We start from the raw sequence: 72089 nt of genomic DNA, 5'->3' as shown, positions 1-72089 counted from the left end.
GCTTGGCTGGACATCCACGGCTTCTTTCTGAGACAGACGGCAACCTCTGGATCTGGTTGATCTTCTGCTGAAGCTGCATTAAGCACATTGCACAATTTATACCTCCTTAGAGCAGTCGACACAAACGCCTTTGGAGGCAAATCCATCACTCTTTCAATCCGTTAGAAGCCATTCTTGGAGACCACTGTGTCTGTTTGCTCAATACCTATGGTCATCACTTTATAATTAAAGAGGGCAAACGGGGACACAACTGCCTCACTCCAGTGTAGTCACAGAGAGGTAGCTGTGTTAGTCTGTAGCTTAACAAAGCAAACAAGCAGTCATGTCACACTTTAAAGACTAACAAAATGATTTATTAGGTGATGAGCTTTCATGGGGCAGACCCACCTCTCCAGATCTGCAGATAGTGCTGTACGAGGAAACAGCCAGTGTGTGAGAGCAACAAGTGCTTAGCACCAAATAGAAAACCAAACACTGTGACTGGATCATTTCTGCCTTGCAAGCCAATACTGTTTGTCTGGAGTCAGTGCAGGTTTGGAGCCAGCTTCTCAGCTGGAATACATTGGCATAGGTTCATTGAAATCAATGGGGCCTAATCTCATTGACACTGGCCGAGAACCCTCTATTCCTGCCGGACCTAGGCCTCAGAAGTCTAAAAGTTCAGTGATAACTTTTGCTCATTGTCAGTCCTTTGGTTTTATTTTCCTCTCTCTGCATTGATGCCTGATACAAGCTCAGGACAACGGACAGAGGCTGTTGGTTCTCAGTACTTCCTTAACAGGAAGGGTATTTTCCCTTTGCCTGCTGTAAATGGCTTTGTGGCTCTGACCCAATCAAATGGCTATAAAAATACTCAGCTAGTAAAAGGGGGAAATACAGCAAGACCATGTAATGATCTGGGAATAGATTAGCCTTGATGCAAAACTTCCCTCTGAGATGCTCTGACTTGCACTTTGAGGGGAATAGATGAAATTATGCAATAGGTCTTTCCAATTTGCAGCTATCATTGCAGGGCATTTCACTCCTGTCACCTTGAAGGTGGAAGCAATGAAGGTTATTGGATAGGTCCTTTGGTTGAGGGCAATGAGTCCTGGGTTCCATCCTTGGTCCTGTTTTATAATCCTAAACAAATCACTTTGCTTCTCTATTCACTCTCACCTGCCTAAAGAGATTTTCAATCTTGCAGGGCAGAAACTGTCTTTCAGCATGTGTTTGTACAGCACTTGGCAGGATCAGGCCCTGACTGTGTTTGAGGTGTCTGGAATCTACTGTGATAGGAACAGTGGGTCCTCTTTTCAAGAACCGGGAGCTTTCCGAACACATCGCAAGTGACCACTAGATTTTGGCTCCTTTCTGAGATTAACCATCAGGGAGGTGACTTAGTGGTAGCCATGGCGATGGCTTTTGTCATGAGGCTATTCATCCCCAGGGATTTGGCCAGAAACCACTTTCTGTTAGCTTCCTGAACAGACTTCTGATGATAAGGACTTTGAACCTGGCCAAGGTGGGATTGGAACTGACCTGATGAGAGAGAGCTGAAAGGCTTCGCGCCTTATTGCCAGTCCCCTGTGGCATCCACCACCACCTCTGCTTTTCTGATCCATTCCCAAAAATGTATTAATAGAACACCAGGGTGATATACAGATTTCTTTGTCCACTGTTTCTCTCTCATGCAGATAACCTGTTACTAATCACCACAATTTGCACCAAGAGAGAAACACTGAGGCTGAAGATCTCATCAAACTGGGTGTGGGAAGCAGTAAATCTAGGGTTTCTGGGCAAAATTAAGTTTCCTAATGCTATTTGTGTGGAAGGAGGAAGATAAATAAGTCACAGATGTGGGAGGCCATTAAAATAGACACTCTTCCAGTTAAATGTCAACGTCTCCCCTGCCCAGTGTTCCCGAGGTGGATTTAGACGTTGGGGGCCTTAAGAAATGTGTTTTTTTCCTTTGTGCATTAGAAATCTCAGGGTCTCGCCGCGTTCTTTATGCTTGCAGGACTCTGGTAGTTTTTAACAGGACTGAGGTTGAACAATATCATCAATGCTGCCTCAGGAGAATCCTAAATATCTCCTGGGAAGATAAGTGCACACACGCTAGCGTCCCGGAAGAGTCAAACATGACCAGCATTGAGGCCAGTATCATTCATCAGCAACTTTGTTGGACTGATCACATGGCTCAGATGTCTGATCAGTACCTCCCAAAACAGATGCTGTTTTCTGAGTTGGAGGAAGGACAGAGGAGCGTTGGGGGCCAGTGGAAGTGATATAAGGACATTCTGAAGGCACATATGGAAAAGTGAAGCATCGGTATCAGCACCTGGGACAGCCTTGCCCAGGACTGACCCCAGTGGAGAGTGGTAATCAATGAGTGGGTGGCGCAATGAGAGGTCCTGCCAAGGTGCTGATGAGGAGAAGCAGAAAAGAAGAAAAGAGCGGCAAAAACTGCCCCATGCACCTCCAACAGCTACCAGCACCTGCCCCTTCTGTGATAAGACCTGCGGCTCCAGAATTGGGCTGATCAGCCATCAGCAGACTCACAAATAGGAGGGTGCAATGAAGATGTCTTACTTGTTATTGACTGATCACAAAGAAGAAGATTGCATCAGTGCAGGCTGCAGTTCTCCTAACCCAATGGAGTAGATAGGGAATGGGACCATTTTGCCCCAAGGTTGTCTTTAATATGATCTTCTCTATGTTGGGAGTTTGCCCTGATTCCCAGCATTCGATGGCTAACACCTGATGCAGATGAACCAGTCAAAATTCTAAGCACCCACAAGCAAAGTTTGCTACAGTGGAGATTTCCCCACTGAAACCAACTGGTGACTTTCCTTGTCTGCCTGAGGGTTTTGTAAAGTAGTAGCAGTAGCATCCTTCAGTCTACGTAGACTATGGATCGGGTCCTTCGTAGTTCCATTTGGGATCATCATTTGCAGCGTCGACTGTGACTGTGAAGGCCCACACGAGAGTGACAGTCCTGGCTGCATCTGTTGCATGCGTAATGGGTGTCTTGCAAGTCCTTACTGTGCTTTCTGTGGGCTCGCTTCTCCTCTGCTAACTGTCTGATCTGCATCTCACCCTTCTGAAGGCCCTTGTGTAGTTCCTGCCTCCATCTGCTGCGATTGTCTGCCAGCTCCTCACAACTGTCCGGCTCGATGTCTACCTCCCTGAGGTCCCTCTTGCAAACATATTTGTAGAGCAACTGGGGGTGTCCGGGAGGTCTTTTGCCAGAGGTTAGCTCACCATACAGGATGTCTTTTGGGATCCTTCCATCATTCATCCTATGGACGTGGCCAAGCGAGTGGAGCCGCCACTGCCTGAGGAGGGTGTGCATGGTTGGAATTCCAGCTTGCTCAAGTACGGCAGTGTTGGACACTCTGTCCTTCCATGATATTCCAAGGATGTGCCTGAGGCAGCACAAGTGGAAGACGTTCAGCCTCTTTTCCTGGCAGGCGTACAGAGTCCAAGTCTCGCTGCCATATAGGAGCGTGCTGAGGATGCAGGCTCTGTAGATTTGCATTTTGGTGTGGGTGTACAACTTGATGTTATTCCACACTCTCTCACTGAGTCTGGACAGAGTTGTGGCTGCTTTTCCAATCCTCCTATTTAGCTCAGACTCCAACGACAGGGTGTCAGTGATGGTGGACCCGAGGTAAACGAACTCGTGGATGACCTCTAGAGTATAGTTGTCAGTGGTGATTGATGGAGGGTCAGCAATGTCCTGAGCAAGTACATTTGTCTTCCTTAGGCTGATGGAAAGCCCGAAGTCCTTGCACGCTTTGGAGAACCGATCCAGCAGCTTCTGAAGCTGGTCTTCTGTGTGTGACACAACAGCAGCATCGTCTGCGAACAGCAAATCTCTGATGAGGACTTCCTGCACCTTGGATTTAGCTTTCAACCTTGCAAGATTAAACAGTTTCCCATCAGATCTTGTGTGCAAAAAGATGTCCTCTGTTGAAGATCCAAAGGCATGCTTCAGGAGGAGTGCGAAGAAGATCCCGAACAATGTCGGAGCAAGGACGCATCCTTGTTTGACGCCGCTCCTGATGCTGAAAACATCCAATAATGTGCCGTCATATTGGATGGTTCTTCTCATGTCTTCGTGGACATACTGGATCATCTTGAGTAACCGTGGCGGACAGCCTATCTTGCGAAGCAGTTTGAACAGTCCATCCCTGCTGACCAAGTCGAAGGCCTTGGTCAGGTCGATGAAGACAATATAGAGTGGCTTCCTCTGCTCCCTGCATTTCTCCTGCAGCTGCCTCACAGAGAAGACCATGCCAACGGTAGATCTCTCTGCGCGGAATCTGCACTGTGATTCGGGATACACCCTCTAGCAATCTTCTGGAGTCTGCCGAGGACGACACGAGTGAACAGTTTACCAGTGATGCTTAGGAGGGAGATTCCACAGTAATTGTTGCAGTCGCTTCTGTCTCCTTTGTTCTTATACAAGGTTATGATGTTAGCATCGCACATGTTCTGTGGAACCTCTCCCTCTCTCCAGCACAGGTACAGTAGCTCATGTAGGGGTTTTGTAAAACAGTGGCTGGATCAGGGGCTGGCGACTAATTGCTGGAATTGGGCAAATCTGCTGTCATGGCAACATGCAAGGATCAGTCTCCATGGCCTCTTTGATGATAGGTGAGCAAAGATGCAGCTTAGCATTCAGCTCTCATAGTACAGATCTAGTTTTTCAGTTTCCAGAGTTCTCTGAAGGATTCAGGGTGGCATATCCCTCTTCTGTTCCAATCCTTATGCACCACCCATCATTGTGGCATCTGAGCACCTTCTAGAGATTGAGTTGATGAGCCTCTGTGCCACTTGGTACAATCTTGTAAGGGCTAAAACTCTTGTAGCATCTCATTCCATTAACATAACAGTAAGCAGGAAACAATTCCTTAGGCTTTATGAGGTTGTCTGTATTTATCTCAAAGGAGTGACAGCAGGCTCACACAACTTTGTAGTCCTTCTTTAAGGGAATCCACTGAGGATTAGCTGGAGTTTATTCTGGTTAACCAGTGTTAGCCAGAGTTTATGGAGACCTGTAATAAGAAGCTTAATCTAAAGAGGGTGAGAAAAAAAAAAAAGACAGGGAAGGGAGAGTTATCAAGTTAAAGCAGAAATTAACCCAGTGGTAGAGATGTTCCGTGACCTCCTACAGAAGGGATCAGATGTTATGTTTGTGAGGTGCAAAAGAGGCATGCACTGGTAGGCCATGTCTGGCAGAACAGTACTGGTTGGGCAGGAACACCTCTAAGGTCTAAGGAAACTTAAAACTACCTTAAGTCACAGCAAAATATTTTCCAGAATCTGCAATTAGGATGTTATTTGGGATGTTATTCTTGGTCCCTGCAGCACTCCACGTGTGGTTTGTAGCATGTGCAACAATCAGAAACTTCTCAGTAGCTGTCTATTGTTTTTGTTCTCATTGGTAGGTGCAGGATGTGAGTCAGAGCTCCAGGGATGTAACTGGGGAGGCTTGGAGACAGCTCGTCTGCCAGGGATGGCGAGGTACGGCGCCTGCTAGGGATGGTAAGTTGCCATGACAGAGTCTTTCACGTTTCTCCTTCTCAAATAAAACCCCCGGCAAGAGGAACTCTTTGCTGTTTCTGTTGATCACAGTATAATTTGTGGGACTAAAGCTGTAATGCTATTATGTTTGTTTTTGAATGGAAGGGGGCTTCAATGAGTATTTTATGGGTAAAAAACACAATGAAAATCAGGTGATTATTGTATCATTCGAGAAACACATGAATAGTCTGTGCAAGCCTTATGCAGCTAGGTACTTCTGTTATTGCTAGAAAGGCCTGTACCTTTGTGACAGTTACTAAGCTGGTAGCTCAGTGGTAGCTCCAGCCCTGGGGACCCAGATGGCACCAGGGGAACCCTGGCAGCCTCAGGGCAGGGAAACATCAGGGGTGCAGAGCTCCACCCGCAGCTCTGGGGCTGGGAGCTGTCAGGGACACAGAGCTTACTGGCAGCTCCAGCCCTGGGGACCTGGCCAAAGCCAGAGCAACCCCAGCAGCCCCATGGCTGGCAGCTGGCTGGGGCATGGAGACCTGCTGGCACCTCCAGCCATGGGGACCGGGCCAGGGGAAGCCTGGCAGCCCTGTGGCCATGAGCTGGTTGGAGCACAGAGCTTGGCCAGCATCTGCAGCCTTGTGGAGCTGGCCGGGGGGGGAGAACCCCAGTGGCCCCAGGGCAGTGGTGGCAGTTCCAGTCCAGGGAATGCTGTTGGAGTTTGGGGAACCCCAGCAGCCCTGGGGCTGGGAGCTGGCTGGGGCAAGGAGCTCCGCCAGCAGCTCCAGCCCCAGGGACCTGGCTGGGGTGGGATGGGTGGATGGACAGATGGACAGACAGTTCTCCTTTTATAATAGTGTCGACTGAGCATCCTTTTTTAAGCTCTGATATATTTACAAGGGCGAAAGGGCCAGATCCATGCTGGGTTTAAACCACCATTGCTTCATGGACTCTGGTGGAACTTTGCCAATTTACCCCAGCTGAGGACCTGCCTGAGAGAGCTTCCCATCTACATGAGAGACAGCACCTTTCATCTGAGGGCCTCAGATTGCTCTGCAAACATGAGTAGATTAAACTTGATTAAAGGTATTATCGCTCCACTTTTGCACACGGAAAGCTTAGCTGGTAAAGTGCTAGCCTGCACAGATCCAAGTAATGTAGCTAAGTGATTGCAAAAGAAAGCCGCTAGCTACAATGCCGGCTAGGTTAGCTGAACAAATGAGAACTGGCGGCCGTGAAGATAGCCCCCTGGAGTAGAGAGACCCCCCCAAAGGGGGATGGGGTGATTCTCCCGATATGCTCCAGATGGTTTGTTCTTATGCTCCAGGTAGTGATCCAGTAATTATGATACCTATAGCCACATTCCAAGCTGATGGCTCTGAGCTTGGCCCAGTGGAGGTGTTTAAGAAGGGTTCTGAATGGCTTTCTTTCGACCACCCAGATGCTCTGCTTGGCTTGTGTGGAAAAACTGGTGCCTGGTGTTGCTGTCACTAGAGCTCAGAGTTACAGGTTGGGGAGACTAGAGCTGCTGCGTGTTTTACTGGTTTGTGGGGAGGTATGAATGAGTGGCTGAGGCTGGAGAAGAAGGTTATGTCAGTCAATCCTCCCACTTCAGTTCCAGGGGACTGGAACAATTGGCACAGTGGGGGTTGTATATCAGTGATTCCCAGCCTTTTCTGTTATCCCCTCTCACACTGCCTATTTGTTCCATCTGTCTGGCATGCCTTGGATTTCAGACTGCATCCTCTTGGGAGGAAATGGACTATTGTACAGCATCAAGGACAATGAGATTGTGTAGCTACCCACAGGTGGACTTGAACCTGTGACCTCTAGAGCTTAGTGCAGGAGCCTCTACAGTTTCAGCTAAAAGCCAGCTGCTACTGGGCTAAGGCCATGGACCTCAGTCATTCTAGCTCTCTATAAGTGATCTAGGTGCCACTACCTGGGATGTGAACTACACCTAGTTGCGTGTGTGTCTGTTTGCTATTGACCTGATAGCATCTTTTGGAGCTGACAAGTCTTCCATGTATTGGAAGACCAACTTGGGGTACATTTTCTCATTAAAACAGCAGCATCCTGGTGGGGATGCATGAAATCAAACTATCAGGGCTCAACAGTCGACCCCCGTATGCCTCAAACTTGCAAGGAATAAGGAAGGTCGACTTCCATAGACCTCCCTCAGTGAGGACGGCCAGATAAGACGATTGTAGATATGTTGATTCCGGAAACCCAATTGCATATCTACCATTGACTTTAAGGTCTAGTTTAGACCTGGCCTAGTTCTAAAAGGTGTGCACCGAAGAATGCAGCCACTCAGCCAGCAATCACATGGGTACCAGAAGCAGCTTTGGGGGTTTGACCGGATCACCGGGGTGGACATAAACTGAGCACGTGATCTGAAGGAGGCCGAATTCATGTGGGAATTGCTGTGGTGACGATGCTTACATCAGGGGCTGCTCTGTCCTTGCGGTGGTGGTACCCAGAGTGAGCTGTTCTTGTGGATACTAAGCACCCAGCACTCTGCCTGCACTGAAGCTCTTGGCCCAGAGCTTCAATGCCTTCAATGGACTTGAGGCTCCTAAACACCTTTCAGAAATTGGGATTTTTAGTGTAAGAACTGGGGAGTCAGGAGGGGGTGTGAAAATTAGGTGCACTCATTTTCTAGGGTTTGCTAGCAAAGGTGCAACATGATAGCAGTGGCACGAATAAAAGATGCTCATCCATTGCTACAGTAGGTTAGCAAAAAAAGAGAGAGATGTAGGCAGAGCAGAGCTGCCCAGGTGGTGGCCTCACATCATGGAGCAGAAACGTACCAGTCTGTTCTGCTTTGATGAGATCACCTGGGTCATATTGTGCTCAGCCGTGGTACAGTAGTAAGAACAAAGGAACTGCCAGACTGGATGAGAACAGTGTCCATCTAGTCCAGTGTCCTGTCTCTGTCATTGGCCAGCACCAGATACTTGAGAAGAAGGTGCGGGGAGCCAGGCAGAAGTCAGTGATGGACTCGCCTGCTCTCAGGCTCCCAAATCCTGATCTCAGAGTTTACCAACCAGATCCTGAAAAATTGTGTTGAGTTCCACTTGAGAGTCATGACTGTTCCTCTTTCCTCTTGGCTGGGTTCTGACTCGGGGGGAGGACATGGAGTCAGCCAGCATTTGGAGGCATTCACATCAAGATTGGGGAAGAACTATTTCAGCCTGTTCAAGGGAGCAGAATGAGTGGTAACTGGCCAAGATGTACAAAGGTAAGCTCTAGGCTGAGAGTCGGGTGGCAAATGTTGGATTAGTCCATGGAACAGTATTCCAAGGTGAGAGATAGAAATGCTATTGCATGGAAATTGTACAAAGTGTGCTGGATCATCTGACGGCTATGGCCCAGACCCTGTAGGAGTTAGGCACCTAAATGCCTTTGAGGGTCTGAACCCATGTCACGTAAGCACAGGCATCTCTAGATGAATTATAATCCTCCCAACAGGCCATTTTCCAGAAAGCTACAGGTGACCTGGAGGAACTGGAGAGAACTAAAGCAGCCTCTTTGCCCCGGTGTGCAGCTGGTTGGCATGGACATGGTACGCCACCTTTTATTATGCCCACTGGCCTCTGCTCAGTTGGGATCTAGTAGACAATTGTTCAGTACTTGAGGTAGGTGGAGACACTGGGCCAGATCTGTGGCTCTATTTGAGCTGTGCTCAAAGCAGGATGCCTGGAGGTTTGCAGGGCGGGCATGTTGCCACCCTTATCCCCACGCCAATACTGAGGGAAGCCAGGAGCCAGTTGCTGCAACCTCAGAGTTGCTGGAAGTTATGCCAACAGCTGGCAGCTCCCTAGAGGTCATTCCATTGGCTCAAGATTGTCAGTGTCCCAAGAGCTGCACCACACTACTCCTGTTCCTCCAGGCTCCTGTGCTTGGAGGGAGGCTAGCAGGGTGTGGAATAATCCCACCTACGCGGGCACGGCAGCATTTGGCTGGCCACTTCAGGGTGTTTACTCTCCCCATCTGCCACTCAGGGGCAGAGCCGGGCAGATGATCTGGCCCATTATCTTCATAACCAGTGACCTTATAACAATAACCTGTGCGCAACCCTGTCCCGCCTGGCCTAGGATTCTTCTAAAACTGGCTGAGGCACCTGTCCTGCCCCAAGCTGCTTTAGTGTAACATGAGGAGCGTGCACAAACTGGCTTCGTTTTGCATCTTGGTATGTGGTCCTTGTGTCTCGCCAATACGCTTGTGCTTCAGTTGCGCTGCTCCAGCTCTGTGGTATGGCTTGGGGTGAGAGGGCGGTTCAGTGAATGGGAGTCACTGTGATCGAGTGTAACACTGAAGGCTGCTGCAGCCTGAGCTGCAGCCCTGTCGCAGGGGTCTAACCTTTTGTGAGAGCTCCACCTAGTGAAATCCTGGAGGAAGTTATCCATGCAATGAGTTAGGATGTTTCCCTGGAGTTCAGCTGCCCGCTCTGTGCCAGGGTGGGCAGAGAAGAAGGGTGAGGTTATATTCACGTTGGAACAATGTGCAGGGCTGTTGTAGCCCTGTTGTTCCAATGATATGAGAGGTACAAAGTGGGGAGGTTAAAACGTTTTTTGGACCAACTTCAGAAGATGATTCTGGGTAAATGCAAAAGCTTATCTCTCTCTCGTCAACAGCAGCTGGTCCAATAACAACCGCTGTTGCTGAGAGAGACAAGCTGGGCCAACAAAAGAACATAATAATGATCATACTGGGTCAGACCAAAGGTCCATCTAACCCAGTGTACTGTCTTCTGACAGCAGCCACTGCCAGATGTCTCAGAGGGAGTGGAGAGAACAGGTAACTATCGAGTGATCCATTCCTTCTCACCCATTCCCAGATACTGACAAACAGGCTAGGAACACCATCCCTGCCCATCCTGGCTAATAGTCTCTGATGGACCTTTCCTACATGAATTGATCTAGCTCTTTTCTGAAACCCGTTATAGTCTTGGCTTCACAACGTCCTCTAGCAAGGAGTTCCACAGGTTGCATGAAGAAATACTACCTTCTATGAGTTTTAAACGTGATGCCTACTGATTTCACTCGGTGATCCCCTAGTTCTTGTGTTATGGAAAGGAGGAAATAGCACTTCCTTATTCATTTTCTCCATGCTAGTCTTGATTTTATACACTTCAGCCTATCCACATTATGTCTTCTCTTTTTCAAGCTGAAAAATCCCAATCTTATTAATCTCTCCTCATAAGAAAGATCTGACCTCACTCTCCTTGTTGCTTTCATATAGTTGGACAAACACGAATGCCACGACGCCGCATATTTGTTCCAGTTTGAATTTCATCAACACCAAGCCTATATACAATCTAATCACCAGGGCTCTATCCAATTCAGCTTTGAATTACATGAGTTTTGAGGTCTGAGACTTGCAGACTTTTCTATAGCCTAATAGAAGGCACCAATAATTCTTTTTAAATTCCTTAGCTACTCAGTCCTTTCAGGATTTTAGGAAAACTGGCTAATTCCCAGCCATATGTCACCAGCAACTGGCTCATTTGAACGTTTATTTTTTGAGACCCACTTGTGCCAGAGGGATTGTGTTTATTGGAAGGCAGGATGAATTGGGTCCCTGGCCTGGAATGAGATCCTGTCCCAACCATCCCCTACGTCCTCAGATTATAAGGATTATAATGTTTTTTAAATGGAAACTTAATGTGTCCACAAAAACTTTCACATGTGTTGTTAAGGTGCAGCTGACACCTGCTTTGGACCTCCTGGAAGCAGCAGGTTCGGATTCCGCTCTTATCAAAAGCAGGGTGATCTGCACCTTTTTAGCTGCAGGAGAAACACACAGTGGGGTGGGGGGATAGAACACAGGATTGAATAGTTCTGACTCCGTCCAGTAGAGGGTAGTGTTGCACAAGCACCCATGCAGTCTCATTAGCATGCTTACACGTTGAATTCTGCGCAAGGATCTCAGTGCTTACAGATCACCAGAGCCTCCCTCCACCTCCGTAAAGCTGGTCTCGTTACTGTTCTGCAGCTGGGGAAACTACAGCTTAGAGGCATTAAGTAACACACATCAGGTTACATTGAACATCGGTGGCAGAGCTGGGAACACACATCAATTCACCAGGCACTTAGTCACATGCTTTAACTACCAAACCACACTTTTTCTAACGCTGAGTAATTATTTTTCATGCCCCTTATCTTGCTGAAAGCCTTCCAATAAGGAGATGTGGAGGGTGAGGCACAATAAGGTGCCAACTCAGTCACTGCCTGAATCCTTTAAATTTTTTAAGAAGTAAATGGAAAGAGCAATTAACTAAAAATGAGATACAAAAAACCCTATGGCCAAGATGTAGCTTGCAGTCCTTGTTTTCCAGGTGCTCGGCCTTAGTCTCACCACAGGCTTAGCAAATGCAGTCTAGGGTCCCCCTTTTACCCTTGTCATTTTTGACTACTGGTTTATTCCTGGAGGAAGGTCACAACAACTGCAGCAGCCATAAAGCAGCTGGCAGAATATTCACCCAGCTGCCCCAGCTGCTGTCTGGGGATTTCCAAGAGGTACTGAGAAGGCTGCAATGGGCTTCCCAACAATGTCGAATTAAAAACAGTGGCCAGATTTTCAACTACTTTATACAGTAACAGAGAGGTGCCGTGTTAGTCTGTATTCTAACAAAACAAAACAGCAGTCATGTAGCACTTTAAAGACTAACAAAATGATTTATTAGGTGATGAGCTTTTGTGGGACAGACCCACTTCTTCTGATCTGGAAAACTCTGACTTTCCAGATCTGAAGAAGTGAGTCTGTCCCACGAAAGCTCATCACCTAATAAATCAGTTTGTTAGTCTTTAAAGTGCTGCTTGACTGCTGTTTTGTTTTGCTTTATGCAGGTTGAACCTGTCTAATCCAGACCTCTCTTGTCCGGCAACATCCATAATCTGGCAGGATTTTAGCTAACTGGACAACCACTTATCATGGACATTGCCAAGTTTCCATGGTCCCATAAAGTTTGTTTACAGCCACCAGTCCTGGCTCTCAGTGTTCTATGTTGTTATTTAGCTGTAATTTACCTCTAAATGTCTTTTAAGAGCCCAGTCAGCAGTGGAAGTGTTGGTAATGCCGCTAGACAATACTGACCTCCCATCGTTCAGCAAATTCTCCCATCTAGCACCAGTCAGCTCCAGAGGACGCTGCATTAGAGATGTTCAGCCTGTATAAGTGCAGCTCTGGACAGGTCAGTGGGGCTATAGCAGCTGGGGATTTAATCCTATGTGGCAAATTTGGATCTCAGTTAAACAGGTCCACTCTCCCTAATGCCAGTGGAAACCCTACATATTAAAACCAGGGCTGAATTTGGCCCTTGGTCTTAGCTGTCTTGGTTATATTTAATTCAATCCCGTTCCCCAAAGGACAAATTGAGCCCTTTACCATATGTAGTGTCTGGGACCCTCCCCTTGGATTATGTTCAGTCTACGCAGATGAGGTAGAACTCCAGTCCAATGTCTCTGACATAGCAAATGACCTGGGGTGTGATTTATGAGACATGTCTCAGCCTGGGCTCTGTGCCTCCTGAAAGCTAATCATCAGAGGCAAGTCTGTTCACCCACGGACTCTGCAGTCCAGTCGCACTTCTGCTTTGGTTTCTAGCTGGTTCACAAAGTGATGGGCTCCAATATATCTGAAGGTGATCCTGGCAAGCACGTGCGTCTCTGGCACTTTCCAGTTGTGGATTTCAGAGCTTCCCAGATGCGTCACTGAATGAAGTATCCTACCACTTCATGGGGGTGGTGAGTGCTGTTCGACAGAGTGCAAAGGGAGAACTAGCTGGTGGAGAACTGAGGTAAGGGACTCAGACCAGTCACACCATGAGTGACAGCAGAGGGACTGGCAGTAGAATTCTGGCCACACCTCTGCTCTAACCACTAGACTGAACTCCCAGTGCTGCAGGTGCAGGGCAGGAGTTGTCTTTCTTCCAAGTGAGGTAGGATCAGGGGTCTTAAAAACTAACCCAGCCCAGAGAGGCAGGGTGGTTGTATGGACGAGGAACCAGCTGAGCCATGAGATGCTCTAGGAAGAGAATGTCTGTGGTTAATATGACTAGTCTGGGATACAGCAGATGTGGCTTCAGTTTCTAGCTCAGCACAGGTTTCCTGGTCTGGCTGCTGCAAGTCGCTGTGGGGCAATTGAAATCATGGGGCAATAGAAGACTAGACACTTTTGAGGAGCTGGGCCTTAAGTTCTCTGAACTTCAGTTTTCCATCTGTAAACTGGGGGAGAATTCTTCCATCCTCTCTTTGTGTAGTCTGTGAATACTTCAGGACTGGGACTGTCTCTTATTATGCCCAAGTACAGTGGGCCCTGCATTCAGCCAGGGCCTCGAGACTCAGCTTAACACACACAACTGTGGAGCAGGTCAGTTAATACTGACTCAAATCAGAGATTCAGGCTTTGTGTTGTGTAGGGAGAATATGCAGGTTTCGCTCCATGGGCAGGACAAGGGTTTACTGGAGCTCACACTGGGCCTCTACGAAGAAACAAATGGAAACTAACACCATCCTTAAAGGGACACCAGCTCAAGCCCTCAGTTCCTCAGCCTCTGCCTTGGAGGGCACAGAGATGAGGCTGTGTGAGATGGCCTCTGCATGCCACAGAAAATCCACCCAGTTTGCCCAGGATAAAGGGCTGGTGAGGGGAACCCCTTTTCCCCACAGATCTCCACTCTGAAAGGCCTGTGGCTGGGCCTGGGTCTGGGCCAGGGCCTGAAACTCGTTGGAGGATTACACTGGGCAAGGAGAGGTCTGCCAGACAGACAGCAAGAGGAGTGTGAGCCCCAGTTCCTGCTCCAGAAGCGATGCTCTGGCAGTTGAATGAAGGTCACCAGGGGATACCCACTCTTTGCCGATGGGTGTGTCAGCCTAGCTCACCCCCAGGCAATGTTCCCTCTGATTTTTTCCATCCATATGCAGAATACATTTTGCTACATGCACCGAAGCATGTGTGGATGTGCACCACCAATAGAAATGCTGCCGGCTGTGAGTGCTGTGGGTGCTCTGCTAATCAGCTGGGCTGCATTTGACTCTTTCCTGGGTGGCCACTCAAATGCTCAGCTTACAGGGACCACTGCTCCTAACCCCAGCCAGCAGAGAACTCCTCAACGCCCAGAGCACAGGAAAGGGAAATACCAGTGGGGCTGAGGTAGGGCTAGGGTCTGGAGGGAGCCAGAGGCTGTGTGAGAGTAGACCCAGCAGGCTGAGTACCAGCCAGCCGGGGAGAGCTAGAGAGCCTGCGAAATGGACAGAGACCTGTTGCCAGGAGTAGTCACAAGCAGGAGGACCCACAGGGCTGCAGAAGGGAGGATAACATGGTGGGGGTTACCTTGAGACTCTGTTCCTTTCACATCCCTGGAATGGACCAGAAAGCCAGTGGAGGATGGGTCAGGAAGAGTTGTTTGGATCTCTGAGCTGTAACTTGAAGCAATCACACCAAGAGCAATTGTAGCATGTATTTCTGCCAGCCTTAGTAAGGAAATCCTGTATTCCTTCCTGGGAATTTGTGAGTACAAAGGGAGCACATCAGGGGTCAGGGACAGCAGAGCTCACAATGCCTGTAGTGCTTTCCCCTGAGACCAGAACACACAGAACATGCTCACAGCCCTCTCGGGGGCCTGACCAGTGCCTCACAGCACTCACAGCATGGTACGCTGCAGCAGGCCTTTCAGCGAAGTGAGCCAAAACTAGGAGCCCAAACAAGGAGACAGTGGTGCTGCAATTGCCAACAAGCCATGCACCCTGTCCTTTCCAATCAGGCATGCTGAGCAAAGCAGTGAAGGAAGGTTTGATCAATAGTGTAAGGAATTGCCATTTCCCAGACCCTAGTGCCCGCCAAGTGCCACCATAGTTCCTTGGTGTTGGGGCCACTGGATTCCATCAGATCAGACACTGAGAGAGTCTGAGCCTCCATGAGATTGTGACATGGTTGCTCTGGGCTCAGCCCCATGTGGTTAGAAGTCCAGAGCCCAGGATGGGTCTCTGATGGGGTGGACTTAGCCCCGATTCCCTACAGGAGTCCAAGGGCCTTGCCTCACCCCATCCCAGCTAGAGGAGCAGAAGAGAGGTCCTCCCAGCAGGATAGAGTGCTTGTATCTTTGGCAGCCAATCAGGACCGTGCAGGCTGGAATAAAAGAAGCTGCTGGGCTAAGGATCTGGCAGTTCCTCTCAGGAGCTCAATCCAGGCAGATCTCTATACAGTCTGGGAGACAAGCAGCACTTTGGACAACTCTGAGTGTGAGCTGAGAACTGGCCACAAACCTATCCCAAGAACTGACAATCTTGTGGACAGTGCTAGTAAGATCCTAGCCCCAGGGCCTTGCTGAAGATCAGGCAAATACCTTACATGGCACCCCTTTGCCACAGAGGGGTGCTCACAAGCAGGTGCCCCCCCTTACAGGCACACTGAGATGATTAATAGATTCTAAGGCCAGAAGGGGATATTATGATGAAGTCTGGTTTCCTGCATCGTACACACCAGAGAAGTGCATCTAGTGAGTCTGCCTAACTCCCATATCTTGTGAGTTAGCTTGGGAGCATCTGTTACAAAGATCTCCATGGTGGGGCAGGAAACATATTTTATTGGATAGATAGACTTCTTCTGGAGAGAGGCAAGTTTCTGAGCTCCCACAGAGCTCTTAGAATCATAGTCCAGCCCCCTGCCCAAAGCAGGAGCAGCTTCACTAAATATCGCAGCCAGGACTTTGTCAAGCCAAGACTTAAAAGCGTCTAAGGATGGAGATTCCACCATCTCCATTCCAGTGCTTCACCACCCTCTCAGTGAAATGTTTTTTTCAAAACAGCCACCCTAGACATCCCCCACTGCAACTTGAGACCACTGTTCCTCATTCTGCCATCTGTCACCATTGAAAACAGCCTCTCTCCATCCTCTTTGTAATCCCCCTTCAGGTAGTTAAAGGCTGCTATCAGATTTGTAGGTCTGGGGAACATATTCAGAGTGCCACAGGTAAATATGAGGGGGGCAGATTTTTTAGCATGAGCAGTTAATGTATATTTCAAGGGTCCATTCAGTCAACTTGCCTCACTAATATCTATATGGGCTCAACTTGGTTACAACCACACTGCTTACAAAGTAACACAGAGGAAGCCGTGCTAGTCTATACACTATCAAAACAAAAAGCAGTCAAGTAGCACTTTAAAGACTAGCAAAATAGCTTATTAGGTGAGCTTTCGTGGGACAGACCCACTTCTTCAGACCATAGCCAGACCAGAACAGACTCAATATTTAAGACACAGAGAACCAAAAACAGTAAGCAAGGAGGACAAATCAGAAAAAGATAATCAAGGTGAGCAAATCAGAGAGTGGAGGGGTGGGGGGAAGGTCAAGAATTAGATTGAGCCAAGTATGCAGATTCTTGACCTTCCGCCCCCCACCCCTCCACTCTCTGATTTGCTCACCTTGATTATCTTTTTCTGATTTGTCCTCCTTGCTTACTGTTTTTGGTTCTCTGTGTCTTAAATATTGAGTCTGTTCTGGTCTGGCTATGGTCTGAAGAAGTGGGTCTGTCCCACGAAAGCTCACCTAATAAACTATTCTGCTAGTCTTTAAAGTGCTACTTGACTGCTTTTTGTTTTGATACTGCTTACAAAGATACCCAGTATATCCAGAGATTTAAAGACTTCACATGATGGAGAATTTATCATGGCCATCCTAGAAATTTATTCCAGTGGTTAATTCCCTTCACTGCTAAATACATATGCTTTGGTCTAGTCTCAGTCTCCTTCCCCATTGGTGGACTCTCTTAATGGGGCATGTTTATTTGAATGCCATCTAGGGGTAGGTCTGATTATACTTTGTACAAGAAATTACCTTGATGCCATAGTGAGTATGTTGACTTCAGCTGCTATTTGCATAGTGGAAGTAGCTTGACAGTGTGGATAAATGTAGCCAGAAGCCCCAACAGGTTCCGTGCAAGTGAAAATAAAACATGGTTAGTTGTTACCACCAAACTTTAAAGGTTGTTTAGAAAACTGTAGTTAAAAAGAATTCCTCTGGTCTAAGATATCTATCTTACAGCAGGGGTATAGAACACCGAACTGCTTGGTCTAGAGCACATGGTACTAACACTTACACTAGCTGGGAAAATTGCCTACTGTAGGACTCCAGCGTCTCAGAAATAAAAAGTTTGAAAGTCTGAGATTACTCCTAGCATCCTACAAACCCAGCTTAGTTTAAGGCCTTGTCTACATACACAGCAGATTGACACTGCAGTGATCCAGCCATAGGCCATCTATTTATCATGTCTGCTGTAGAAGCGATAAATCCATCTCTGAGCTCACAACCATCGACGTTGGTACTCCACCGGCATTGATGGGAGAATAACCCCCATTGAACTTACTGCATGCAAGATGCCACTGTCAGTATGTTGACTTCAGCTACACTATTTGCATAGAGTAAGTAGCTTAAAAACGCAGGTAAATGTAGACGAGGCCTTAGATGCATGATGTCCAATACGCTCCCATTTACCACACGTAGTGATTGGGACAGTGCACTGTGGCGAACTGGGGCTCAGCAGAGGCACACGTGTGGGGCTCTCCTCCCCCTGCTCTGTGCATTCACCCCCCCACATGGTGGGGCAAGCACGGGGTGGCAGCGGAAGAGGTGACCCCTGCAGCAGTTTCCCTGCTGTGGCTCCTGTGGCTCTGACTGGGAGCCACACAAGTCCTGCGGCCCGGTGCTGCCCTGGAGGCTGAGTCCTGGCATGGCTCCTGCTGCCGTGGGGCCTGGGGTGCAGCATGGCCTCGGGGCCCAGCGTGACAAAATCACTCTCCTGAAGTCAAAATTTAATGAGCAGACGCATTTTAACAAAAATTTCTTTCAGATTCTGAGTTTGGTACTTTGACTTCGATTCTAGCTTGAAAAAGAGAGCCATTTTCAGATGGAGAATTAGTGAAAAAAATCATCTGTACTGTGATGGAAATTCTGCTAGAAAATTATGACTCCAGAACAAAAAACGTCATAATGCAGAAAGTACAACATCTGCCGTTGTGTCGCCAAACAATTGCTCGCTGAGTGCAAGAGTTGGTGGAAAATATTGAAGGCCAACTGCTTGTTCAGTTGAAAAACTGTGTTTATTTTTGTGGCATTGGACGAGTCCTGTGACATCAAGGCCATGTCTACACGTGCCCCAAACTTCGAAATGGCCATGCAAATGGCCATTTCGAAGTTTACTAATGAAGCGCTGAAATGCATATTCAGCGCTTCATTAGCATGCGGGTGGCAGCGGCGCTTCGAAATTGATGCGCCTTGCCGCCGCGCGGCGCGTCCAGACGGGGCTCCTTTTCGAAAGGGCCCCGCCTACTTCGAAGTCCCCTTATTCCCATGAGCTCATGGGAATAAGGGGATTTCGAAGAAGGTGGCGTCCTTTCGAAAAGGAGCCCCGTCTGGACGCGCCGCGCGGCGGCAAGGCGCGTCAATTTCGAAGCGCCACTGCCGCCCGCATGCTAATGAAGCGCTGAATATGCATTTCAGCGCTTCATTAGTAAACTTCAAAATGGCCATTTGCATGGCCATTTCGAAGTTTGGGGCACGTGTAGACACGGCCATATTGAGAATCAGGATTTCTCTCACTTTCCACAATGGAATAGTATGCAGTAAATGCTGATTGTAATCAACAGAGCTATGTGTGTTGGTTGCAAGATTCAGGACTGCCTTTCAATTTATTCAGGATCCATTTCGATTTGACAGCTGTAATTCTCAATTATCTCAAGAGCTTGTTAGTCTGCTTTCTTTAGAAAGGTGTGGTTTCAAAACAGATATGCTTTCGCTTCAAAGCCAAATCAATTCTCCTTTGAACGATGAGTCAATTTGGATGAAATGGACTCGCCTTTTAAAAGAAAATGAGTGTGGTTCTCCACTCAGCTATTGTGACGCTGTTATTGATGTTTGGAACTACGTGGATCTGTGAATCCACTTTTTTACAGTAACTTTTGTAAAATCAAAATAAATAGCAGATATTGGATAAAAACCTGGAGGTGGAGTTGAGATGCTGTGTCAGTGTGGAATATTGCAAAGCGTCACACTGATTTCTAACAATATTAATAAATGGAGCATTTGAAATGTTATTTGTATTGTTTAGTATGAAATATTTACTAATATTCTTTTATTATTTAATAAAGTTTTGTATAATTTAAGCTACCTCTGCACTTACGAATAACTTCGAAATGGCCATGCTAATGGCCAAATTGAAGAATACTAATGAGGCACTGAAATGAATATTCAGTGCCTCATTAGCATGCCACCGGCCGTGGCACTTCGAAAGTGCCACGTTTCGTTCTTCTGCAGCTCATTTGCAGGGGGATCCTTTTCAAAAGGACCCTGCAAACATCGAAATCCCCTTAGTCTTATTCAGATGGTAGGAATAAGGGGATTTCGATGATTGCAGGGTCCTTTCAAAAAGGACCCCTGTGTAGATGAGCCATGGACGAGCGAAACGCAGCACTTTCAAAGTGCTGTGGCCATCGGCATGCTAATGAGGCACTGGAGATTCATTTCAGCGCCTCATTAGTATTCTTTGATTTGGTCATATCGAAGTTTTTCATAAGTGTAGACATGGCCATAATGTGGCGAATTGAAAGGCCAGCAACTATAAGTGTGGCTATCTTTGAATTCCCATGGGACACCACTGCCTTAGCTGAAATTTTCTGACCAGGTTGTCCTATGACACAAATATGGGTCCTACCGAGTCTGTCCAGCAGAGGGTGGTGGGAGATCAACATGCTTACTAAACCCTATCTTCTCTCCATTTTCTCCAAGCTAGTGGAGCTATGTTCTTCCTCATTAAAAGTTGCCTTAAACTTTTCTCATTCTCTTTAGACTAGGCTGAAATCTCTACAGTGTGTTATGCTATTAGGAATTAAGAGGAGACAACACAAATCTCAGTTGTATTTTCATTCTCTGCAGTGGTTCAACGCAGCTGCTGTGCGAGGGTAGCAAAGTAATCAAGAAAATCCAACAAATGCTTCCCTAATGGCTTCTTAAACAAAAAGTGTCAACATCTGGAACAAATTACGATTGGCCGATACCATGGAAAATGGGTGATTTACTGCTGGATTTTAATACTCCCAGTGTTTAGTTGACCACAAGTGTTTAAATGAAGAGAAATCGGGAAATGTTAGCCGTGTTTATACAATAAATTCAACGAACTCCGCTCGTGTGGGTAAGCTGTACTGAAGGGCGTTCCATCTTCTGGGCATCCCTTTACTGTAGGACAGGAAGACATGCTGGAAAAAGTACAATCAAAGAGTACTGCAAAAGAGGGATAGTGGCTAGGTAGTCAGACTCAGCAGTCAGGTTCTCCTTGGCCTCAGGCTTTGTGTTAGTAATTTTAAACCATTGCAAACTGGACCAGGTCCTTGGCTGCATCCTGGCTGTTGTGCACCATTCCATAAAGGGAACAAAATCAGCCATAACAGAAGCTCCCCCCGAGTAGGGGGACTTTTTGATGGCTGAGAGCTGTCATGGCAGCTTTACTGGCAGCCTCTCCTCTGGCTACAGGAACTGGGTTTGGAGCTATGGGAAACGGCCACGTGGGGGGCTTGCCAGTCCCTGACAGCCATATTGCCCCCTTGGGCTGATGGCACTTGGCATGACTTCTAACTGCTCTAAGTTGAGCTGAGGGGCGGACCTGCCCAGAGCCACCTGAGGACTGTGTGGGGAGCCCAAAGGGCATGTCTCGAGCTTCCTTCCTGAGATGTGTCTTCCCGCAGCCTAATTCTCATCTCACTTGTGCTGTGGCACAACTGAAGAACTATGTTGACATGAATGGAGGCCTGTATAAATCTGTACGAGAGGAGATGTTGGATCTCAGGAGATCTGGGCCTGGGAGACCAAAATGGGGAGTGAAATGTTGCTATTCAGCTTGCATCTAGTTTTCATCTATTTGGTCCATGTTGTAGTGCCAGACTCATATGCCCTTTTCTGCTTGCCAAGTAACCCCTCTGAAGTCAGTGGTGCAACTCCTGAAGTAAGGGTCTACTCAACAGGAGTGAGGCTAGGGTACCAGAGTCTGGCCCTAAAATGAATATGTAGGGTACAAGGCAGTGAAGAATCAGGCTCCTCTGCCTTGGAAATACGACTTGTAGTGGGAGCAAAAGAGGGGGAATATAGAAGCAGAGTAGAGGGGACGGGGGAAGCCCAGGAGCACCCATCACGCTGCATGGCAGGTCTGCGCTTGGGAACAGAGCCCAGTGGCATATGGGAGATGAGAAGTCAGATCAGCTTCTTAAATTAACCCTCATCTCCCTCTAAACTTTTTCATTCATCTTCCTAAGTGTGGTATAACTTCCCCCAGGACGAGTGAAAGAGCCGGACTGTTCCTTGTCTCCGGGTAAGCACAGCCTTCTCTGACCATCTGGTCCCTGTGACCAGGGCATGAAAAATAATAGGCAGTGCCAGCCTGTGGTTCCTCGCAGTCACCAAAATCTTGGGGCAGACCCTGAACTTCAGAGAGAGGGTTTCCAGCTATCACGGTCACCAAGAATGCCTTCCAAATGTCACCATCATGGTTATGGATGCCTGAGGTTGCAGAAGACCCTGTAACAAGAGTGTTGAGAGAAAACACCTCAGGGAAGGCCTCAGTGATGTCCAGCAGTGAGTGCTTAAAAGTCACTCATATTAGTGGTTGAAATGATGATTGTTTTAGCAGAAATGTGCAGCTAATGTACTTAGCTGGCAGTCTGAATTGCAGTAACTGCTGCAGGGGAAAAGGATGGGGGGAAGGGAGGGCTGGCTGTTTGCCGGGGTGTTTAAGCACACCCCAAAGATTGTTGTGTGGCACTGTGAAAGTAAGCTACATCAAACACAAAGCTGTACCAATTACCTACCCATCCAGTTCTGCCAATGCAGCTCAGTATGGCTCTGTAAGTGGATGTCTACACAACATACTTCTTTCAGAATAATGGTCACTATTCCAATATAACTTTGCGAGCTTCCACACAGCAAAACTGCTATTTCGTAATAACTTCAAAATAGTGGACGGCTTATATCGAATTCTGAAAACCTCATTCTGGCTATGTCTACACTAGGATTCCTCTTTCGAAAAAGGCATGCAAATGAGGGAAATCGAAAATGCAAATGAGGCACAGATTTACATATCTGGCATCTCGTTTGCATATTCTTCTTTTGAAAGAGCTTCTTTCAGAAGAAGAAAAACAGTGTAGATACAGCTCTTTTGAAAGCAATCCCCATCTTTGAAAGAACTCTTCTTCCAATTTTTTTTTTTTTTTTAGGAAGAAGAGTTCTTTCGAAGATGGGGATTACTTTTGAAAGAGACATGTCTACACAGCTTTTCTTCTTTTCAAAGAAGAATATGCAAATGAGGTGCCAGATATGTAAATCTGCAACTTATTTGCATTTTCAATTTATGATTTTGCACACCTCTTTCTATGAGGAATAGCGCCTATTCTGAAACAGGTATTTCGGAATAAGGGCCGTATAGACAGGGGCTGTGGCTACACTAGCCCCGAGCTTTCAAAAGGGGTATGTTAATGAGCCACTTCGTCTGATGCCAATGAGGCACTGCCACGAATATGCAGCACCTCATTAGCATAATGGTGGCTGCGCACATTTAGCATCTGCCAAAGTGGCTCATTAGCATACCCCTTTCGAAAAGCAGGGGCTAGAGTAGCCACAGCCAGCGGACAGGGACTATTTCAAAATAAACTATTCACGGTTAGTTTATTCAGAAATAATGCTGCAGTGGAGACATCATTTATTTTGGATTAGAGACCTACAGTGATTTGATTTTTTCCCTGCTAGTGCCACTAAAATGCTAGTGCCATTACATTTTAGTGGCACCAAAGCATAGCCAGGAGGTAGGCCTGCTGATGGGGAGTGGGATTGGGGCACCATGCAAAGGGAGCAGTTGACCCTGGGCCCTGCATTGGCAGCAGTGGCATCTGGAGCTCCAGGTCCCTTTGAAATGCCATGACAAAGCTGCTCAGGCTGCACACAGCTATGAGGGAATGTGTGTGGTGATGGTAGCACTGCAATCCGGGCGGCACTGAGAGGAAACTGCCTTTGGCTCCGCCCCTTCCTCTCTTGACCACACCCCTTCTGGGGCATGGAGCCAGAGCCCGCCTCCACCTGAACCCAGGGCCTGCAGCAGCTGTCGGCACCACTGCCAGAAGGTAAGGACAGTTGTCTTCCTTGCCGAAGAGATGCTATCAACCGGGAGTTACAAGCTTGATCCAGGAGTCATTGGGGGAGTTTCTGCAGCCTGGGTTATGCCGGAGGTGAGACTAGATGGTCGTAATGATCCCTGCTGGCCTTAAAATCTGTAAGAAAATAAAACCCAGCAGGTTACAGAGGCTGCACACCTGCATAGTTTGTTTTAAAGCTCTAGGAGTTAATACACACTCGAGTGGCTTTCAGAAGACTTCTCGGCTATATGAGCTTTTTATGACTAAGCTGATAATTCCCAGATCTGTGAGTAACACCAGTAGAGATGTTTGGATTGTATATATATGCACCATCTTCAACGGCCAATAGTTTGTTTTAACTATGATAACATGGATTTGTTTGCTTTACATAGTGTTTGTCATAGGACGAAATATGACTACCAAAATTATACCATAGGCTTCTCTGTATATACCAGCAGGCCAAGGGTATAGAATAGCAAAGGCTGCCTGGTTGTGTAGTAAGCATAAAGAAAGGTTGCCAGATAAACAGGACATAATTTCTGTCAGGAACCTACCAACAGATTCCTACCACACATGTTCCGACTAGGGTGCCCTAGTGAGAAAAGCATCCGAATTGGCATTCTGGGTACGCTGTGATGTTTTCAGAGCTATGCTGACAGGAGGGCATTTCAGATTCTAAATAATATCAGTCAGAGAAATGCCTGACCTAGAAAGATTGGGTTCCAGTCAACTTCTGAGCTATCTCAAAGTTCAGGGATTTTGGTTTAGACTCATCTCTGTAGGCCTAGGTATCATTTGCTCATGAGGGAAATGCAGCTACCTCTGAAATCAAAGTTTAGGCTAGTAGCTTGCTACTTTGAGACATCAGTATAACCTTCTGCTCTGCTACAGGTCACCAGCATGACCTTGGGCAAGTCACTATATTATCTGTATTATCATGGATCAGTATCCCACTGTGTAGACACTGCAGAACCACAGAACAAATACAGTCCCTTCCTCAGAGAACTTGTGGTCTAAATATAAAACAAAAAACAATAGATGGGTACAAACCAACAGATTGGAGAAGTCCAAGGACACAATGAAGCAATAAGATACTTTGTCTTTCTGTGTCTCAGTTACCCATAAAGCCTCCTGAGGTGGTGCTACGGATTGTAAGCATCTAAGATAGAGTCATCAATAGGGAAGAAGAGACAGGAGCATCAGATACTCTGAGATTTTTAATATCCTTAAGGGGTCAGTCATGGCTTGCAGGACCACTGAAAAGTACCCCTTTCGGCTGATGTAGGTTGAGGCCTGGTGGTGTGGAGCATATATGGGGATGTGTCCCATCAGTGGCCCCTCCACAGCTGGGGAAGCCCAGGGCACTGAATCCCACAATAATGACATCCACATCTGCCAGGCGGATGACTCTGCACAGCAGGATGCCATTGATGGCCTGACCACCTGCGGAGAGACAGACAGGAGTGGGACCTACTGGGGTGTCAGGGTGCCTGCTGGTTCTGCCCCAGTCCCTCTCACCCCTTTCAGCGTGAGCAACCACCAGCACTTGTGCCCACCCCTGGCAGGGCTTCACAGGGGCAAGATGGAGGAAACCCTCCCAGGGCAGGCTGACTAGCACCACCTACACCCTTACCCCATTCCCTAGGGACATCCGCCCTGTCCTCCCACCCCCATCCTGGACCAGTGGCCCAAGGCCCCCATACCTGCATGAACAGGAGCCTGAAGGGTGACCTCCCTGTGCCAAACTGGTTCTTGAGGGATTGATAGCTGTCTGTCGTTTCCAGAGGGCAATGGTGACACGCTTCTGCAGGGGTATGGTGGGCCTCATGTTCATGTCCTGTCCCTGCAAGGCAGGGGTGAGCCACTTGCAAAGCTCCAGGAAGGCAGCCTTCTTCACCTGAAGTCCTGGAGCCATTGTTCATCTCTCCATCACGCCAGGATGAAGTGGTTCCACCGGTGTCCAGCTGCCAGATGCTGCAGGGCACAGGGTCGGGTCCATGGTGGGCAGCCTCCAGCTGCTGACTCTGCTCCCCCTGACACCTGAGGAGGGTCTGGCACCAGGTGTGGTGTTCAGGTTCCAGGGGTTGGTGATCTACCTGGAGGAAGTGCTGCATAACCTGCAGCAAGAGCAGCAGGGCCTGAAGACTGCCTGGAGACAGCTCCAGCTCTGGCTCCATGGCGGGAAGTGCAGTGATGTCCTGTTTCAGAGCAGCCAGAGCACATGGTGGGAGTGCTTTGCTGACCCTCGCAGAGTTAGGCAATTGAGCAGGGAAACCTGAGGAGTGGCTGTCCAGGGGATCCCTTTACATACCTGCAGTTTAGACTGAGCCATAGAGATTTCTGGTGGCAACTCCACATCGGATGTCTTGACCTTGGTGGATGGTGCTTTGGGAGCAGCAGATAGAGATGCTGGATTCATCATTCAGATTTGGATGGAAGCCAAAGAGTTTGATGTGGAAAATATTTCCCTCCCTTGATTCCTTTTTTCCATATCTCCTTAATGTCTTAAATGTGATATGTTTTCTGCTGGGCCTCTGCCAACCTGATCTTAGATTGTCAAGACAATGAGAAAGCAGCAGACCAGAATGCACGGCCAGTTGTTTAATTTCCTGCTATTAATGGAGCGTACTCTAAACAGTAATGGGAAATATTTACCTTTGCATTCCTCGTGTCCGGTGTTTTGATGGGTGATAGACAGCATTCTGCTCTTCTCATTCTTCATGCTTGTGCTTATTAAGGCAAATCCAAAAGGAGTAATGGAGACAAAGATCAGGATGCTGATCTTTTGTTTGCAACAGCCTGAGTCCCTATCTATCTGCCTTCTGACCTGTCATCACAGTCATTGTCAGATTAACCCTGGGTTTCTTCTGGGCATGCTCTGAGTCTGGTTTAATCTGTGTGCTTTGCTTCTTGCAGAGAGTGGCCCTCAGATCTGTGTTCAATGGCATATTCCATCTGTGGCCATGCTAAGTGAAAATAAAGACTGTGACAGGAACAAAAGACCCCAGGCAGGGTCGACGTTCAGGGGTGCCATACCTTGAATTGGGAATGCATGAACCTGAATGATCAGGTCTTAACAGTTGACCATGTACTCCTCAATATTATGAGGAGTAAGGGAGGTTGGTAGGAGCATTTCTTCTATTCACTGAGAGAGGACTGCCAGATAAATCAATCCTAGATAAGTCATTCCAGCTAAGCAATTGTCATAGCTGGAATTATGTATCTCGGATCCACTTTCAGATCTAGTGTAGCCCTGGTCTAAGCTGGGACTTTATAACAGTTTTCAGGAGCATAAAATGTTGTTACACCAGATTTGCCATTCTGTGCTAATGGGCTTACATGCATAAAGTCTCCATACATCTGAGGGATGGCAGAGGCCAGAAAAACAATCAGGAAGGAAGAAATATGTTTTGACTACGCAAAAAGGGTGATTGTTCCATTCCTTCTTTGAATGAATAGGATTTGAATGCACACACAGAGGGGGAGTTTAGCTTGTTAAATGTGAGAAAGGAAGTTGGTATGTTGGGGGAACTGATGTTTGGAGTCAAGGGTTCCCATGCTGGGTGTACATCTGGCATTCAATGGAAGCATTTTAACCCTGTCAGATGGAGTGTGTTTGCAATCAGTTTAAATGCTGGTCATTACTGAACACTGTAGCGCTGCCGTTTTCCAAATCGAAACATGAATCTATGAAGGAAAATGCGGTGTCCCGCTCCCAAACACTACAGCAATAATGGCAGCGGCCCTTCGAAATAGCAAACATCCTTCCTGAAGCAAAGGTGGCACACCCAGGCATGGTAGTAAAACGTAGCTTTATTTCCTGGCCTGCATCACCTGACGTATGTCAAGGCTGCAGAAGTTTATTCACCTCAGCCACGTGACAGAAGTCAGCATTCACTGGCTCCAGTGGCTCCTGTTACACTTACTACAGAACTTCTTGCAATACAAATTCTTTACATCAGATATAAATAGACATGGCATTTTGCCGATATCCTTTTTGTTAGCCTTCAACAACCAGTGGAGGCAGAGAGTTCACTGACAATGTTTGTCTTCAGGAGAGTCTAGGTACATTTCATAACCCTAAAACAAGACACTAAGAACCCCAGGAACCAAAAGAAAATGAACAATGCAGCTACAATGAAGTGCATAGCCTTTCTGTTGAGCTTATCCTGATTTATTATTATTATTATTATTACTAGTAGTAGTCGTAGTAGTAGCAGTAGTAGCAGTACAGGTTGAACCTCTTTAATCTGGAACTCTGTCATCTGGCAAACTCCCTAATCTGGCATGATTTTTACTTAGCCTAACAACCACTTATCATGGGTGCGGCCAAGTTCCCCATGGTTCCATAATGCTTGTTTCCAGCCACCAGTCCTGACACTCAGTGTTCTGTGCTGTTATTTAGCTGTAATTTACCCCTAAATGTTTTATAAGTGTCCATTAGCAGTGGAAGTGTTGGTAATGTGCTAGAAAATATAGGCCTCCTGTCATCGGTCAAATTCTCTCATCCAGCACTGGTCAGGTCCCGAGAGCACCAGATGAGAGAGGTTCAACCTGTAGTAGTACTGTGGGGCTAAGATCCTGACACTACAAGCTGTCCATATGCATCACTCCCATTGACTTCACCAGAAGAATTGTGGATTCACATGCAGAAGGCTTTAAGGAGCCAGCCTCACCTTTTCAGACATAGACGTGTGCATAACATGTGCACTGTGAGGAGCGCGGGAAGAGACCTAGCCACTGTGAAGGCATTACTCCAGTCCAGCCTGACAGAAGTGAGACACACCTGTTGTCTCTACAAACGCAGTATTTTAACCTCCGTCCAGGCCAGCGCATGCATGTAGGAGATCTGAATGGGCACAATTACCCATTTTTCGTGTGTGTGCATTCCCCAGGCACAATTATCTGTTTGCATGTGGGCGTCATTTTCAGGCAGAGGATCAGCTGCCTATGAGCTAGAGAATGTGCTGTGTTGGGGAGGTGCATTGTGGGAAGGGAACTGGTATAGGCAACCATTCATCCACAGAGCAGCTGTGTAACAGCTGGGGAGGAGACCTGTCTGATAGCTCAGGAGGGCCTGGTTGGTAGTTGTCCACTACTAAGGGATATGGTTTGCCAGGCTGGGTGTGGGGTTAGGTTTCCCTGGCAGGCTAGTGTACAGTGTGTGTTAGCAAACAGTGCCACACTGCTCCTTTTCACATACACAGCCCCATACCCACATGGCCCACACCAGCAGGAGTGCTCTGGGAACTGCCAAATGTCCAAGTGGGTGAAACAGTGTGGTGGGATTTTTTACAAAGGCCTGACTCATTTTATGACTCAACATGATGAAAAAGATAATTCATGCTCCACAAAGGGTGTAAACATATGCTCCAGCGTAGGGGTGCAAACTGGTTGCTGTAGGAGATCAGGAGAGAATTTGGCCCTTCCCAGGAACAGCATGGTGGAATGTGAAAGAGGAGAAACTCATCCCTGTGCAAAGGTCCCTCAACAAAATTTACATCCCAAACATAGATCTTAACTCATGCCTTGGGCTCTGCCCTCCGATGGCTTTCCAGCTCCGTGCTCTGGGGGGTTTGTTGGTGGTGTTTTGTTTTGTTTTGTTTTGTTTTTTGTTTACTTTGCTTTCCTCTGAAGCCTTAAAGGAAAGGCCGGCTACAGATCAGCTGGACCCATGGTACGATCCGGTATAGTAAACCTTAATTTAATGTCGCATCATCAAAAAGACACTCAAACAAGGCCGACACCTCTTCGTATTTCAGTTCTGCCTTTCATCACCAATGATCTGCTGGAGGAGGGAGCAAATGCGGAGAAACCAGAGTTTCCAAGAAATCACATCGCTTCTTTCCGTGTCAGAAACTTTAGGAAACGAGTGATCCAACTGCATAAGTTGAACCGAGCCACACAGATTCTTCCATGTTTATGTATTGCATAACATCACACAAATCCTCTCCTCACAGCAGAAATATTGTGTGTTTGGAGGTGGGAGGGAATATTGTTTCGCTTCAGAGTGCCTTCCCTGAGGAAGCTCAGATGTATTCCAGAAACATCTGAAGAGCTGCTAGTAACAAGGGGGATAGATTTATTCAGCCTTTATCAGTTCAGTCACCTGAAACAGGCAACCTCACTTGGTGTCTTAAATCTTTGCTGTCTCTAGTAATGTGGAAAGTGCAGCAGCACTGCGGCCTCTCAATAACAATATTCTTATGCACGTTCCCAGTGCTGGGAGGCTTTCACAGACAAGAGGAGAGTTCATGGCCTTCTAAGTCCTCTAGCAGCTTGGTTGCTCAGTGTCACATTACAGTGTGAAACAGTGAAAGAAGACCACGACACTAATGGGTTTGCAACTAGTAAAACGTCTCTATTAAAATGCACGGAGAACATTCCTGTTGTGAACTGTAATTAATGGACTTTCTTTTGTATTGGTACTAGTGGCTCAGAGAGGTCCTCTTTCCAAAAAGAGCATAATGTTCTCCAGGAGTAAGCTCTAAGACAGTCTTTCCAAAGCTCATATTTGACACAAGAGGTTAAGAGCATTAGTACCAGACAGACCACCAATATTCCACACTGGCTTACTGTAGCATGTCCCTCTAGGAGCTGGTTATATCTGTGTACTGTTTGTTGGAGGTAAGCTCAAAGGGCTGCCTATTGTGTTGGAGAAAGCAATGATTGCATTTGTACCTGAGCCCTTCGAGCTCTTGTTCATGGTAATGATGTCTCCACTTGTCTGCTCAGGCTCTGACTTCCTGAAGATATTTTTCATGGTCAACTGGAAGTTATTTGTGACAAAGCAGTAGACAATGGGGTCCATGCAGCTGTTGAGGCTGCTCAGAGTGACAGTCACATTGTAGACAATTAAGCTGACATCACGGGGCATGTCTGGGTTGATGGAAATGGCCACCAGGCGCACGTGGAATGGTGTGAAGCAGATCATGAAGATGATGAGGACGGTGGTGAGGAGCTGAACGGCCCTCATTCGCCTCTCCCGGCTCTGGTGCATCAGGCTGGGCTTGGACAGAGCACACATGATCCTGGTGGTGAAGAACGTGATAATGATGAGCGGGAAGAAATACTCACAGACCATCAGGGCAAATATCTTGGCGAGGCAGCAGGGACCAAAGGTCATTGCCATGGTCAGTATGGAGAAGGTCACCACAATTGCAAAGACCCAGATGAAGATGCAGATCCCCTTGGCACAGCTGGGGTTCCTCCACTTACGGGAGGCTTCCACCTGCACAATGGCCAAGTAGCGGTCAATGCAGATGCACGTCAAGAAGAGAATGCTGCAGTACATGTTCACAAAGTAGCTGAAGATATGAATGAGGGAACATTTCTCACAGTCCCCTGCAGTGTAGTACATGATAATGCGGATGGGCAAGGAGAAGCCCACCAGTAGATCAGTAATGATCAGGTTGATAGTGTAGATGACAGAGGTGGTTTTTGTCTTGGTGCGGAAGCAGAACACGTAGAGCGCTAAGCTGTTCAGCACAACGCCCACCAGGAAAATGATGGCATTGACCACCATCAGGGCTATCCACAGGCTGTAAAAGTTTTGGTGCAGTTCTTGGTCCAGATGGATAAACTTGTCGAACCAGCTGTCCTCATTGGAATGGTTATAGCTGGATGCCTTTGTGGTGTTGAGCAGGTCCAGGGCCGGTATTTGGGTGGAGGAGGTGTGCATGCTTAGTGCTCTGGGGACCTGGAAGGAAGAAGGAAAAGCAAAGAGATATTAACAGACTTGTTCAGGGGTTTACAGCACAGAAAGCTGCAGCTTCATCAGGATGTGTTTTGAAGGTGTTTACTGAATTCTCCATCACTGGAAATTTTCAAATCAAGATTGGGGTGTTTCTCTGAAAGATCTGCTCTAGGACTTATCTGGGGGAACTTTTGTAGCCTGCCTTACCCAGAAGGCCAAACAAGAGGATCGTAGTGGTCCCTTCTGGCTTGGGAACCTAGAAATAATTAAATCTCCCCTGTGGCCTGCAGCAAGCTCCTCTCAGTCTGTGATCACATCACTTCTCACAAGCGAAGAAGTCATGCTGTGGCCCATACTTCAGATACAGCCCAATAAGATGGGGTCATAAATATCAGGAAGGTAAAAATCTGAGGACGGATAAGCAGTACAGCAATTCGATTGTTCAATCACTCCTGTCTTATCCCTTATTTTAAATGTATCTATAGAAAAGCAATATATTTGGAGAATTGAGTGATTGAAATGAATGGTTTCAAAAACATTAGAAATGCCTCAGATTGGCCTCTTGGGATCTGGAGGTTAACTCCTTCACCCCTTCCTCAAGCATCAGCCTGAATCAGCAGAGGATGATACTGAAATCCCTGGGCCAACTGATCTGAAAGTACATGCAATTCAAGCATAACATTAATACAGGCTGAACCTCTCTAATCCAGCACCCTCGGGACCTGACTGGTTCTAGACAAGAGAATTTGATGGACCATGGGATATCAATAGTGTCTAGCACATTACCAACATTTCCACTGCTTACTGGGCTCTCAGAAGACAGTTTAGGGTAAATTACAGCTAAATAACAGCACAGAACACTGAGAGTCAGGACTAGTGACTGTAAACAAACTTTATGGGATCACTGGAAACTTGGCCACATCCATGATGAGTGGTCATCTGGAGAACTGAAATAATGCTGGATTATGGATGTTGCCGGACGAGAGCATTCAGGATTAGAGAGGTTCAAGCTGTAATTGAAGAAACTTAGATGTAAACATATTTCCCACAATGAACAGAACAAAACAGCCTTGGAGTTCCTGTCAGAGCATAGGAAATGTCCATGCAATTTGCCGTAAGAATAGGAAGGTTTCTAGGAAGGCCAGTGCTCTTCTAACTAGGTGTAGGAACATTTGGAGGAATTCTTCACATATTCTCCATCACTTTGCTGATTATGAGAAATACTGGGAGAAAGAATGAGTGTCACCTCACCCACAAGAAGCTCTTGTTAAGAGCTAGCCCTGCAACATGCAAACAAACTATCAGAGCTGGTTGGAAATTGGTCAAGGAAGGGGTTGTCATCCAGAGATGCTAATAAGCTGCAAATGCTGGTTTAATTTCAGTGGTGTGGTGTAGTTCTGGGGAGCCAGACTTCTGGGTTCTCAGTTCTTTGGTAGCTTATCTAGTGGTCTGATGGGGAGCTTGGAATCTGGAAGCCCTGGGAGCACTGGGTCTCAAGCTCCCTGGATTGTGGTTCTGGGGCAGATTGGAATTCTGGGGTCAGCCCAAGAGGTAGATGGCCATTGAACTGGAGAGTTCAGTGTTTCTTCCAGGTTCTGCCTGGTGGGTTACACTACAGCCGCAGACAATGATCCCAGAGTCTGTGGCTCTGGCCATCCACCTGGTGGGTGACCTGTGAACCAGGCATTCTAGGGTGACCAGGGTCTCTCACTCTGGATAGCTCACACTGGGCATGGCCCTGCCCTGGAATTCCAGAGGTCTCAAGGTCCCCCTGAATGGGGAATTCCAGAGGTCTCAAGGTTCTCAGCTCCAGGAGGATTCTCAGGTTTGGGGGATTTTGGTCAAGATTTCATCACAACCAAATCTGAAATATCAAAATACTCCATGAAACAGAGTCTGCTTTCTCTGCTTTGTCCAGATAAGGAGAGCCAAGTCTGCTGCCATGTTTGAGCTTTCCTCTCGATAATTTTCTGGCAACGTGAACTTTTAAATTGATAAAAATCTAAAAAAAAAACCCAACTTAAAATGAGCATCAACATTATCTGTTGAAGTGATAAAAACTAAACATCCAGTACTGCCCAGGCTCAATCTGAGAGTTTCTGCATGAGTCTGGAATGCAGGAGGGGACACTCTTTATTCTGATTCACACTCAAGCTGATGGTGGCAATGGCATTTTAATTTATATTAAACGAAAGGCAGAAAGAAGCACCTGACACTGAAGACCTCACGCAAAGCCCACAAAAGTCAAAGACCCGGCCCCCTACCCCTGCTGCTCCTGATGTTGTATCAGCCCAGACGAGAATCAGACATGATACAAATGAGAGAATAAAAATGAGAAGTACTGACACTCTAATCCAAACCAGGGAAAGCAGAACACCGGAGACAGATGCCTTTAGACAATCATAGCACCAAATATGTTTCACTGTAATTTACGTCAGGAGGCGAGAGACAACCTGGGAACAGAGACAAGCAAATTTGAATTATTAGCTGCTCTGGGTCATGTTATTAGACTTACTCCTGTTGGTCCTGCTTTGAGCAGAGGTGGGACCTGATGACCTCCTGAGTTCTCTTCCAACACTATGAGTCGATGATTTTATGATTCTATTGTCATCTCTATGCGTCCAGTTTAGTTTGAAAGTCCCAAGTTATGAGCTTCCACTGCTTGTCCTGAGCAATTATTCATGAGCCTTACACTGCTCAGGGGTAGGCATGTCTAATATTCACCCTACATTTTCCTTTGCTCCAGTTCAGTTTGTTACAGTGAGTTAGCAACTTAAGCAAGAGATGCTGTAAACATGCCTCATTATCACTATAAGGAAGAGTGTCATAGGTATACGTAATTTATAGAGACATAAAATGGATATGCCCCAACCTCAAGAAATATTGCTTATATATCATAGATACTTGAGGCATATCATTTGGCTTGTTTACACCTATTGTGTTCACCTAACTCCAGTTTAAAGTGAAGCAAACACTGGGCTGTGGAGACTGCTAATAGCATCTGAAAAGTAGTTGGTAATTCACAGGGGTGGAAAAAGTACCCCTAAAAGTTCTCTCGAGTAAAAGTACAACTGCTTTTGGGAACATGTACTTAAGTAAAAGTCAGTCTACAGACATCTCATATACAACCAGCTGATGAAGTAGGTCTTTGCCCAAGAAAGCTTATGCTCCAATAAATCTAGTCAGAGAGAAAGAGCCATGGTAGTTTGTATCTTCACAAAACAAAAAAAGCAATCATGTAGCACTTTAAAGACCAACAAAATAATTTATTAGGTGATGAGCTTTCTTGGGGCAGACACACTTCTGCAGGTCTGGAAACAGAAGAAATGGGTCTGCCCCACAAAAACCCACCACCTAATAAATATTTTGTTAGTCTACAGTTTTCCAATACTTCTGTTAGTTTACAGGGTGCTGCAGGACTTCTTGTTATTGTTGCAGATACAGCCTAACATGGCTATCCCTCTGATAGTAGTGTCCTTCTGGAAAACTACTTGAGTAAAAGTTCAGAAGAATCACATCTGTTGGAATGACTGTCTCTGACTGCTGCACTGACGCTTCTGTGAGAAACTGTACCGCTGTCACCTAATAAACTTCCTGTTCTACCTTCTGAGTGAGAGTCACTCCTTCCTGCAGACGGGGTGCAGTGCATGTGGACCCCTGAATCCCATCACAGAGCCTAAATCCCACTGACTGCCAATGGGATTTTGTCTCCTAAACAATATTCGTTCTATTTTTCCTTCCATCTGTGTGCAGAATAAATTTTGCTGTGCACTCCGGGGCATGCACGGCTGTGCACCACCAATAGAAACACATGCTGCTAGCTGTGGGCACTCTGCTACACAGCTGAGAGGCATTTGAATCTCTCTCTGCCCAAGTGCACGTCTTACAGGGAATGCTGCTCCTACATAAAAGGTTATTAAGCAGCAAATGCAAGCTGGTGTCAGTATGGGGCACAGAGAGACGGAACGAGAGAGTTACATGGTGTGATGGCCAAGACTGAAAAGGACATTTACAAACCAGCCAGAGTGTAATTCAAATAAACAGTCAAAGTTAATGCTTTGGCTTTTCCCTGGCTCATAGTCCTGAATCCAAACAGCTGGGCAAATTCCCACCCCTGCCCACCTCCTGCTTTGGACTCTTACCCAGCTCTCTGGGAACAGCTTCAGTGTGTGTTTAGCTTTGCAGCCTCTCAGTGTTTAAATTTCCTCTGGTGATTTATCATCTTATTTATAAACAAAGGGTTAAAACCGCTCGCTTTCGATTTAAATTGTCAGATCTTCCGCTGGCTACTTCTTGCTCAGCTATGGCTCAGACTGGCCAAATATGGTATTTTTTGTCGACCAAGCACAGAAGATAGCTTTTATACTATATGAATCTCAGTCAGCTTGGCCCCCCTTGAGTCAAAGTTGATGCACATTGGCTGGTATTGACCGGGGGAAAGGTGCCTTTACCAAGTCCATTCTGCGTCTGAAGAACTTCATAATTCAAGAATATTTCATAACTTGAGCTCTTTTCAGACTTATTCCATTTTATTACATAGAAAAGGCTGAGTTACACAAGTGCCAAGCTTGTGGAACGAAACATTGCCAAGCGAGGGAGCTGGCATTAAGGTAACACATGACATGAGCTTTAGCCAAGTGGGTTCTTTCACCTAGAATGCTAGTCTTTAAAAAGTTTAAAAAGTTGTTCCAATTCTTTTAAAAAATCTACTACCTCTGCACAGAGGACCATTGTAAGCCCTCCGAATTTAGTCAAATCAAACCCATTTTTCTTCTTTTTACTAGAACACACCCAAGAATTTCTGTTAGGGTTTTTTTCCAGGCCAAATAAAACTGCCCCTTCCAAGTTTCCCAACCACTTTGGCATTAGAACTTTTCAAAAAAGTCACAAGTTTGTCTGTTTGTTCAATAGGGCAGTATTTTGCTCAAACTTAGATGACCATAGGGAAAAAGCCCGGGCAGGGAAGTTTCATTTGGGTGGCTGAAAGGTTTGCAAGTGGGCAAGCGACCGAAAAGAGGGTTAGATTGGAAGTACGCTCAGACTGTCAGTCATTCTCCACTTCCTCTGCTGACACCCTGGGGCTGAAGGGATGACCTCCACAGCTAAAAGCATAAGCTGCTGCAATTTGAGCGAAAGAGCCACCCTTGCACAGCCTGTGGCTTTAACAAATCACAGCCTCCGAGGAGCTGCACTGTGCAGGGCCTCTCATATACTGAGTGGTGGGTTACATATGTGTAACCCCTGGGGCACTGTGACACTGACAAGGGAGAGCGAAGTCTCGCAGAAGGGTCAGCATCCTATCATCTGATCCAGGGCTGAGCTAACTTTTTATGGGGGTCTGCGCTTTTTGTTCCTGCAATTAGCAGCACCTCCCTGCCAACCTGTCTGATGTCATCCAAACCGATGGAAATTTCGGTGATGTTCATATAAACAATATGTGAAAAAAGATGTCGAATGTAAAAACTTGATTAGTTGGTATATAAATGGGAATAGACGTACATAAAAACAGGGACAGATTTCAACACTTTGCATGAGATGGATGAGTCTGAGACCCAGCAGCTGATTGTGCTGCGCCCTCCCTTACGAAATTTCATTCTCTCCCCAAGGGGGTCTGCCCCCCACTGTGTGCACCCCGATCTGATCCACATGGACACAGGAGTTTTTCTCACAGGTCAGACTGCAGGAGCATCCCCTCAGAAAGGTGCTACCAATGCTCCAGCAATTATAAATCCTAAAGTCCTGTCAGTGTCACGCCAAATACCCAAAGAGATTTTTGTCAGTTATAAGAAGCTGAATTAGTTTTTCGAATTATTTTTTGTAGCTTAATCGGGTCACTCCGTTTGGCTCCAATGTTTCTTCCTGAACGCAGTCCAGAAGATGATGCTCAGGTTAATTGCTCAGCAATACTAGACACATTAGAGACTCTCTATTTAAATCCTGGAAGAAGCTGCGCTCCTCCAGGCCTGTCATAGCTCAAGCATGGGAAATATGGAAGGAAGCTTGTGAAAATACAAAGCCACATACTAGGAAATATTCAAGGCCTTGTATATTACCACATCGATTTTGCAGTGGTGTAACTTGCTGGCTTCAACAGAGTTACTCCTGATTTACACCAGTAGAAGTGAGGGGAGAAGCAGACCTATATGTATAGAAACCTTTCTTAAGCCTATCACTAAATATACACACACAATTATCAATGCTGTTAGGAGGTTATCCTGAAAGGGTTGCATTCTGCAGGTTGCCTGTCAAAGTGCCAGTAAACCTCTAAATTTTAGAGAAAAGCTACTCCTGAAGTGTTTAGACTTTTCAAACATCTTATTGAGGTCATACTATTTTGCACATTCTTCTTCCTGGAAAGCCTTAATTACCAGAGACTGGCCTGGGAGTGACAAAAATGAAATGGATCAGAGAGGTAGCTGAGTTAGTCTGTATCTTCAAAACCAACAGGAAGTCCTGCGGCACCTTATACCCTAACAGATATTTTGGTGCATAAGCTTTCATGGGCAAAGACCTGCTTCACTGGATGCATCAGTGGGGGGTTCCAGAGGAGGGTCTAAATTTATAGGCTCATGAAAAGAAGGGAGTCGCAGTCAAAAAGGATGACATCCTTCATGACTGAATTGACCTTATCAACTCTGGCCCTCCTCTTGACTGAGACACCCATCTTCTCGTGAGTCTATAAATTAAGACCCTCGTCTGGAACCCTCACTCATGCATCTGATGAAATGGGTCTTTACCCAAGAAAGCTTATGCACCAAAATACCTGTTTGTCTATAAGGCACCACAGGACATCTTGTTAAAAATGGAACGGTATGTTTTCATTTGTGTACTGATTATCTAGGCAGCTTTCCCATTAGAGTTTGGAAGGTCCAATATCTCACTGTCTCCCAGAACCCAAAATGAACACCATCTGCCAGTGGGAAGCATTGGAGTACCATACCTCCAGTGGATACAACATTGTTTGTGGAATGGCTATGGTGTGGGAATTTCGACCTCACCAATCAAGGGCTGAGAACTGTCAGCCCCAGTTAGGAGATCAGTGTAACGGAGGAGAAAGTCCATATCTGGGAGGAAGACAGGCCTTTTTATAAAAAGTTCTTTAGTAGTTTAGAAAAGGGGCTACTTTTGAAAAGAGGCACAGAAGTTTTGAATGCTCATAGTACATCTGGGTTAGTGAGCAGACTGGAGGGCAAGTATGCAAGAGAAATACATCTTATGCCACGCTGTCCATCATCTACCACTTCTATCTATAGAGCTATGCTAGCATATTTACCCAGCCTTGTTCCTGTCCTTAAGTCAATAACGATGTGGGGTATTTTGGAAAATAAAACAAAAATGTAGTAGCTTAATTTAAACAACTGTATTTTTCAAAACCTGTACCTCCCAGCCCTGGACCTCTCCTGACCACCCCACCTTGACTCCTGCAGCCTCCTCATACCAACCTCCTGCCCTGAGCCCCTCCTCACCCCTCCATTCAAGACTCCTGCACCCCCCAACACTCAATCCCCTGCTCTGAGACCCTCGTTACCCCTCAACTGCTTGCCATTCCCCTTCTTGTCCCTGTGAGGGAACGAGAGGAAAGTGCACAGCTAGCATGGCCCCTGCCCGCCCCCAGCCAGAGGGATGAATGCAGCAAACTGCACTTTTCCCTTGCTCCCTGACACTGAGGGACGGCAACAGCAAGCCATGGATCTAGGGCTGTGGGAGCTTCAGCCTCCTGCACCCGAGCACAAACAACCAAACCCTGACCTTGCTTTAAGTTATGAAAAGAGGAAGCTCTGTCCCAAGTCTGGTGGTCCTTGCTCTGCCTGTTGAGGACAGGGGTGGCCTACCTGTGGCTCTCGAGCCACACGCAGCTGCTTGAGCCTTTAAATGCTCCCCACACGAGCCCCATGGCTTGAGCGTGGCGGCAGCAGTGGCTGCAGCTCCAGTGGCGGCTCAAGTGAGTTGCCGGCATTTATTTAGAGTGGGGGCGGGGGGTGGGGACTGGATATGCCTGGGTCTGGGGGGAGAGAGGGAGGGCATTGAGCCACGAGTTATCTATTTATTTTTATATAGCTATATAGATCTATAAATAAATATATGCATATAAATATACATATAAATAAATATATTACATTTGGACTCTATCCACCGCTGTTGTGACTCTTCGTCTCTAAATGGCTGGCCATCCCTGGTGTGGGAGGAGGTCTTGAACAGACAGACAGACAGACAGACAGACTCACGGACAAAATCTCTCAAATATGTCGTTGACGATGTAGTAATGCCCTACGAGAGGCACAAGCTATCTGTGCAGTACTGTTGGGAAAGGGAAGGGGGCTTTGTCTGAAAGACCTCTGAGCCATGAGCCATTTCTCTAGGGAGCTGGAACTCTGCTCTTTTTTCCCCCTTCCAGCTGCTTGGCTGCTCTTACATTTGCCAATAGGCCTGAGCAGAATTAGCTTGGGGTGTAAACAGCAGAGCCTTTCCACAGGGACTGATCTTTGGCTCCTTAACGTCCTTGCTTAGGGTTGTGTGCTAAGCAAAGGCAGACCTATGAGAATCAGTCCATCAGTGTTATCCCTCCTGTGACTTCCCCCACAGGCTCTCTATATTTCAGTCATTGCTGGCAGAAAGAACAGGATTGTTCATTCCAAAGTTTACTTCAAAACACTGAATGAAAGTGTAGAGGGCTCAGTGTCCACTGTTTCTGCTGAAGGCTCATTAAAATACTTCCCACTTATGTAGCAGTTTCGTCCCTTGAACTCCAAGGGTGCGCCTACACTTGCATTCCTCTTTTCAAAAGTGGCATGCAAATGAGGTAAATAAAAATGCAAACAAGGTATAAATTTGCATATTCAGCACCTCATTTGCATGTTCTAATTTCGAAAGAGCTTCTTTCAAAAGAAGAAAGCCACTGTAGACTCTGCTCTTTCAAAAGTAAACCCCATCTTCGAACAATTAAATTAAATAAAGGGAAGAAGGATTCTTTTGAAGATGGGTTTACTTTCAAAAGAGCAGTGTCTACGCTGGTTTTCTTCTTTTGAAAGAAGCTCTTTTGAAATTAGAATATGCAAATGAGATGACAAGCACACAAATTTATGCCTCATTTGCATTTTATTTACCTCATTTGCATGCATCTTTCAAAAGAGGAATGCAAGTGTAGATGCACCCCAAGTGTTCTACGAGTATCACTATCCTCTTTCTACTGCTGGGTAGACTGAGGCACGGAGCAGGTTCATGGAACAGCTGCGAAGATACTTTATATTTTATGACTCCCAGTCAACTGCCCTTTCTGTGAGCCTGGACTGTCTTCCTATTTCTTTCTCTGCAGATCAATCATAAAGGTATTATGGGAAATAAACTTTGGCTTGGTGGAATTCTCCGATGTCTGAGTCTGGACCCATTTAGTGATGTTTTCAGCTCTTTTTTCACAGGATTTGAGCCCTGGACAGGTGCCAGGCTCACTGCACTTCCAACCAACTGGAAGGAAAGGCTTTGCAAGTTTAAAATTTTTGACATGAGTGGCAGATCAAGTATTTTAACCCAAATTTCCCACGAGTCACAGCACTAGCAAAAGGGTCTGTCATGTGATGACACTAAAGTGTTTCTTTTCAGAGTAACCCAAGGACTTTATCCAAAGAAGGAAAGTGGCATTTTTCTTCAAGGTTCTCTCACTTCAGCTGCATGGCAGAGATTAGCCCTGTGCCATTCCCCGGCCCTCAGACAGCCCAGCTTTTTGTGATAGGCACGAAGGAAGAGTGCACAAAAAGAGCGTTGTGGCTTTTCTACATTTTAGCCTGTTCTTTAACAAGAATTCACGTTTAACAGCAAAATACAGACTAAAGTAGTGGCAGACGTAGTAGCCATGTGATGCCTTTTGCACAAGCTATACAAAATACTCTGTAGATCTGAAATAACCCTCCTGCGCAGCAGTTAAATTCCCTGGGACATGGGTAAATATGGATATACCTTTTTACGAACTCAGCTACAGAGAAGCTCAAGGGATGTGCACAAGACTACACAAGCCTGTCAGAAACAGAGCCTGGTCCGTACTCCCTCCTCACAGGAGATGAGTGACTGTACAGACACCTGAGCTACGGCAACTGGAAAATCAAGGCCAGGAGAACTTATATACCTCCCTGCCTAGGTCAGGTCTACACTAGGCCAAACAGTCGAGCTAAGATACGCAGTTCCAGCTACGACAATTGCATAGGTGGAATTGATGTATCCTAGATCGACTTTTCTTGCTGTCCTCACAGCGGGAGAGCAATGGGAGAAACTCTCCTGTCGACTTCCCTTACTCCTCACCCTTGCGACAATGAGGAGTGCCAGGGCCGAATGTAGAGCCCCGATGGTGCGATTTAGTGCGTCCCCACTAGGTGTGCGAAATCGAACCCTGGACAATCAACCCTGAATGAATCGATCTTCCACTAAGTGTAGACGTACCCTTCGTGTGCATTGCACCTGCCCCCCTACTCCCAATACATGGATGAGCTGCGTCTGCTCCAGCTGCCTGCGAAGGGACTCTCAAACTCACAGTGTGGGTTTGCTGGCTTCTGTCCCCCAGAATGACCAAGCAGCGCTGATACGCTGATTCCAAAGTTTTTCTGAACCTAGTTGAGCCATTAGCCCTGGCTGACAGCTGATTGTTGTTCCTCAGAGCAATTACTCTTATGCACTGCCTCAGCTCTGACAGACCAACTTACTTCCAACCTGTTTTCCTTCTCTAGCCTGTACAGGAGCTTCCGTTAAGCAAATTCCCCAGTGGAACTGACTGTTATCCGAAAGCAGACTTTGGGTATGAGGAGCAGAATAGCTGGAGTGACGACAGAAAATGAAGAAATGCCCAATTCTTTCTCTCGTGCTCTCTTCTCTCTAAATATAGCACTGCAACCAAGAGGAAAAAACATACTAACAAAAAAGTTCCGCTTCTTGCCTTCAGCTTTCAGAATTTCTTGCATGTATCTGGCTCCTCGCCCAAGGCTGTCTAAATGTATGAAGTGCTAGCAATTCAGAGAGGAATTAAGATCTTCCCTGTGATACTAATGCCTCAGCATCTCTCCTCAGTAAATCTCTGTGTCTATGGCTGGGGCTAGCTTTCCTACCTCAATGGGGAAACAAGGCTCTGGCCAGCTCAAAGGACACTGGCACCCAAAGAGTCACGAGTGAATGAGACAGCCAAAATGCCCCTTCCCCTCTTTAGTACATTATTTTATAATATTTTTTTGCTTTAGGTGTTGGGCAAGTTTTAAACTGACTTTGTTTAGTCTTGTTGCTCTTGTCAAGATCTCCAAGATCTTCCCCCTCTGCTGGGAAGTTCAGGGGACAAGCAAGAGGCCGTGTCACTCTGGTAGCCCGTCTTTTTCACTTTCATTGATATAAATACCATCAGACCTGCTGTTTCATTCCTGTTAGGCTGTCCTGCACAGCCTGAATCTCTACACTGGGCTGGGCACGGCTGGAGGGGGACATGCTGGGGAAGACAGAACTTGCTGCCTAGACAGGGACTAAGCTGTCTCGCAGACTCTGGGTGCTACCATATTGCAAATGATAAATCAGGGGTCTCAAGCACAGCTTACCTTAGAGCCAGTGCCAGTCCCCAGATCCTCTTACTGGACCAATGGGCAGGGCTCCAGGAAGGGGCAGAGACCTCCATGATCCCCCCTGCTGTCTGCCACTCCCAGGTGATTTAAAAGCTGCCAAGGCTCCCTGCCCATCCAGCAGCTGGCTCCACCCCGCTGCCTGTAGGTCCCTGTGCCCAGGGAGAACGTGTGCAGAGCTGTCCTGGCCATAGGTGTAAGTTAAGAAACTATTAACTCAGTTTGTGAAACTGACTAGGTATCAGTGCTGCCCACTCTCCTAATAGGATCACAAGCTTCCTGATCACAGGGGCTTTTTTCTTTTCTGGTAAGCCCCAGTCATGGTATTAGAATTAAGCCAGTTCTGAGAACTTCACAACCTGACGCCTCATAGAAAACTAGAACTGGGCGGGCTCTCAGGAGGTCATCAAATCCAGCGCTCTGCTGCTATCAGCTGTGATCTTGCTGCCTGAATAGACAATGCTTGTTTGCTGGTGCATGGCATTAGGAGAGAATCTGGGCCTGCTTTCCCTGTTTAATAAAGGAGGACTTTAGGTCTTCTGGTGTGTGGAGCAAACCTAGAAAAAGTGCCCTGAGCTCAACCAAGGACCTCAAACACCAGATGCTAAATAAAAAGATCCCCAAGTGTATTTGTAGCTGTGATTTCAAGAAGCTGTTGTCTTGTTCTGGTGGGGGGAGGAGCTGATTCACGAGTTTTGAACATGGGGCGTTGGCAGTTCGGTACGTGCAAGCGGATAGTGTCTGCTCTTGTGTCCAGGAGCCCAGACAGAGACCAATTTCCTAGGAAAGACATAAAACTGAGGCCACACCTCAACATTCCATGTCCTCATTTTGGGAAGTTCACCCCACTCCCTTCTGCTCACCCTACATGCTGGGATCTCACCTGGCCCTGTCCATTACCATCTGTGTCCTCTCACTGGGATCTCCCCCAACCTACCCTGGCTAATTGAAAACAAAACTCACTAGCCCTGCCCCACTGGCTGCAGAAGCACAGCAGCTCAGGAGGCTCTCTAGCCAACGCAGTTCGCATGGTGGTCGGGGTGTCCTGGACCATGTGGTGCTGGGGGCCTGGGTGCTGTTGGGAGCCAGGTACACAGGTGAGTCCCTGCAGTCCACTCCAGTGCCCACCCTGGCCAGGATCTGCATGGGCCTGTTTGAATAACTTTCAAAATTCTGCATGGGGTGAATTGGGGAAATGCTCCAGCCGGCCAAGCAGGAGTTTGAGACCCTGTAATAAATAATTTTGGCTCTAATCTCGGTAACGCGCTGGGATTCTGAAGTGGCGGATGACTGGCTCGCCATGGCTTGGGAAGAAGAACCGTAAATAAATCCCTTCCTTTTTCAAACTCCTGCTCGTTGGAATGGTGCTTGTGCCAGACGTTTAGCCAGCTAGAAGCACGGCGCTCGTAAGTCAGAATGGTAAGCAGTCGAGAACCCTGGGTTTCATTCCTATATGTTTTAGTTTAGACAAGCTACTTAACATCTCAGCCCCTCCGTTTACACTTCTGCATGATGAGTTTAATTGCCGTTCTTAAAGCAAGTGGGGTTATTGGAAAGAGCGGCACTATATCAAGCGCTATGACTAGCCGTGCAGCAGACTCTTCACTCACCGGCGGGGAGGGTTTCAGACTCCGAAAGGCGAGCGAGTACATTGGGACGCATTGAAGACTGGCTGCAGAGCTGTGAGACATCTGACCACCCATTTAGTTCCCGTAGCGGTGAGGTGGGAGCTGGATGGTGACTGTTCGGAATATTGGCCACACCAGGCTAAATAGACAGGCCCAGGTCCCAATGGATGGGACCACTTGCGACGTGTGTGTGGGGGTGTGTGCACAGGAGGCCACATACACCCCCAGCATCACCCCCCACACACTCATCGTCAGTGGCGCACTGCTTCCAATGAGTACGGGGCAGTTCTGCCTCTCCCCCAGTGCAGCGTGGCTCGAGGGCAGTACAAGCTCCCCAGCTCATGCTACTCTCAGGCTGCCCAGTTCCAGGGGCGGGACTGCCCCCACACTCACTGGAAGTGGCGTGGTGCTTCCATGGGAAGAGGTGGGCTGGGGCAGAGGTGGGGCAGGGCAGGGAATGGGTGGGAGGGAGAGGGGCCTGTTTGGGAAAGGGGTAGGGCTTTGGCAGAGCAGGGGTGGAAGCGGGAGGGACATGGACAGAAAACGAGGGGGCGGGGCAGGGAGCATGTCCGGTGCCCCCAGAATCCTCTGGATGGGATGGCCAATGGGAATCTCTTCTTTGGCACTGCCATCAGTAGGTGAGAGGGTCTTGTGTCCCGTAGGCGTGCCCCCAAACGACCCAACCTCCATGTTTTATTGATCACAGTGCCACACACCTCCCAAGGCAACGGCTGCAGAGCGTGTCTGGCCACTGCCACAGCCGTCCCTTTGGTGCAGCACAGCCTCTGGGCAGGGCTGGGGAATGTGGATAATGGCGGCTCACCTAATAAATTCTTTCGTTCGTCTTTAAAGTGCTCTTTTGTTTAGTGACGCTATAGACTAGCATGGCTCGTTCTCTGCGACTCGTGGCAGGAGCTTCTCCAGTGTGTTGCATCTGCTGCCCGCTTGCTCCATCCCCACGCATCTCTTGTGCCCATTCTTCTGGGGCCAGGGAGCTCAGTCGCACGGAACGCCTAGGGCACCCCTCGGGCCCAGCATCTACAGAACAGAACTGTGCCTGCCGCCGGGGATTTCATCCATGGTTTCAGAGGAAGGAATTGCCTCTGTTGGGGACATCACCACCAAACACTAATGGTTATTGTCAAGGCAGATATGCAGCGTGGGCAACAGCTGCCAAGGGCCCTGGGGCAAGGTGGGAGTGGGGCCTGGCTCTGCAACTCAGAAGGGGCGGGGCCAAGGGCAGAAGGGGCGGGGCCAAGGGCAGTCAGGGGCACTGCTCCTCCCTCACTGCCACGTGCAGCGGCACAGCAGTGGTACTGTGGCACTTCAAAGGGGCCCAGAGCTCCGACTGCTGCCACTGCTACTTCGTCAGTGATGGTGGCGGGAGCTCCAGGCTCCTTTGAAATGCCAGGCTGGGGGACAGCAGCCTCCTTTAAGCCCCATCCCCGGGTGGTGGGCCTGCAGCTATGATTCATTACAAAGCTGTTTTCTTCAGCGGCTGTCGGCTTTCAGTGTAAATAGCTTTGTGCAATCTTTAAACACCAGGCAGATGAAATGTAGACCTGCAATAAAACCAAGAGGGGAAAGCAGGGATCGCGCCAATCAACACGTCACAGGATCATCCAAGGGAGACTGAACTTTGGGCCAATAGGCCAAGCCCATAAATAGACCAATGGTAAACTCAGGCCCTCAGGGTTTCACTGGAACAGGGGATAGTGGAGAAGGTTGACCCCAGTCTCTGGAATGTTTTCATCCTTGGATCTTTCCCAGGAAGCCTCAGGCTGAACTTTGTGTGGTTCTATGTTATTTTTTAATTGTCTATATTTGGTCCCCCCCATAACCAGGGACAGGTTCTCCCCCCCTATTTCTGAAACATTCTCCCAGACTTTGGGTGCCTTCCAGCCCAGCTAGCCTTCCCCTTCTGATCTCCAGCCCAGACTTCTTGCTGGACACACACATCACTTGTGTGCCGAGCTTTCAAAATGGCTTTAAAAGCAAACAGCGTTGCAGGGGCTGCATGAATCAGCTAATGATTGTGCTGATGCAGGAGCTCACCTCCCATGCCCTCGTGGTCTTCTGTACCAGCGGTCCATCTCCCATGTAGGGGCATGTAATGAAATGCATAGAACAATAGAGGAAGGGCGGAACAGGAAACAGAGCAAATATGGGTGGAATCTCTCTAGTTCGGCAACCTGGGGACCTGACTAGTGCTGAACCAGAGAATTTGCTGAATGATGGGAGATCAAGATTGTCTAGCAGTATTACAAACATTTCTACTACTTACGGGACTCAGCTATGTCTACACCGCACCCTAAACTCGAAATAAGATACTCAATTCGCATAGCGCAAACTGCTTTTCTCATTTTGAATTTATGTTGGAATAAGGGAGGCTGAAATAGCACACCCTTTATTTAGAAAAACATTTCGAAATAACAGGCACATTTCAAAGATGTGGAGTAGCTATTCTGGGATACCGAGGTACCCCAAAATAGCTCTGCAATGTAGCCATAGCCTTATATGACATTTAGGAGTAAATTGCAGCTAGAGAACAGCACAGGACATTGAGAGCCAGGACTGGTGGCTGTAAACAAACTCTATAGTATCGTGGGAAACTTGGCCACACCCATGATAAGTAGACACCCCGCGTACTAAAATCATGCCGGACCGTGCATGTAGTTAGACTAGAAAGGTTCAACCTATACTTCATTCTCTTCATCTGCAACGGCAAGTGATGCAAATGTAATGGAGTTAAATGACGAAGGGAGGATTTCCAATGTCACGTCCAGAGAAAAGGTGGGGAGTTTTCTCCCAGGGTGTTCTAATGATACTGGGGTTCTGCTCACTTGCTCAGTGGCTGGCTGGCTCCCTGCTTTGGCTCTCAACTGACTCTGCGTGCCACACAGGAGCTGTGGCCCCATACCTCACATGTGTGGTATAGAGCACTATGTGCTTTCTCTGCTGTCATATATCCTCCCTCGTTACTATATTTAGAGCTTCATTCACAGTGGCAGCAGCTGCAACATTTCAAGCGACACCGTGAGATGATGCAGAACATGATGTGGGACGTTTCTCATGCATTTCTGCAGGCCTGGCTAGGTGGTACAGGCGGGGAGAGATGGCTTGTTTGGTCTATGAACCACCCGCTGGGGCAGACACAGCTCCCATTGATTATAAAGAAGCAGGGGCCCAACTCCAGGGCAGAATCAGGGCCATTGTATACCCCAACGTTCAGTCATTTATAATTTTCTCAAAAAACAACAAAAAACAAACAAAAATACCAAACTCATGGGCTGGAGTTTCTCATGCACATTCAGCTGAATATGTAAGGAGGTAGAGTCAGAGCTGACCCACCAGGGACTGGCTGGTGGGTGGGGCCCAAGGCAGCATGTGAACAGCAGGACCCAGCCAGTGGGCAGCGGATGCTACAGTCAATTGGAACACGGGGGACTTGAAGGTGTGGGGCCCAAGGCAACTGCCACAAATGGCGGGTAATGCAGGTGAGGGAAGGCATTGCCCACCTATGTTCCCCAACAGCCTGGGGAAGGCAGAGGCTATGGCAAGGAAGCCCAGCTAATGCTGTGGCTGGGGGCCGCAGAGTGGCTGCCCAGCACGGGCTGGGGCTTGCAGCACAGCAGCCCAGCTGCCCGAGGAGGCCTGGAACTCAGGCCACAGCTGTCCAGCCACCCAGGAAGGGTGGGGACTGGGACTGCAGCTGTTGCTTTCTGGTGGCCTGGAAAGGGCCAGGCCAGGCCAGGGCCACGTTTGTCCAGCCACTCTGAGAGGGCTGGGTTGGGACTGTGGCTACCTGGGGAGGTCCAGAACTTGGGCCACAGCAGTCTGGCCAATCCAGAAGGGCTGGGACTAGGGCCAGGGCCATGGTGGTCCAGGAAGGGCTGGGGATGGGGATGGAGATGGGGATGGGGCTGTCCACCTGTCTTAGAAGGGTCAGGACTGTGCCTGAGGCCTCAGCTGTCCACCACTCCAAAAGGGATGGGTAGGGGCTGCGGCCTCCTGCCACCCAGGGAGGGATGGCAGAGGCTATGCCAGTTCTGCCAGCTGAGGAGGACTGGAGCCAGGGCTGCCTGGCCCTCCAGTCACCAGGCACTGTGGCTGACCAGGAGGGGTGGGGCCTTGGGCAGAGAAGGTGGGACCAGGACCTGCCTTCCCCATGTGGGCCTTCACTCACTGCCCACGGCAACTTTCTTGCTCACGGTATTGTACAGCATGTCCGAATGCTTTAGCTTGGAAAAGGTACTAAAGCAACCTGTCAGAGACAGCATACTGTTCAGAATAGAGCAATGGACTGGGAGATAGGAGACCTGCGTTCACTGGTCACTTAATTGCTCCATGTCTTAATTCCCTCCTCTGTTAAACAGGGACAGTGCTGCTTACCCAAGTACTACAAGATCACCAGATGAAAAGTGGCATTATCCTATTCACACAATGGCTGGAGAAACTGTGTAAAATTAATGAAGTTCATTAACATGTTCTTCTATTAGCACAGAATATCCCAGTGCCCAGCACTGCCTGATCATGTAATGAAAGATTCTAGTGTAACTAGAGCCAGCCTGTGACACAGCTTAGCTCAAGCCCCCCTGCACTGTGGAGGAGTTTGGGTCTGGATCGTAGATTAGTGACCTGCTCTCTCGTTTCTATAAAAAGCCAAACCAGACTCCGAGAGCTGAACCTTTCATGGTTGTTCAGCACAGTTAGAGCTGGATGTCACAGGCTTTCTAGGTTTCCAGAAGGGGAAACATTTCTATGGGGCAGGGAACAGAGCCTATATACGGACGATCCTTGGCTCTGGTAAAAGGCTCGCAGGCATTGTCCAAATCATCCTTGTGGTTTAGATGGAAGTGATCAGTGGGGTTTTCCTGGGGATCATAACTGATTGAAATCAAATAATGGGAAAAACACAGGCATGTCTAGTAGCAATGTCTCTGTTAGTTATCTGCAAATTGGTTCAGAAATAAAAAAAAGAGAGCTCCCTTTGATATACAGCTCTTCCTCAGTTACTAATCCGTAAATACCATGCCCTTCTTTCTGGGGTCCTGTGGTGGGCAGGGCATTGCTGTGAGTTTGGCATAGGCCTGAGAGTCTGGAAGACAGGCTTCTGTTACTGTTGTGAATCCTGGCGCTGATTTGCTGGAAGATTGTGGACAAGGCCCTGTAATTCTCCTCTATTCTGACCATCCTCCTCTGTAACATGAGGTTAATTCTATTTATATTTCTTCACAATATGCTTTGAAATCTGCAGCTGAAAACTGTAAAGTCTTTTTCCTTGTTCAAATTCATCACACAATAGGGAAAAGTCCCAGGCTCACTTTTTCCCCTTGCCCGTGACTTACAAGAACTTCTTTCCTTGTGAGTCATGGAGGAGGAACCTGCTGTGATAATGGACATGTTTTGTCAAGTGTTTTGGCCCCATCATGGTTTTTACATCAGTGTTGACGAGGGAAATGTATTTATTCTCCCTGCAGTCACTGCAGAGAAGGACTCTGTGATTGGAGAGTGATCCTTGGACGGGAGTGTGGGAACAACATTTACTAAAGGGCATAGAACAAAACATTGGCTTCAGTTCCAATCTGAGGGAGCGAGGGCAATGCAGACAGGGCGAGCCTGTCAGGTGACAGCCTGATTTTCTGTAGAATATTTCCTCTGATCACAACGTCCCTAGCCGAACTCAACTACCTCCAGCAAAGATGAGGGGCCTGAGTCAAACTGATGCCTGGAGTGCAGGGTGCTCACTCTGAGAGAGATGCTCTCAGTTAATTTGCTGCCATAATTATCGGAGCGCAACGGGAGTCAATAATCTCGGCTTCTGCTGCCTAACTCTGACCCTATCCTGGTTCATGTTCTGGGTGAAGGTTCTGATCGTACTCAGGCTGGTTCTCCCACACCTCCTTTGGAGGCTGATGCTCCATATCTGAGGGAGAGCCTGAGGTCAAAGGGGAGAAGCCAGGTGGCCCTTACCCGTACAGAGAACATCAGCTATAGGGGGGGCGCCTGAACATCTGGGGCACCACTGGGTCTTAATGTCCACCCTTCCACATCTTTCTATCCCTCTTCTGTGGCTCTGCTTCCTCCAGAGAAGATCTAGTTAAGTTGAAAGTGAAGAAGCCTTCCAGAGCTATTAGCAGAACTCTGAGCCTGTGAAAGAGCCATTCAGGTGGTAATGAAGCCATTGAAAAGGCATGTGTCAACCCCCAGAGTATACTGGCAGGTTCTAAATTGACTGTGTTAATGGACAAGTATCAGAGAGGTAGCCGTGTTAGTCTGTATCTTCAAAAACAGCACAAAGTCCTGTGGCACCTTATAGACGAACAGATGTTTTGGAGCATCAGCTTTCGTGGGCAAAGACCCACTTCATCAGATGCATGATACATAAGAACATAAGAATGGCCATACTGGGTCAGACCAAAGGTCCATCCAGCCCAGCATCCCATCTGCTGACGGTGGCCAATGCCAGGTGCCCCAGAGAAGGAGAACAGAAGACAATGATCAAGTGATGTATCTCCTGCCATCCATCTCCTGCCCTTGTTCTGAAGGCCAGGGCACCATACTTTATCCCTGGCTAATAGCCATTTATGGACCTAACCTGCAAAAATTTATCAAGCTCTTTTTTAAACCCTAATAGAGTCCTGGCCTTCACAGCCTCCTCCGGCAAGGAGTTCCACAGGTTGACTGTGTGCTGTGTGAAGAAAAATTTCCTTTTATTAGTTTTGAACCTACTACCCATCAATTTCATTTGGTGTCCCCTAGTTCTTGTATTATGGGAAAAGGTAAATAATTTTTCTATATTCACTTTCTCCACACCATTCATGATTTTATATACCTCTATCATATCGCCCCTCAATCGCCTCTTTTCCACACTGAAAAGTCCCAGTCTCTCTAGCCTCTCCCCATATGGGACCCGTTCCAAGCCCCTAATCATCTTAGTCACCCTTTTCTGAACCTTTTCTAATGCCAATATATCTTTTTTGAGGTGAGGAGACCACATCTGCACGCAGTACTCAAGATGTGGGCGTACCATAGTTTTATATAAGGGAAGTATGATATATTTTGTCTTATTATCGATCCCTTTTTTAATAATTCCTAACATCCTATTTGCTTTACTAACTGCCGCTGCACACTGCGTGGATGTCTTCAGAGAACTATCCACTATAACTCCAAGATCCCTTTCCTGATCTGTCGTAGCTAAATTTGACCCCATCATGTAGTACGTGTAATTTGGGTTATTTTTTCCAACATGCATTACCTTACACTTACCCACATTAAATTTCATTTGCCATTTTGCTGCCCAATCACTCAGTTTGCTGAGATCTTTTTGTAGTTCTTCACAATCCCTTTTGCTTTTGACTGTCCTGAACAACTTGGTGTCATCTGCAAACTTGGCCACCTCACTGCTTACCTCATTTTCTAGATCATTGATGAACAAGTTGAACAGGATCGGTCCCAGGACTGACCCCTGGGGAACACCACTAGTTACCCTCCTCCATTGTGAAAATTTACCATTTATTCCAACCCTTTGTTTTCTGTCTTTTAACCAATTCCCGATCCATGAAAGGATCTTTCCTCCTATCCCATGACCGCCTAATTTACATAAAAGCCTTTGGTGTGGGACCGTGTCAAAGGCTTTCTGGAAATCTAGGTATATTATGTCCACTGGGTGCCCCTTGTCCGCATGTTTATTAACCCTTTCAAAGAATTCTAATAGATTAGTTAGACACGACTTCCCTCTGCAGAAACCATGCTGACTTTTGCCCAACAATTCGTGCTCTTCTACGTGCCTTGCAATTTTATTCTTTACTAGTGTTTCTACTAATTTGCCTGGTACTGATGTTAAACTTATAGGTCTATAATTGCCAGGGTCTCCTCTAGAGCCTTTTTTAAATATTGGCGTTATATTGGCCGTCTTCCAGTCATTTGGTACCAAAGTGGATTTAAAGGATAGGTTACAAACGACTGTTAATAACTCCGCAATTTCACATTTGAGTTCTTTCAGATGCACTCATTCATCTGATGAAGCGGGTCTTTGCCCACGAAAGCTTATGCTCCAAAACATCTGTTCGTCTATAAGTTGCTGCAGGACTTTGTGTTGTTTTTGTGTTAATTGACAGGACCTTTGTTTAAAATTTGCTTTAAAGAGGTCATTAGTGTGTTGCTGGAGTTTATAAAATCACTTCTGTAAAAAATCGTCACCTCCCAGTCCTGGGCATAGGAACATCAGTTTAATAGTACTGCATGGGAACCGATAAATCCTAAGGACTTCCCTGGAGAGAAGAGTCAGATTTATCTGGCCTGCCCCTTGCTGGCTCCTGGGGAATTACAGAAGGGACGATGTTAGGCCACAGTGAATGCAGATGAGCAACAGGGCTAAAATTAATCCACTCATGCAGACAGCTCTTGAATGCCAGTGTGGTTTCAATGGCTAGTAGAGTCCATCAAGGCTTACAGGTGTGTATGCTGGCAGGTAGAGCCGCTTAAGGCCTGAAAGTTTTGGGTCCCCTGAGCAATGGCTAAACCCAACTTAGTTTCAATCCTCTGCTGCTTCTGCATGACAAGAAATCAAGCTTTTCTTGCCAGCCTCCTGCGCTCAGTTTGGAATGATGGCCATTAACCTAAGGTGCAACAGAAAGTACAGTGCCTTGGACGGTAGCTGATGAGCAGCTGTCAGTACAAATATAACCAGTCAGGGCTGGCAGGTCAGACAGGGGCAGAACTTGTTACCATTAGTGACCCTTCTGCCTCCACTCAGCTATCTCCATCCTGCTGGCCATGCCAGACGTGGCTGTGTTGAGGTGGCCTTCACTAGAGGTGGTGGTTTGGCTACGTAACCCACCATTGTGCTAGGCTAGTGCCCAACACTTCTTGGAGACAGCTGAGAATGAAACACAGGAGCCAGCCCCACCATCTCTTAGGGTGGAGAGTGATTCTGATTCCCGACTTTACGTTTATCTCCTAGATCCATCATCAGCTGAACCAACATGCCAGAGACGAAGACCCTCTGATAAGGGATGTTGAGATTCTGGATCCAGGCTTTAAATAGTTACTTTGGGCTCACTGTGAGTTCTGTTGTTTGCCTCTTTGGGTTTGACAGACCAGACCAGTGAGCATCTTGACTCCAGTAGGTACCTGATACCTGACAGTTCAGAAGGAGGAAACACCCACCTACTTCTCCTGTACAATAACCCAGTTGGCCAACTGTGCCAGACCACACTGAATATTGAGGAGGTGTTCCTTCCTGACCACTGCTCTGAAGCACCATCATTAATCATTGTTATTTGTATTACAGTGGCACCTAAGGGCCCCCGATCAAAGATCAGAGGTGTCTTGTGCTAGATGCTCTTCAAAAACACAGGGAAGGGACCAACCTTGGGTTCAGTGGTCTGGCCATCTACATCTGTAAAAAGATGGGACAGGTGGAGCAAGCAAACAGGATGTGTGGCAGAGATGAGGGGCTGAGGTAACGTTAAAATGAGCTGGTTTTGCCTGCGAAGCAGGACTCAGCTCACCACCAGCGTAGCTGTTTTAAGCCCTTCTCCCAACATGAACAACAAAAGGTACTGCAAGCCATGATGTCATCTGGCCTCCCTTTAAAATCCAGCTGCACAGGACCAAAACATTCACCTTGCACTAGCTAGCATAACATTCCTGAGCAGGCTGCTGCTGCTTGTGGGACCCATCAGCTCTGCAAGGAGTATCCTGAAAGTATGTGAGGCCAGGCAAACCTGCCCCAGCACCCGCCTGGTACCGCCACTGTAGCAACAGGCTCCCTGTCAGCTGTCACTCTCCGTTGCCTGGAGTATAGCCACCCCCGGTGGGCAGGAGGGGGCAGTGAGGTACTGGCTATGCCCCAGGAGCACACGCCTAAACTGGCACTGAAGAGTCAGAGGGTGACAGTTCAAGTTTCCCAAAGACAGACCTTCTCCCGCTGGCAGACTGCAGGAAGCAACCATTTTGCTTGGTGTGGAGCCAGAGGAGCGATAGTTCCCAATGTGTGACAGCCAAGGCTCCTCTGGGCTTATGTGTTAATGGTCCTCTCCAGCAGGAGACAGAGCAAGCGAGAGAGACAGAGGGGAGAGTTGAGGAAGCAGTTACTGACTAAAGGTGAAAGTGATTGGCTGAGGTATGCAAATGAGGGAAATTGCAAATGCAAATGAGGTGAGCTGGCACCTCATTTGCCTATTGTTATTTCAAAATAGCTTCTTTCAAAAGAAGAAAACCAGTGTAGACACTTGTCTTTCAAAAGTAAACCCCGTCTTCGAACGAATCCTTCTTCCAATAAAAAAAGGGAAGACGGATTCTTTCGAAGATGGGGTTTACTTTCGAAAGAACAGCATCTACACTGGTTTTCTTCTTTCAAAAGAAGCTGTTTCGAAATAAGAATAGGCAAACGAGGTGCCAGATATGCAAATCTGCACCTCATTTGCATTTTCGATTTCCCTCATTTGCATATCTCTTTTGAAAGAGGAATGCAAATGTAGACACAGCCATAGGTTCCATCTACAATGACAAAAAACTTCAAAATGCCCATGCAAATAGCCATTTCGAAGATTACTACTGAGGCGCTGAAATGCATATTCAGCACCTTATTAGCATGCCACTGGCCGCAGCTCTTTGAAATTGCTGCGTTTCGCTCACATGTGCCACACCTGCCAACTCTGAAATCCCCTTATTCCTATGAGCTCATAGCCCATCTGGATGAGCCGCATGGGAGTGAGAAGTGGCAATTTCAAAGAGCCGCGGCTGGCGGCGTGCTAATGAGGTGCTGAATATGCATTTCAACGCCTCATTAGGAATCTTTGAAACGGCCATTTGCATGGCCATTTCGAAGTTTCTTGTCCGTGCAGACACGGTCGCAGAGACATAGAACATTAGAACTGGACGGGATCTCAAGAGTTCATAAAGTCCAGTCCCCTAACTGAAGATGTCATTACTCCTGCAAAACAGATGCACTTGTGAATTCAGCACTATGTTCCTGATAACCGCCACAGGATGAATGATGGAAGGATTCCAAAAGACATCCTGTATGGTGAGCTAGCCTCTGGCAAAAGACCTCCCAGACGCCCCCAGTTGCACTACAAAGATGTCTGCAAGAGAGACCTCAGAGAGGTAGACATCGAGCTGGACAACTGGGAAGAACTATCAGACGACCGCAGCAGATGGAGGCAGGGGTTACACAAGGGCCTTCAGAAGGGCAAGATGAGGATCAGACAGCTAGCAGAGAAGCGAGTGCACAGAAAGTACACTAAGGACTTGCCAGACACCCACCACATCTGCAAGGGATGCAGCAAGGACTGTCATTCTTGTGTGGGTCTTCATAGTCACAGTAGACGCTGTAAATGAAATCCTCAATTGAAACTATAAAGGGCGCGATCCATAGTCTATGCAGACTGAAGGATGCCTACTACCCTGATAAGCTGCAGCTGCCCAGGCCCCTGCCGTTTCGCAGGTGAACACATGGTGGGGTAATCAGCTGAGCTTGCATCAGCGTGAAGGTGCACTGGCTGGAGGTGGCATGCACAGGGGCTGCTGGGAGGCGGCTTTCCAGTACAAGTGGGAAAACCTGGCAAATTGTGAATTTGACAGATGTTGTGGAGTCTGCTGCAATGACCCCACAAGAAAACAGAGTCAGGTAGGCCCTTCCCTCCAGTGAACACCGAGAAACTACCTTAATAGAATTGGAACAGCAGCCTGGGATTCCACTGAGTCCTGGGACCCATGACAGGAAGCCTGAGATTCCCAAACCCATCTGCTCCCTACTCTCCCCAAGCATCCCCTGAGCACCCACACCAGAGAAGGGGGCAACTAGCTGAAGTGTCCTCTTTCCTCACGGGGGACCTGGACCCAGTCACAGAAGGACCAGCCCTGATCTCCTGCCCTTGCTTCTGGGACAAGTACCCTGCCTGGCTCAAAGATGTTCACAGGACTGGGCTGTAGTGCTAATGCAGAGATGGACTTTAAAAAATTCAGACAGGATCAGGGTTTGGATTTCAGACCCTCCCATCCCCCATCAGAGCAGAGTTGTCTAGCTGTGGTAAGCAGCATTAAACTAGCCATGCTGACGTGACGCCAGTAGATTTGAGCACAGCTTAGATGTCAGCAGGGGTCATGCACCTGTCTCTGTGTTTTGAAGGACAGAAAGAAATATATGGGGGAAAAAACATCTACAGCACTTTCAGATTACCCATTTAGACACAGATTTTACCAGCCAGAAGACTGGCTCACACAGTGACTGCATCCCTGTTTTGAAGGGGTGTTCTCAATATACATCACAAATACTTGTGAGACAATCAGTTATCCCTAGGCCTTGATTGTGCAGGTTGTGTATGTAACTGAACAGTCAGTGCAGGACAACAGCCTTCGAACCCAACTCACCAAAGCACTTGGGCATGTTCTTACGGGCTAATTCAGGGCCTGAGGCTATGTCTGTACTACACAGAAGATCGATCCAATTAGGGTCGATCTTCTGGGGTTGGATTTCACACACTTGGTAGAGGTGCACAAAATTGAACTATCTGCGGTTGGCAGTCGACCCCTGTACTCGTCAATATCGTGAGGAGTAAGGGAGACCTCTCTCTGTTAAGACGGCCAGGTAAGTTGATTGCAGATAAGTTGATTCTAGCTACGCGATTGCCATAGCTAGAATTGCGTATCTGCAATCAACTTACCTGCCTTGTGTAGACCTGCCCTTAGAAAGGATGGACGGCTTTTGTGCTTCAAGCACGGACAACACCCAGAAGAGTGGGGTGCAGTTCCCGGTTTTGTCCCCAAAATACCTGCAGGGCTTTGTGTCAATCAGCACCTCTGTGCCTTAGCTGTACATCTAACGCTTCCTTTTCCAAACCCTTTGTCTTGTCTATCGAGACTTTCAGATCTTCAGAGTAGGGACCATATCTGCCTGTGGGTGGGTACAGGACAAGGCCTTCCAAGCTCAGTGGTGGCCTTCACATGTGATTGGAATGGCTAATAATAATAAATACTATGGTGAAAGCCTGTAGCCAAATACATAAAATCCAAGGCCTCCATCTGCTTCAAAACTCAGATTTCTCTCTGCAGACTCTGAAGCTGCTGGCTCCACATGTAGTTTGCAAGAGTGCAGTACATGAATGAAGCTGGTAAAATAATTGATTTTTCTCTATCCATTCCCTGGTTTGTTTACTTTGTGCTGACTGTTCTTTGGGGTACTCCCCTGAAATAATTTAGTTCTTTAGCCAGTCACATTCCAAGCCTACAATGAGCTCTGGGTGAATGGATAGCTGCAGCCAACTCATTATAGGGCTGGTGCCTCAGTTTCTCCTGGGTGAAAAACCTTCATAAACACCAGAGGTACAGAAACATTGATTTCCAGAAGTTTCTTTTTTGCGGGGGAGGGGGAAATTCAGAGGTTGGAATTTTAAAAGATCTCTAAAATTCAAAATCTACATAAAATAACAGCCCTGCCGAATTTGAGCAGGAAGGTGGCGGTTTTGGTTTACAAGATGACAGCACTCTGCGTGCCTTCAGCGTAACTCCTGACTGCAGATTACCAAGGCAGCCGTGACCTCATTGCAGAGCAGGCAACTAAAGGTAATACTGGGGCAGAGCCAGAATTAAATCATAAAATCATACATAATTCATCTCCTTGGAAGATGAGACCCTCAATCAACCCTGATTTATAGACATACGAGGAGTTCCTTGGCTGAAGCTGAAGTACAAACTGCCCATGTTGTAAAATCTTGATTCACTCCTACAGTTTTATCTCATTGCATTGTTACATCTGTTTATCACCCTTTGTTACATTATGTTTCCTTACTTTGTCTTGGGCTGTGACAGGGAGGACACATGCCCTGAATCAACCCAATCCAGATCCTGTTTCCTGCCCATCAAGGTCTCAAATACTGTCTTGTTGGATATCCCTAGGGGAAATACTAGTCCAAGTCATTAGAACAATCAGATGTTGGATTCTATTGGTGGTTGTTGGCTTTTACTGGATGCCAAGTGGTTCCAGGAACCAGTACACCAACCAATCTGTACAAAACCTAGTTGGTAAAATGTACTCACAAGGGTCCAGTTTACAATTTGCAGTTTGTATCAATGTACTACAGGCTGAACCTCTCTCATCTAGCATCCTTGGGACCTGACCAGTGCCAGATGAGAGAATTTGCTGGACAATGGGAGGTCAATATTGTCTATAACATTTCCAATACTTCCACTGCTTACTAGGCTCTTAGAAGACATTTAGGGATAAATTACAGCAAAATAACAGTGCAGAACACTGAGAGACAAGACTTGTGGCTGTGATGGCACCACATGAAACTTGTCCATGCCCATGATAAGTGGTTATCCGGCTAATTAAAATCATGCCAGATTATGTTGGATGTCGCTGGACGAGAGAGTTCCGGATTAGAGAGGTCCAGCCTGTATACAGCAGTTTTAACATATCTATTTTTGCCTGTGTATACACACAAGCATGCAAGCTCAAACATTCATCATACACGTATGTATTTGAGGCACCCAAATGATATGACTTCATCATGGATTGGGTTTACCTTTCTGTCTGAAAGGGAAAGAAAGTAGCACTGATTTACCACTTGGTATGACTTCTGCTGTTGGTGTCTGTTCTCTCCATAATGACATGTTGTCTTCAACAGCAGTGAAATTTGAGACATCATAAGCAAGAAAGAGAAAGAAATCAATCTTTTTGGTTTATCAAGTCAAGCCTGGCTTAGAGCTCAAATATTTTGGGCCAACATTGCAAAGTGTGTCCACCTTCCTCTATATGCTTGAGGTACAACCTGCAGAAATTACGGGTCCCAGCATGCCTTGCTCCCTTCTTACCTAAGCAGTTTTGTTCTGCAATTCACTTCTTTTACCATAATCATAGAATCTCAGAACTGGAAGGAACCTGGACAGTTATCCAATCCAGTGCCCTGCACTCATGGCAAATTCTAGACCACCTGACAGGTGTTTGTCTAACCCGCTCTCCAAATCTCCAACGACGGAGATTCCACAACTCCCTAGGCAATTTATCCCAGTGGCTAACAGCCCTGACAGAAAGTTTTGCCTAATGTCCAACCTAAACCTCGGTTGCTGCAATTTAAGCCCATTGGTTCTTGTCCTATCACCAGAGGACAAGAACAACTTTTCTCCCGCCTCCTTTTAGGTACTTAAAAAATGCTGTTATGACCCCTCTCAGGCTGCCAATCAGTTTGGAGCATGGGAGATTGCGTATTAATGGAGAATAGGGTGGGACAATCAACCTCTCATGTGCCAGTGACCTAAAACAGCATTTGAGCTCACACCTTCCAAAATTGAAAGATGTTCCAATAACTCACTGTAATCACCTGATTTCCCAAACCCCACACCTCCAGCCCACCTGGGTGTCAAGATGGCAAAGTGATCGATCAGGAAGGCAGTGGGTTTGGGGACTCAAGGACAGGAGTAGAGAAGTCAGTTGGAAAGTGTTCTAGTGCTCAGCTCTACCACTGGCTCCCTGTGTGACCTTGGGCAAGTCATCTCGGCACTGTATGCCTCAGTTTCCCCATCTGTAACATGAATATAATTTCACTTCTCATTTACCTATGGAAATTGCTGGCAGAGGCCAAGTAATGCCAAGAGAGTGACGCTTTCCTCTGCAGCTCAAGCGCTTTGTATGGTGTGCTTGAGCCCCCATGCTGTATCTCTGATGTGAGACCTGTGTCTTTATATTCACTAAGTCCTTGAATCTGACACCTAGAAGACAGGCTGCTTCATTTTCCCAAGCATATTTGCTGAGCAACTGCGTCACTCTTAGCTACAGCTAACTGACAGGCGTGATTGAACAGAGAAGCTTGTGTAACACAGCTCCGCAGCCTGGATTTATCTCAGATACTCATTGTGTGGCAGGATCACGCAGTAGGAATGACTAGGGCAGCTGCCAGAGTGAAGTCTCTGGGAGACCGAAGTTCTCTGTGCGGCGACAAAATAGGTGCAGCATGGACAGTGATAACATAGAGCTCATCTCTGCAGCATTCTGCTTCTAACCAGACCCCTTAGCTGGATTCAAGCAGGTGGCCTACAGGCAAAAGACTCCTTAATTCTGATGCAGGGTGTAGCAGAGCTGTAAGGCTCAGAACAGCAGGCTGGCTCTGATGGTTTCCTTGGGCTGCAGTGCTGAAGCCCAGGAAGATGATTATTGTGTCTGTGTGTGTTGGGGGACAGGTTATTTTACAGAACACTTTCAATACCCAGATACTGTCTTCTGTGGGTGGCCATTGAAGAGCTGTCATACGTTCCACCTGGCAAGCTGTTAGCCCTGGTACCTTTGACCACAGTCTCCCTCCTGCTGTACGCAGGTTATCTGCTTGGTTACAGCACGGTTGCCTGTTGAGTGTAGCTTTGGGATGCACTTTCTGAATGAAAAATGCTCTCCTTCCCCATTGGCATGCCCTAGGTCATACCCAAACCCATTAGCTGCTCCATGCTTGGGCTACAGAAACCTGAAGCAAGCTGTGGGGACAGAGTTCTGCTCACACTGAGCTCAGGGCCTGGCTGATCAATCACACCACAGGAGACCCTGCCGGTCTCTGAGCACTCTTCTTCCAGCTCCGCCCCTTCTGACCTAAGATCCCTTTTCCTCTGGCTCTGCCCCTTCTGGATCACCTATCCCACTTCTCTCATGAGCCCTTGACCTCAACCCAATCGCTTCCATTTCTGGACCTGTCAGACCTGGAATCCCTATGGCACTTTACAGACTAACAAATGTATTTGGACACAAGCTACAGCAAGGGAGGTTTAGGTTGTGCATGAAGAAAAACTTCCTAACTGTCAGGGTGGTTAAATAATGGAATAAGTTGCCTCGGAAGTTTGGGAAATCTCCATCACTGGAGATACAGTAATCCCTCGATTTATGCAGAGGTTGTGTCCTGGGCAACCTCTGTGTAAATCAAATGTTGCGTAAATTGAGGGGGGCATTGGGCAGAATTCCCCTGGCTGGGGGAGGGGGCAACTGGGGCAAGTGCAGGGGGGCAGCCCTGTGGTCCTCGGCTTCTCCCAGCTGGGAGAAACTGTGCTGCAAGGAGCTGCCCATGTGCCAGGCTCCTTAGCTGGGGAAGCCAGGGGCTGTAGGGTGGGGGACGGTTTTGATTTGCACTTAATTCACATTAATGTGAGTTAAGTGCAGATCGAAATTGTGCTTTGAGGGTTTACTGTCTTTAAAAGCAGGTTTGATAGACGTCTATCAGGGATGGTCTAAATGGTGCTTAGTCGTGTCACGAGGGCAGGGGACTGGACTCGATGGCCTCTCGAGGTCTCTTCCAGTCCTAGTGGTCTACGAGGCTATGGGTAAAACACCCCTTTTTCAGGTGCCACCAGAAACATCCTTGTATTTCAGCACCGGTTTGGCTCTATCACCCTTTGCTTTCAGATTAAATGGAGATTTTCAGCAAACGTCCCGCATGGGACTTAAAATGATTCACTCCCACTTCAGATCAATGCCCGGCAACATAAGCTTCAATCAAGGCGTCGTTCCTCCCTGGTGACACAGATCTGGAACCATGCACCCAGCAAAACCATTTGTTGATCCAAAGCACTCACTCTGTGTATCATTTAAATGCCCTTTTTCTGCCCTTACCAGCACATTCATTTCAGTGGCTAACAACCAGTGTTCCCTCTATTTTTATCATCCATGTGCAGAATAAGTTTTCTTATGGGCACTGGAGCATATGAGGGTGTGCACCATCAGGAGAAACACACACTGCCAACTGATGGTGCTGGGGGCACTCTGCTGATCAGCCGGGCAACATTTGAGTCTCTCCTGGGTGGCTGTCCAAGCACTTGGGTCACAGGGAACACTACTAACAACATCAGGGTCCAAATAGCTGGGGAGCTCTCTGTCAGGCGTGCTTCCTGAGTGTGCTTTGGAACACACTCCTGCTTTGGGCTGTCAGAGTGCAGGTTTTTTAGCCTTTGGGACGTGCTGCAAAGCCCACCTCTTGCCAGTCTTTGGGGGATAAGGCTGGCTGAGAGTTAACCTGGGCGTCTATTTTACTATCCCAACTACGTCTGCTGGTAAGTAGACATCTGTCATTGTGAGAGGGGGGATCCTGCATGTCGTGTATTTCTGACCGATGGCTGGGGCATGTAGCCAGGCTTTTGAGGAACTAAACAAACAAGCAGTGGATTAAAAAGAACGAATCTTGGCAGCATCCATATCCCAATGTATACTGCTCCCAGTAACCGTCACCTTAGGACTGATGCTCAGAGAGGAGATGGAACAAACAGATGTCGTGGTGCAAAGTGACACCTCCCCATCTCGTCATATCGCGTCCATTGAAGTCACTGCCGAACTAAACCCAGCCCCTTCTGGCTCCGCCCCTTCTGACCTCTGAGCCCTCTTCTTCTAGCTCCTCCCTTTTTGGCCTCTCAGCCCTCTTCTGGCTCCTCCCCTTCTGGCCTCTGAGCCCTCTTCTTATGGGTCTGCCTCTACTGGCTCACCATTCCCACTTCTTTCTTTGGCACTTGACCTCAATCCAATCACTTCTTTCTGGACCTTTTAGATCCCATCCAGCTTCTGCTTCCACTCCGTACCTTCCCCTTCCTACAAGGAGAATCAATAGGATTTGCTGTGTAGCTGGGCATTCCTAAACCATTGGCTGACTCAGCGTGGCCTTGATAAAAGTGATGAACAGCTGCAGCTTATGCTCACAAGGAAATCTTAAATATATGGAGGGAGCATGAGTTCTTTAAAATATTTGGAATGGGGGCTTTAGAGGCGCCATAGACATAGGTAAGCAAAATGTAGATCCCCAGCTTTGAATGTTACAGGGTGTTCTCCCACATGCAGAATTGTGTAGGAAATTGCTAAATACTTGGGCATTTATAACAACCCTTAATAATACGCACTGGAGCAAACCACATACAAATAATCTGGCAGTTAGAGTTTTGTAAGGGAGCTGATACAAGGCAGAATCACTGGCCTAACTTTTCAAACATGTCCAGGGATTTTGGGTGCATGACTAGAGTCTTCTTTGAGATTTGCAGGAAGGGCTGAGCACCCACTGTCTGAAAATCAGGCCCCTTTCATTCAGGCACCCAGACAATGCGGTGCTCAGAATCACTACTCACTGGTACACACTTGGGTCATGGTGTTTGCACCTGGGTTTTCAGCTAGGCCTCGGCCTTCAGTACGAAATTAGGGATGAAACTTCCCATCGACACACTGGCAGCCTGTCTTTGACTTCTGTTGCGGCATGTTTCATGGCTTTAAGAGGGCAGTGGTAGCGGCAGGAAGATGCCAGATTTTAGCTAAGAAAAGAGAGTGTGCCTTTAAGAAATATTTGCTGAAAGAGGCCTGGCATTGCCAGCACCCATGTCCGAAGTGAGCTAAAGGAAAACGTAGTTGTCACTTGAACAGACTCACCCACTAACTCTCCTGGGCACCAGCTGATGAGATCCTGACAGAGAAAAGCCAAATCACGACATCGCCAGGGCTTAGGAGACCATTCAACCCATTCCACAAATAGACCAGGATTGGTCCCGAGAGCATATTTCCCAGTTACACCAGCCCACTTCTGAATGTCTCAAGTGATGGAGCTTCTACAATTGCCATGAGGAGACTTTCCCACATCCTACCTGCTCCCCTTGTTAGGAAGTGCATCCAGATATATTGCAGCCGCCATTTTCATCTGCTTAATTTAAACCCATTACTCCTGGTTGGGTGTTATATATACACATGGGCACACCCACAGGAACATGCCATTTACAGCTATTTTCTGTCAAGCAAAGATTGTCTGCCTGCCTGCCTGCCTGCCTGTGAGATATCCAATGTAAACTGACATATCTCTCCACAGTGTTTGCATATCCACTCTTTCTTGTGTGTGTGTGTGTGTAAGCTTTGACACTCACTCACATACTGCCGACAGGTATAGACCACTTGTTGGTGCTTGTTTATTTCTACATACATATCAGCTCTGATACAACTGAACTGCCTGGAAAATGTTGGATTTTTCCCTTTTGAACCTGAAGAATGTCCATCGTATTTTTGAACCGCAAACTTGACTGTCCAACTCCAGAATGACCCCGTTATCTAGAAATAATGGAGACTTACCGCAGTTTTAATACCATATCTACTCGTGTGCCATTACCTCCATTGTACCTTTAACAACCCAGCTCAGGACGTCAGGCTTGTTAGTGAGGCTTGTTGAATGAATTAAATGCCTCCAACCTGTGTATAAACCAGCTGCCAGTACATAACACGCTGCATTTCTAAACAGAAATTGACAAAACTCCCTGAGGGAGCATCAGACGGTCTGTCAGCACCGAGGAGCACGCAGGACTTACTTACACAGTTTGAATGAGAAAGATCAGCTGCGGGTCTCAGAGCCTGCTCCCAGATCTTTGAATGGAATGACAGTGCAGCTACTCCCCAGCGCTGCGCTCTGCCGAGTGATACAGGAACCAGACCTCTTTGGTTTACTTTTACATTGACGTCAGGACCTTTTTCTTACGGCCCCAGCTCATTTTGGTAACAGGCCATTTTAGCATAGAGGGGAGGAGGCAAAGAAAGAGGAGGAAACGGGCTAGTTTTGTAATTGGCTTTGGGAGGGAGCTAGGCAGCTGTGGGATGCTGTGTGCTTATAGAGTAATGCAGGCTTTTACATATGCTCACTTGAAGCCTGAGTTTACACTCACCCGGGTCCTACAGTGGTGTTCTTCTGTACAGAGGAGATGTTAGCGACATCACTTGCAGCGTAAATGCTTCCTTTCTCATCGGGTCACCTTTCACTGGAACTGCTATAATCGACTGGGCCCTGGCAGGAGAAAAATAGGTTCTTGTGTGTGGGCAGCACACATGGGCATGCAGATGTAGGTCAAGATTTTAAAAACTTGGGGGCCTCCAATTAGGATTCTATATTTGAGGACCTAAATAAGTGGCCAGCTTTTCTAAAGGTCTCTGTACCCAGCAGGTCATTTTCAAGTCAATGGGTGCAGCCAGCACTACCCATAATGTTAGGCCATATTGTGTATTTGTTTTTGTGGTACAGGAGAATTGCTGGTGCTCCCCCTGTGTGTGTATTTTGTATTATGATATGCACAGGGCCCTACCAAATTCACAACCCATTTTGGTCAATTTCACAGTCGTAGGATTTTAAAAGTGGTAAACGTCCTGGTTTCAGATATGTCAGGGTGTTGTATCTGTAGGGGTCCTGACCTGAACGGGAGTTATGCCAGGATCGCAAAAGTATTGTGGGAGATGGGGGGAGGTATAACACCGCTACTCTTACTTCTGCATTGCTGTTGGTGGCAGTGCGGCCTTTAGAGCTGGGTAGCTGGAGAGCACTGGCTGCTGGCTGGGAGCCCAGCTCTGAAGGCAGAACTACAGCCAGCAGCAGCCCAGAAGTAAGGGTGGCCTGGCATGGCATGGAAATCTTTACTTTTGTGCGGCTCCTGGCAGGGCACTGCCGTCAGAGCAGGGCGTGCTGACCACATTCCAACCGCTGCTCTCCAGTTGCCCAGCTCTGAAGGCAGCGCAGAAGTAAGGATGGCGATATTGTGTCTCTCCTCAGGGCATGTCTATACTTACCAGGAGATTGACCAAGTCAGGGTCAATCTTCCAGGGTTAGATTCAGCATATCTGGTGGAGATGTGTGAAATCAGACTATCAGGGCATGACAGTCAACCCCTGTACTCCTCATTATCGTGAGAAGTAAGGGAGGTCGACAGGAGAGTTTCTCCCATTGACCACCCTGTGTGAGGATGGCATGATAGGACCCAGTGTATGCACACCCCCTGTGTGCACAGTACGACGACCCACTGTAGAATGGGTTAATGTCTGTGGAGATCTTTGAAAACTACAGGCAGAAGCTGGGAGCACCAAGCAAGGGTGAAGAATTATGATTGAAGCTGGCTGAGTTGTTCAGTGTGCTGAATGTAGCTGTTCTTTCTTTCTGCTTTTGAATAGCTCACAGTTGCTGGATCATATTATTAGCATTACAGTGCTACTGAGGGGCCTCGACAGAGATCCAGGCCCCATTGCACTAGAAGCTGCACAAACACAGAGTGAAAAACAGTTTGTGCCCTAAAGAGTTTACAGTCAGAACAGGCAGAGATGTGAAACCCCAAGGTCAGAGCCAGGAACTGAACAAAACCTGGTGACGTTTCACTGGAGCAGCTAAGCAATCCACATCATCAGCTCTGCTCTCAGGCCTTGGAAATCTGTTAAAATGTCTGGTGTTATTGCCTGGAACCAGCGGTTTCTCACTGTTACGGGAAAGCAGGGGCTCACAAAAATGTGGACCCTGGCAAGGTCTACCTTTATTCTTGGAACTACTGATAATCCACTGTAGGCTCCATTTCAGGGGTTTTGAATACAAGAGCATGTAAAGAAACAAAGATCTATTTTTTCTTCCAAATATGAAAACTCCTCCAAAGGTCACTCTGAAACAGAACTAAATCTGGCTTAGAAATCTAAAGCTGCCGTAATAGCCTTTTTGGCAGGGAATTAGAAACTTGAATATTTGAGGTTTTACGCTGCAAAACACAAGGGGATGGAATGCATCATGACAAGGTGAAAGCGTAAGGAAAGGATTAAATTCAGCATATTTTCTGTACAAGGAAAGGCCTTGCTTTGCCTTGCTCTGTGGCCATAAGAACGGCCATGCGGGGTCAGACCAAAGCTCCATCTAGCCCAGTATCCCGGTGTCCAAGCGAGAGTGAACAGATCAGGTGATCATCAAAGTGATCCCTCTCCTGTCATCCATTTCCAGCCTGACAAACAAAGGCTCGGGACACCACTCCTACCCATCCTCGCTAATAGCCATTGAGGGGCTTAACCTCTCTTTTGAGCCCTCTTGTGATCTTCACAAGATGGCCATCAATGTGTGGAGGATTCTGATGCCATTACTGCCCCAGGTGGAAGTGTGAGCTCAGTAGGCAGAGCTAAAATCAACCCACCCCTCCCCAGCCAGGCCAGCTCGAGTGATTGTCCCCAGGGTAGGTGTCCCAGAGACAGCGCTCCATTTCCCCCAGAGTCCTAGCTGTCCCCAAGAGCCTTTGACACCTTTGCAGGGCCACAGAGTTGTCCTGGGAGAACTCACAATTGGTGGCTCTCAGTGCCCAGACTCTGAGGTACAGCTGAGCTGCACTCAGTGCAATGTCTGGGGCATCTCGCTCTCTGCCCGTCTCTTTGAAGCTGAATGCCCCCAGTGCGGACTCCAGATTCTAGGGCATTCTGGGCACTAGCAGTGTCCTGCCCGACTTATGCCCAGGGTGACAATCCTGGCACCTGTAAACAGCCGGAATGCAGGGGCACTCTGCGTGGGCCCTCTTTCCCCCAGCATGCCCCCATACTCTGGGAGCCAAGGTGAGCTCATGCGGCTTTATGCTACCTGGGGATTCTCCTTGTGCAAGGTGAATTGGTAGGTGGCCAGTTAAGTCTGCTTTCCAGCTGCCTTGCACTGTAGCATGGCACAAAGCAGAGTGAGTCAGGGCTCAGCATCCAGTCATAAATCTCCCAAGACCCCTACGAAGAAAGGAGTCGCCTCTCTGTTCTGGTCTCCATACACGAGCAGCAAATGGGGCACATTCCTTCTGCAGGAGCATGACTTTAGATTAATGAAGACTGAGAACGAAGGATGTGCCTCTAAGACCCTCAGTCCATCTTCATCTCCTCCCAGCCTGGCAAACAAGCATCTGTGTTGGAGAACAGAGCCTATGACCACCTAGAGGCAGTGAAATCAGACACAGAACTGACTTTCCTAGGAGGTCTGCACTTACAATGGTGAAAAAGCACTTCTAAGGGAGGGTGCTGGGTTGTGATCTTTATCTGATCCTTCCTGAGCTCCCGTGGTGGCCTTCTCTGCAGCAGGATTTTAATTTCCATCATCTTTTCCAGTAGCTGTGCCAATATTGTCCCCAGGCATTATGGTACCATGGTGGTGGGTGAAAATAGACAGAGACAGGTTAGATCTTACTAGCATACTATTAAGGCATCTATCTATCTATCTATCTATCTAGATTATTCTGTGTATTTATTTATCTTATTAATTGCCTACTTTTAAATAGGCTCAGGGCCTTCCTCCTGATCCAGCAAATGGACAGGGAGTTCCCAGAGAACCCCACATCTGAGGGAAGGGTGGGAAGGACTGGGCCTAGTGAGACCCGTAAAACAGGGTCTTGCTCTGAGCAACAATGGTTAGCTTAAAACCACAAGGAAGCCCTTGGGTGAGATGTTGAAGTGTTTTTATCTTCAGAGTAAAGCAGGCTTGAGTAAAGTGAGCCATGGGGTAACTGTAAGAGCAGACAGTGGCTCTCAGGAGAAAGCAAGCAAGCAAGCCACGAGGGCAGCCTGACTCAGCTGGGAATAACGCAGAGAGGGCAGCAAATTGTGCAGCCAGGAAATACCCCAGGAAGTGAGATGAGGGGCTTTACCCAATGGCCAGAGGAGATGGAAATCTGAGAGTGAGTGGCCTCTGCTGACCACTGAGGGGAAAATATTGGTGCCATTGCCCTCAGCTGTGACCTGTTTCCAGAGGGGTCAGGGATAACACACAGGGCAGGGTGGTGGAGAATCGAGGGCCAACTGCCTGCTTGCAAAAGTAATGGTGCTCAGCAGGCAGCTTTCATTCCTGGACTGTGAATAAGCAACAGCCAATCTCTTATGTTCAAACTGGCAACTAATTCAAGGCCAGAGCCAAAGATTCTTGAGTCAATTGTAAACCAGGTTTTTTTTATCCAAAAGGAGTCAGTTCCAGTGTGTAAGTACCGACTTTGGAGAACAACTACTGGATAACTGACTTTTCAGTCAAGCAGTGAAAAGTCTGACATGATCCAATAGCTGGAGGCTGACACTAGGCAAATTCAGACTGGAAATCAGGAGTAGATTTTCAACACTGAGGCTAACTGGAAGAATGGACAAAGGGTCCTGGCGGATTCTCTATCACTGCCAATTTTAAAATGCAGATTGTCTGTTTTTCTAAGCAGTCTGCTCTGGGAATAGTTTAGGGGCAGATCTGTGGCACATGTTATCCAGCAGGTCAGTCACAATGGTCCCTTCTGGCCTCAGCATACCTGACTGGGCTTTTGACCTGGTGACTACATGCACCTTTAGTCCTAAATAGTTTTAGTCATTGGGCCCAACCACACATGCTCCAGTGCAACAAGGCACTTGAGCATGTGCTTAACTTAGGTATCTGAGTCGTCCCTCTGAAGTCAATGGGATCCAAGTGCTTTGCTGCACTGGGGCTGTAAGCAAGGGCTGCTCAGATGAGTAAGGGCTGGAGAGGACCAAGTCCAAGGTTCACACTGCTGGTAAACACAAGCTTGTCACTACTTCACTTCCATAGCTCTTGTACTTAGAGCTTCTTTGCCTCTTCCACCTTCTCCTCCTTTTTTCGATCCGAGGTGGGAATTCTCTGCCTGGTACAGAGCTAACACAGTGGAAAACAAGTTCCCTAATATTTCCATTAGCTCAGGCCCAAGGCTTCCCTGAATTACATTGGATGCAAAACAACAACTGCCAAGCCCGTGGCGCTTTATTGCTGTGCGTACACAGGTTGCACCTAACTGGAGTGTGCTGTTGTAGTTAATTATCCTCAGCTGGCAGCATCACTCCAGGCACAGACATATTGCGTTGAGAACATCCAGCCCTTTGGTGGTTCGCTGCAGTTCTCATTAGCAACCAGAAGTTCGGAGGCTTACCCACGGTCATTCCCAGGCTCTTTGTGCTGGAAATGTGACTGATGAACTCAGAAGCATGGATCACGTTCTCGCCACCACTTCCTGGTTCAGATGAGCCTGATGGTGTCCCATTGTAGACTGATTTCCTCTGTGGTCCATTTTAATGCCTCCCACAATGCAGTCAGTGGTATCTTTTAGCGACAGTGGGTCAGAACACTGCCACCTTGCCCATCACCAGGAAGCAGAGTGAACAGCCGCCCGTTTTGGCTGGGACAGTCCTGTATTTCGGGCACCAAGAAGGCATCGCGACTTAGGTTAACACAGGGGTTAATTGTCCTGAATTACACCCCCTGCTGAGCTGCTTTTCCCCCAGGTCAGCACAGCTGCAGCTGCTGGCTGGGGAGCACGTGGAGAGCATGTACTCACTGGCAACACATAGAGGCAGCAGCAGGAGAGGGAGCCGGTAGGGGCCGTGCCATAGGTTCGTAAGGCAGGGTATGTTGGGGCGGGAGGTGTGGTGGTGGTGGTGGAGGATCCCCCCCCCCACACTCCTTTTTAAGATTTCAATGGGACCCAGTGTCCCAAGCAGCCACCCCTCCAGGCAGGGAGACACTCCTCCCCCCTGCAGGGCTGCTGTCCTTTTTCCCTGCTCCCTGTCGCTTGTGCAAGCTGGGAGCCACACCAGAGGGGCTGCAGCTCCGTCCCCAGCACCCGGAGGCCTGGGTCAGCCTGAGAGGTCCCCTGTGGAGTGGTAGCTCCATTCCAGGTACCTGGCAGCGTGGGTCATCTGGCAACCCCCCATTTCCATTGGGCAGATACCCCTGGGGAGCTCCCCTGTGGGGCGGCTGCCCTGTTCCAACACCCTGTGGCATGGGACATCCAGGGAGCTGCATTTGCTCTTCAGCCGCAGCCAGGGAACCACCCCACTCCAGCATGTCCCATATTTGGCCTCGGGAAATATGAGCACCCTTCCGTGAAATGGGTGGAGCTAGGAGGTCTGTTCTTTGCAAGTGAAGTTCCCCCCCTGCATGATGCTATGGTACAGGCTAGACCTCAAAATTCCAATGTAACCCTTCTATTAATGCCAGGTGCCTGCCAGAAGGGCCGGGTTCAGCTCCTGGGGGGTTCCTGTCAAGGATACAACCAGCCGGCTCGAGCCCCCACCCAGTGGCCTGGGACAATCTCACCCCACTTGCTGGGTGCCTGTAAGGCAGTTCTCCCCTGCCCTCGCAAGCACAGAGTCTAAGATAGAAACAGCTTATTTAATGACAATAACCTACCCCAAGCTTATGGTGACACAGGCAGTATATTGAAGCAAAGGAGAGACAAACCCCTTTAACAAGATGCCATCCTCATACGCTATAGAACCAAGTCTCTTGCTGGGGCTCTTTGCCCTTCCCCCACACACAGTTACAGGATGTACCTCTCGCGGTGCAGTCCTGGACCCAGAGCCCACAGATCATCACCAGGGCAGTACGAGCTGTCCACTTGTCTGCAGCATCCCACTGACTGCCACCTGCTGGCCACTGGCTACTCCTCCTACCAGCCGCCTGCCAGTCGCCATCGTCCACCACTGCTCCCTTACCGGCTGCCCACCAGCATCTGCTGGGGGATTGCCCTGAGGCAGAACCCTGTGATTTCAGTTCTGCAGGGGCCTCAGCAGCCACTCCATGATTTCAGCTCTTATTAGCTCCACTACGGAGTTTCATGAAAACCCTAGTATCCAGCTCTATGGCCGTGTCTACACTAGCCCCAAACTTCGAAATGGCCACGCAAATGGCCATTTCGAAGTTTACTAATGAGGAGCTGAAATGCATATTCAGCGCTTCATTAGCATGCGGGCAGCCAC

The 72089-nt window shown here is 47.7% G+C and overlaps 1 protein-coding gene across 1 annotated transcript; it reads right to left on the bottom strand.

Moving 5' to 3' along the window:
* Positions 1-30240: 30240 nt before the first annotated feature.
* Positions 30241-65099, bottom strand: GPR20 (G protein-coupled receptor 20). The gene is given in 2 exon segments (XM_074986597.1): positions 30241-31392; positions 64908-65099. Coding segments are annotated over 2 exon segments (1290 nt in total). The 3' UTR covers positions 30241-30294.
* Between the last annotated feature and the right edge of the window lie 6990 nt (positions 65100-72089).

The sequence above is a fragment of the Carettochelys insculpta genome, chromosome 2, assembly GCF_033958435.1.
Source record: "Carettochelys insculpta isolate YL-2023 chromosome 2, ASM3395843v1, whole genome shotgun sequence".
In the NCBI taxonomy this organism is placed as follows: domain Eukaryota; kingdom Metazoa; phylum Chordata; order Testudines; family Carettochelyidae; genus Carettochelys; species Carettochelys insculpta.
Note: the sequence above shows the minus strand (reverse complement) of the source record. Positions and strands in the feature narration are given on the sequence as shown.